Source organism: Nicotiana tabacum, chromosome 6 (assembly GCF_000715075.1).
Source record: "Nicotiana tabacum cultivar K326 chromosome 6, ASM71507v2, whole genome shotgun sequence".
In the NCBI taxonomy this organism is placed as follows: Eukaryota; Viridiplantae; Streptophyta; class Magnoliopsida; order Solanales; family Solanaceae; genus Nicotiana; species Nicotiana tabacum.
This window is the reverse complement of record NC_134085.1, coordinates 28,768,825-28,840,913: the sequence shown is the minus strand read 5'-3', so window position 1 is coordinate 28,840,913 and position 72,089 is coordinate 28,768,825. Positions and strand designations below refer to the sequence as shown.

At 40.5% G+C, this 72,089-nt stretch overlaps 2 protein-coding genes across 2 annotated transcripts; both read right to left on the bottom strand.

Annotated features, from left to right (window-relative positions):
• Window positions 1–56,781: 56,781 nt before the first annotated feature.
• Window positions 56,782–57,846, bottom strand: LOC107777080 (non-specific lipid transfer protein GPI-anchored 14-like). Its single transcript, XM_016597059.2, has 3 exons — window positions 57,375–57,846; window positions 57,075–57,167; window positions 56,782–56,974 (listed from the first exon to the last, which is right to left on the bottom strand). Exons 1-3 carry the CDS (start codon window positions 57,703–57,705, stop codon window positions 56,862–56,864), a joined length of 537 nt encoding a protein of 178 aa, XP_016452545.1. The 5' UTR covers window positions 57,706–57,846; the 3' UTR covers window positions 56,782–56,861.
• A 1,985-nt stretch (window positions 57,847–59,831) lies between these two features.
• Window positions 59,832–70,359, bottom strand: LOC107777079 (carbon catabolite repressor protein 4 homolog 1). Its single transcript, XM_016597058.2, has 12 exons — window positions 69,718–70,359; window positions 64,148–64,898; window positions 63,580–63,666; window positions 63,423–63,506; window positions 63,240–63,326; window positions 63,059–63,145; window positions 61,567–61,620; window positions 61,394–61,485; window positions 61,142–61,256; window positions 60,790–60,937; window positions 60,471–60,622; window positions 59,832–60,318 (listed from the first exon to the last, which is right to left on the bottom strand). The coding sequence occupies exons 1-11, from the start codon at window positions 69,879–69,881 to the stop codon at window positions 60,477–60,479; spliced, it is 1,815 nt and encodes a 604-aa protein (XP_016452544.1). The 5' UTR covers window positions 69,882–70,359; the 3' UTR covers window positions 59,832–60,318; window positions 60,471–60,476.
• Window positions 70,360–72,089: the final 1,730 nt, after the last annotated feature.

Here is a 72,089-nt window from a genome sequence, read left to right as displayed (position 1 = left end):
GGACCCGTAAATCGGGTCATGTTCTGAAGTTTGATCGGAAACTTCTTTAGGGCCGGTGCTAGTGATAGCGAAGAGCCCTCGAAGCCTCGTTGCTTCTCAAATTTCACAGGATGGTGGCATTCGAGAAATCTGGTGAAGGGACCCTGGGGTGGTCCTGTCAGTACATTTCCCTAGGAAAAGGGTGATGTCAACACGGCTAGAATTAATTGGCCTTATAGGTAGGCAAGCAGCCGCTGCCTAGCACCTATATATTCTTTCATTTTCCTCTCAATTAGAGATTCCACTGATTTGAGTAACCATAGGACCTGGCGCTCTATGCTGGTTCTCCCGTCGTTCCTACTCAAAATCTTTGCTCAAATTCATATTTCCCCTCTCATTTTATCATAGCCATGACGTATACGTCGACATCCACCCACCAAGGAGAAGGGAGTTCTTCTTACGTTCTGTATTCGGTCGGTGGTACACCGTCGGTGCTCGGTGAGCGGGCCTCGAGGTGCCTTTCCTCGAGAAAAGACATTATGCTAGGGAGACCCCCCGCTGTTCCAGGACATCGGGAGCATGCGAAGAGGTTTATCTCATTAGTGGGAGAGGAAAACCTCGAGATGATCAGAAAAGATTGTGGATGGGGGGAAGGCGTGGTATTGCAAGTGCCTTCCTTCGATGAGAGCATTATGACCTATGTCGAGGGGTTTTTGAGCATGTACACACATATTTTTGCATCGGGTCCCCCCGACCGGGTTGTGCTTGAGTTTTGTATGAGATATCGGGTTACCTTGGCGCAAGCTCACCTATTCCTTTGAAACATAGTGCAGACGATAAGATAATTTGCCGATAAGGCTGGGATTGAGTTTACCCTCAGTCATCTCGTGAGGTTATATTGGCTACTGCGCTATCGAGGTTTGATTGTTCTCCACCCTTGCTCCTGTTGTTAACAGTGTAGAGGACGAGGACCGTGGATGGATGAACTGATTCATTCGAGCTCGAACGATCGATATCATTCCTGGAGAGTTTCTGCCCTTTTCTGAGAAATGGAACTTCACACGTAAGTGTCGCACTTGTTTTTTTCACAATATTGACTGGAGGCAAGCTCCTTAATGACATTTTTCTATTTCATTTCAGTAGTGAATCCGTGGTTGTCGAACGAGGTCCCTAATTTGGCCTGGTGTGTCTCATAAACTGGCAGCCTACTCGACTTATGATAGGCGCAGGTGGAGAGACCTGTCCAAAGTGAGGTGGGAGGCAAAGCATCATGGTAAATGCCTGGTTGCTTGTTTCCCCAAAATGTTGTTTTTCTTTTCAACGTACTAACTTAGCTGTTGGAGATTTTTTTGAAATGAGACTGTGCTCTCTAGGAGAGGAGGAGAGACTTCCGACCTCGGGGTCGAGGGTCTATGATAAACGAAAAGAATCTCTGGGGTGTGAGGAGGCTCGCAGCGAGGCGAGTCCTTTTCAGCGAATCAAGAGAGGTGATCTGATCGATCATTTGGTTTTGGAGGCTTCCGCTCTCGAGAGAACATTCCCCATTTCTGCTAGTGGCATTCTAAGAGCGAGGGGCACGTGGTGCCTTCTTCTTCTGACAAAGGCGCTTCGAGGGATACTAAGCCATCGGACATTGGCTTGGCCTTTGGTGAGGCTCGGTAGCTTGTCATTATGGTAAGTTTGGTAATCGGTATAGGAATATTCCGATTTCACACACTTCCTTTCTCATTGAATTTTCTTTTGCAGCCCTTTGACAGGCTCAAATCCAAGCTACTTTGTTATGAGGCTCGGTTGTGGAGAACTTTGGATAGGGAGAAATCCCTTAAGCTTCTTTGTGTGAAAAAAGAAGGTGAGTTGGTGTCCCTACGATGTGAGGCGGATCGAAGACGGAGCCGCAAGAGCTGCCTCAAGAGATAGGTACCTTGTATTTCATGTTGACGTATTCTCCTTATCTTGCTTTCGGAGGTTAACGTTTTGATATTTCAGTTGGAGAACAAAACGAAGTAGCTCAAAGCCTATGATTTGTAGTCGACATGGTCGAAGCTCTTTTGCCTATGACGAGGGTAACCTGTTTAACCGGTTCTTTACAAAGTAGATTTGGAGTAATTGAAGGCCTGTGTAGGCTAACAACAATGGCTCTTATGCCTTGTAGCGACGTTCGGGCATCCTCGAGTCGCGTTAGTTTGGCTGGTACAGCCGTATGACTGAAGTCATTTTTGTTTGGCTAGAGCCTTTGAGTTCCGAGTGAAATAGTTTCGGCATTTATATCGAGGATATGCCTTTTTAGGGGTCTTACAAGTTCGATATATAGCCGAAACTTTGAGATCGGGTTTATGCCTTTAGTAAGGTCTTACAAGTTTTTCATGTCATTGAGGTCGTACAGGTTACTCATGCGTTGAGGTCATACAGGTTTCTCATGCCATTGAGGTCTTACAGATTTTTCATGTCGTTGAGGTCTTATAGTTTTTCATGCCGTTGAGGTCCTACAGTTTTGTCTATTGGTACAAGTTTGGTTCATGACTTGCTTGAGGTCTTACAGATATAGTTGTTTCCTTGTGTAGGTCTTACGAGACAGAGTCTACCCGCTCAGGGTCTTACAGCTGTAAATCCCCAGAAAATTTTGCTAAGTAATTTAAGATTTCATGGTGCCAAGGTAGGCTAATTATTTTATCTTGTATACAAATGAGAATTCATGATATAATGGATATCAATTGGATATATTAATAAGCATATAAGTCATATTAGAAGTGATTTGGGGTCTAAGGAGAGGCCTAAGTCTAAACCAAATTGGAAAATTTCATAATAGACTAAAGTTGTAAATGAGTACGCACAAGACCTCACTTTGGACAAGCATATATCCATTTATATAAGGTTTTGTGCGATACACAACCTATCAAATTAAAGTTCTTTAAGTCTAATTTCCAAATCATCAAACCGTTTGTCATTTTGAGGTGTATACAGAAAGTTATGACCATTTTACCGGATCTGTGTCAGATGCGTATCCGCAGCGCGACCGTGGGAAAACTGAAAGTTTCTGCCTCCGAGCGCGGTACGAGCGCGGCCACCACATCTCGGGTGCGGTTTGATCGCGGTCGCGCACCTAACAGCCCTATAAATACCGCAAAACTGGGTATGGAGAATCTCTAAGTCATTTATTTGAGCTAGGGCTTGCTCTATCAAGGGGAATTCGTCCTATACTTCCCTCCTATGATCCAAGGTAATGTTTTTGGAGTATTTTGAGTTGATTACTACTCCTAAACACTTATATTAACAAGTATTGATCTTGAAAATCCATAGATTCCCATTCGAATCCCTAAATTGATCAAGAACACTACAAGTGGGGATTCTCAAGATTCTTACTACAAGAGGTATGTCTATCATCTCTAATTACTCTTTGGCGATTATTTATGTATGATATATACGTTAGAACTCATGGGATGATGATTGGAAGCCATAGGTGCCTAACCTAGGTTGTGTTGGTGTTGTAGAGATTGTGAGATGGGTTATTGAGGTATGATTCTGGGGTGTAATAGTATTATGTATACATGCATGTACAAATTAGGTTTGTGGGAAGATTGTTGAACATAAATAAGTAAAGATTGGGTTGGGGAATGAAGAAAATCTTGTAAAAGAGACTTGAAATCAAGATGTTTAACTAGTATTTGATAAAATGCTCAAATGAGCTGAAAACATGAATACCTTCCTAATTTGTGTTCAATTTTGTTATGTCTCAAAGTAGATTGGGATTGCTAGAATTTTCGGAATGTCGTAGTAACTTAAGGAAAGCTTAAACAAGGTATGTATGGCTAATACTCCCTCATTTTAGAAATTGAGCCTCCATGGTGCCCGTGCAAATGTTGTAAGCCCAGAATTCGATTGATGTGGTACTTGTTATGTCAAATAAATTGATGTTGTGAAAATATATGTGGAAGGTGCTTCTCCATGTGTTTAGTGTGTTATTCTTTGTAAATTGAGGATGTGTGGGAAAACATGAGCTATGTGCTAAATGCCTAAATGTCAAGTTAAGGTTACATTGTGATTAATATGTCGAACTAGATGAATTCCTCTATATGTTTATAACTTAAATTGCTTTTGTATGTGCCTATGATCCTAAATGGCAAGGTAAATGTTGAAAATGGGAATAATGCAAAATGTGAGTTATGGAATGTGGTAATTGTGGCCTCAAGTGCCGAGAAACTAATTCATGTGAATCCAAAGATTGAAGTGAGATGATTAACGAAAAAAGGGTAACGTCTTGGTAAGACGGCTTAGCCGATCGGGCCGTGATCGGACGCCATGTTATACACACATGGTGGTAATGTATTAATAATTGAAATTGAAAAGTGAGAATGACATAAGAGTAACGTCTTGGTAAGACGTCTTAGGCAATCGGGACGTGATCGGACTCCACTAAAGGAAGCGGTGGTAATGTGGATGATGATGCAACGATAAGGAATGCCCCAACCAAAAATTTCAGAAATTATGTGAAAACTATGTGAATCTCGTATATTGTTGATGTGGTTCTTATTTGAAGCTTTGTTATCCTTATGATTTCTTTTAGCCTAGTATGGTTGTTCTTTCTAACTAGATGGTGTTTAGTTATACATACTAGTACTATTCCATGGTACTAATATCCCTTTTGCCGGGGGCACTATATTTTTAAATGAATGTAGGTGGCTCCATAGCGGATAGTGCCGATCACGCATAGCGGAGCATCCTCCTCTCAAAGTCTTGGTGAGCCCCTTCCTCTTTCAAGGGGGTTATGTTGTACATCTTTTTCTATAGATATCCACTTTTGAGGTACAATCGGGGCCTTGTTGCCGGCATTGCCATACTTGTCTTTTGCATCCTTAGAGGCTTTGTAGACATATGTGTGGGTTATGTACGGGTGTTGGTTGGGTCTACAAACTATGTTGTAATTCAAACTCTCGCTTCTCTAAAGTGTAATTGTATGGAATCTTGGAAACTTAACTACGGTTTAAAATTGTGATATAAAATGAACTAACCGTGTTGAATGTACTATTTTTCCTATTGTCTAAATAAATGAAAGAATGGCTTTCTTATTCATATTGAGATGGGTAGAAAGTGTTTGATAAGGCTTGCTCAGTTGGGTTCACTCGATTGAGCGCCGGTCGCGCCTCCCGAGATTGGGGCGCGACAAACTTGGTATCAGAGCCTAAGGTTTTAAGGTGTCCTAAGATGTCTCGGAGCCGTTCCTAGTAGAGTCCTTCTTATTGGTGTGTAGTCGACCACATCTATAAGTTGGAGGCTACTTGGGCATTTAGGAATAACACCCTTCTTTGATGTTCTGGATCGTACGGTACAACTTGTTATGAAACTATTCCCTCTCTGATTAGTGCATTATTCTATCTTTCAGTAAATGGCACCTAAGAAGAAAGCGAGAACTGGCCAAGAAGCCAATGCCACCTCAGGAGTGGCTGCTGATTCATTATTTGACATGGCGGGTGAGGGTAGTCGCCCTGCTATCACCTTGCCTGGTTCTTCTATTCCAGAGCAGACTACCCCAGTTCCTACACCTACGGAGGGTACTACTATCCCTCCCATTGATACTCCTAGTCCACCTCCAGCCCCAGCTTCCAGTTCTGGTATTTCTGATGGGGATCTTATGGGAGTTATTCAGATGTTGACCGAGCTAGTGGCCTCTCAAGCCTAGAGGTCAAATGTTGCGCCTAGTTCATCCAGCCAGCAAGGGGATTCCACCAGTTCCAGGGTGATTTGATTTCTTCATTTAGACCCTCCAGTATTTACGGGTGCCAATCCAGAAGAAGACCCTCAGGATTTTATTGATGAGATGCACAAGACCCTCAGGGTTATGCATGCAACTAAGACAGAGGGAGTAGAGTTGGCTGCCTACCGTCTGAAAGGGGTGGCCTATTCGTGGTTTGAGTTGTGGGAAGATTCCCGTGATGAGGGGAGCCCTCTTGCGAGGTGGAGCGAGTTTGCTGATGCCTTTATAGATCATTTCCTGCCTGCCGAGACAAGGGCAGCCCGTGCAGCAGAGTTTGAGAATCTGAAGCAGGGTAGCAGAAGTGTGTGGGAGTACCATATGGAGTTTGCTCGCCTGTCTCAATATGTTATTCATATGTTGCCCACAATGGGGTTTAGGGTGCGTCGGTTTGTTCAGGGTCTCAATCCTTTAACTATTAATGAGGCTTCTATAGCTGCATTGAATTCTGACATGAATTATGGGAAGATGGTGGCATTTACTCAGGCCACAGAGAATTGTAAATTGAAGAACATAATGGAGAGAGAGGGTAACAGAAAGACCCGGTCTACAGGCAACATGGGTGAGTCACTCGGTAGGGGAAGATCAGCTTTTAGGGAAGGATCATCAGGGCCATCCCAGTCTGTTGCACAGTCTTCAGCCAGTGCACTGCCATCAGGGCCCAGCCAGCAGCAGCAATGGAGTCGTTTCAGGCCCAGTCAGGGCAACATAGGATCCTATTAGCGAAGTCGGTCAGGAGAGAGATCCCAGCAGCAGCAGAGGTCTCCGTGCCCCAAGTGAGGGAAGATGCACTCAGGGGTTTGCTACTTGGAGTTACCCGTATGTTATGGATGCGGGATGAGGGGCCACATCAGAGGCATTGTCATACATCCCGCCAAGAAGCGGGTAGGGGCACAGCATAATCGTCCAGTCCAACAGCTGCTACATCCTCAGCCCCCTCTCCAGCTCGAGGTGCCCCAGCACCAGCAGGGCGTGGTGTAGCTAGGGGTGGTGCGCAGAGTTTAGGAGGGTCCAGATGGTTCTATGCTATGAGTGGTCTCCAGACTACAGAGGCTTCTCCAGATGTTGTTACAGGTATTCTGACTGTCCAATCTCATGATGTGTATGCACTTATTGACCCTGGTTCCACCTTGTCCTATGTTACCACTTTTGTTGCTATGGAACTTGGGATAGAACCAGATCATCTTCATGGGCCATTTTCGGTGTCTACTCTAGTGGGTGAGTCTATTATGGCTGCTCAAGAGGTTGTGTTGTTACTGTACGGGGTAGGGATACCACGGCTGATCTTATTGAATTAGGGATGGTCGATTTTGATGTAATAATGGGAATGGATTGGCTTTATTCATGCTTTGCCAAACTTGATTGTCGGACTAGAACCATGAGGCTTGAATTTCCTAATGAGCCTATTATTGAATGGAAGGAAGATAATGTAGTGCCTAAAGGTTGATTTATTTCTTACCTTAAGGCCGCGAAGATGATCAAGAAGGGGTGTTCTATCATTTAGTTCGGGTTACGGACACCAATGTTGAGGCACCTAGCCTTAAGTCCGTGCCAGTTGTGAATGAGTTTCCGGATGTCTTTCCAGATGAACTACCTGGAATTCCTCCAAATAGGGATATTGATTTTGGGATCGATATGATGCCAGGCACGGAGCCTATATCAATTCCACCTTACAGAATGGAACCGGCATAATTGAAAGAGCTAAAGGAACAATTGAAGGATTTGCTAGAAAAGGGTTTCATCCGGCCGAGTGTGTCACCATGGGGTGCACCGGTCTTGTTTGTAAGAAAGAAAGATGGGTCGCTATGGATGTGTATTGACTACCGGCAACTCAACAAGGTCACAATCAAAAATAAATATCCTCTACCAAGGATGATGACTTGTTTGATCAATTGCAAGGTGTTATGTGTTTCTCAAAAATTGACTTGCGGTTTAGGTATCATCAATTGAATATAAGGGAACAGGGTATTCCAAAAACAGCTTTCAGGACTCGGTATGGGCACTTTGAATCTATGGTGATGTCTTTTGGGTTAACAAATGTCCCGGCAACTTTCATGGATCTTATGTATCGAGTCTTCAAGACTTTTCTAAACTCCTTTGAGATAGTATTCATTGACGATATTCTTGTATATTCCTGAAGTCGAGAAGATCATGCTAACCATCTCTGGGCAGTTCTGCAGACTCTTCAGCAACATCAATTGTATGCAAAATTTTTGAAATGCGAATTCTAGCTTGAATCTGTTGCGTTCTTGGGTCATGTCGTCTCCAGGGAAGGAATTATGGTTAATCCTCAAAAGATTGCAGCAGTGAGGAATTGGCCCAGACCTACCACTCTAACAGAGATTTGCAATTTCTTGGGTTTGGCTGGGAACTACAGGTGATTTGTGGAGGGGTTTTCTACTTTTGCCTCTCCATTGACTAAATTGACCCAGAAAGCAGTTAAATTCAAATGGTCTGATGCTTGTGAAAGGAGTGTCCAAGAATTGAAATCAAGACTGACTACAGCGCCGGTATTAACCCTGTCAGAGGGTACAGAGGGATTTGTGGTGTATTGTGATGCTTCAAGGATCGGGCTTGGGTGTGTGTTAATGCAACATAGCAAGGTTATAGACTACGCTCTAGGCAACTCAAGAACCATGAAAAGAACTATCCAACCCATGACTTAGAGCTTGCGGCAGTGGTGTTTGCACTAAAGATTTGGCTACATTATTTGTATGGGGTGCATGTGGATGTATTTACGGACCACAAGAGCCTTCAATATATTTTCAAGTAGAAGGAGTTGAATCTGAGACAAAGAAGATGGCTAGAGTTACTCAAGGACTATGACATTGATATTCTCTATCACCCGAGAAAGGCTAATGTTGTAGTGGATGCTCTTAGTCGAAAATCTATGGAGATCTTGGCTCATTTGGAGGCATATCAGAGGCCGTTAGCCAGAGAGATTCACCAATTGGCTAGTTTGGGAGTTCGCCTGGCGGACTCTAATGAGGGAGAAGTGATTGTGCAGAATAGGGCTGAATCATCGCTTGTGATGGAAGTGAAAGAGAAGCAATTCAATGATCCATTATTAGCACGACTGAAAGAGAAGATTCATAAACACAAGATCACAACTTTTTCCCTTGGCATGGATGATGGTACCCTACGGTACAAAGGCCGCCTATGTGTTCCGGATATTGACGGTCTTCGGGAAAGCATCATGGCAGAAGCTCACACTTCTAGGTATTCCGTGTACCCAGGTGCTATGAAAATGTATCATGATCTAAGGAAGTTTATTGGTGGAATAACATGAAAAGGGATGTGGCAGACTTTGTGGCTAGATGTCTGAATTGTCAGCAAGTGAAGGCCGAACATCAAAGACCTGGTGGATTGGCTCAAAGCATAGAAATTCCAATGTGGAAATGGGAGATGATCAACATGGATTTTGTGGTAGGTTTGCCATGCAAGTTCGACTCAATTTGGGTGATCGTGGACCGACTCACAAAATCAGTACACTTCTTGCCAGTTAAATCTACCAACACAGCGGAACAGTATGCTCAGTTGTATATCAAAGAAATAGTCAGGTTGCATGGCACTCCAGTCTCAATCATTTCAGATTGAGGGGCTCAGTTCACAGCCAAATTTTGGAAGAAATTTCAGCAGGGCTTGGGCACGCAGGTAAATCTCATCACAGCTTTCCATCCTCAAAACTGACGGGCAAGTAAAGAGGACTATTCAGACGCTTGAGGACATGTTGCGTACTTGTACTCTTGATTTCAAAGGTAGTTGTATGACCATTTGCCACTCATAGAATTTGCTTACAACAATAGCTTCCATGCTATTATCCAGATGGAACCATTCGAGGCACTGTATGGTAGGAGATATAGGTCTCCCAGTGGGTGGTTCGAGGTTGGAGAAGCAGAATTGATAGGGCCGGACCTCGTGCATCAGGACACGGAGAAAGTCAAGATTATTAAGGAGAGGTTGAAAACTGCTCAGAGTCGCCAAAAGTCTTATTCGAACATTCGTCGCAGATATTTGGAGTTCAAAGAAGATAACTGTGTATTTTTGGAGGTTTCCCCTATGAAGGGCATCAGGCGATTTGGGAAAAAGGGAAATTATGTTCAAGGTATGTCGGACCGTAAAGAATCATTCAGAGGATTGGTCAGGTGGCATACAAGCTCGAGCTGCCACCCGAGATGTCGTTGGTACATCCGGTCTTCCATGTGTCTATGTTGAAGAAGGTAGTGGTGGGAGATCCGTCCACTATTGTGCCAGTTGAAACTATTGAGGTTAATGAAGAACTGTCTTATGAAGAAATTCCAGTTGCCATTCTTGATAGGCAAGTCCTAAAATTGAGAAATAAGGAAATTGCCTCCGTAAAAGTGTTATGGCGGAACCAGCAGGTTAAGGAAGCCACTTGGGAAGCTGAGGAAGAAATGAGAAAGAAGTACCCACATTTGTTTGAATAGTCATGTAATAGCTTTTATGCATTTGGTTCCTATGAACTCTTATCTTTTGATTTGATCTATGTTAAACTATTCCATTTTGGTTATATATGTTGCCTATGAGACCATGGTTGGTGTTGTACAAGTTATGTTATGTCTATGGAACATGTATATGTTGTTAGGATATGTATCTGGGGCCCTCTGATAGGTGGATAGAACTAGTTACAAAGGAAACTCTAGCGAAATTTTCGGAAATTTAAGGAGTTAGCCAAATTCGGGGCTGTTGATATATTTCATGATGTGAAAAAGCTGAAGTTACATACCTTGATCCTCATTCGAGGACGAATGATCTTAAGCGAGGGAGAATGTAAAGCCCCAGAAAATTTTGCTAAGTAATTTAAGATTTCGTTGTGCCAAGGTAGGCTAATTATTTTGTCTTGTGTGCAAATAAGGATTCATGATATAATGGATATCAATTGGATATGTTAATAAGTGTATAAGACATATTATAAGTGATTTGGGGTCTAAGGAGAGGCCTAAGTCTAAGCCAAGTTGGATACTTTCATAATAGACTAAAGTTGTAAATGAGTATGCACAAGACCTCACTTTGGACAAGCATATCTCCATTTATATAGGGTGTTGTGCGATGAACAACTTATAAAACTAAAGCTCTTTGAGTCTAGTTTCCAACTCATCAAACTGTTTGTCATTTAGAGGTGAATACAGAAAGTTATAATCATTTTACCGGACTTATGTCAGACGCGCATCCGCGGCGCGGCCATGGGAAAACAAAAAGTTTTTGCCTCCAAGCGCGGCCCGTGCGCGGTCACTGCGTCCTGGGCACGGTTTGACCACGGTCGTGCACCTAGCAACCCTATAAATACCCCAAGACCGGGTATGGAGTGTCTCTTAGTCATTGTTTTAAGCTAGGGCTTGCTCTATCAAGGGGAATCCGTCCCATACTTCCCTCATATGATCCAAGGTAATGTTTTTGTAGTATTTTGAGTTTATTACTACTCCTAAACACTTATATTAACTAGCATTGATCTTGAAAATCCATAGATTCTCATTCGAATCCCTAAATTGATCAAGAACACTACAAGTAGGGATTCTCAAGATTCTTAATACAAGAGGTATGTCTATCATTTCTAATTATGCTATGGCGATTATTTATGTATGATATATACGTTAGAACTCATGGGATGGTGATTGGAAGCCATATGTGCCTAACCTAGGTTGTGTTGGTGTTGTAGAGATTGTGAGATGGGTTATTGAGGTACGATTCCGGGGTATAATAGTATTATGTATACATGCATGTACAAATTAGGTTTGTGGGAAGATTGTTGAACATAAATAAGTAAAGATTGGGTTGGGGAATGAAGGAAATCTTGTAAAAGAGATTTGAAATCAAGATGCTCAACTAGTATTTGATAAAATGTTCAAATGAGCTGAAACCATGAATACCTTCCTAATTTGTGTTCAATTTTGTTATGTCTCAAAGTAGATTAGGATTGCTAGAATTTCCGGAACGTCGTAGTAACTTAAGGAAAGATTAAACAAGGTATGTATGGATAAAACTCCCTCCTTTTAGAAATTGATCCTCCATGGTATCCGTGCAAATGTTGTAAGCCCGAAATTCGATTGATGTGGTACTTGTTATGTCAAATAAATTGATGTTGTGAAAATGTATGTGGAAGGTGATTCTCCATGTGTTTAGTGTGTTATTCTTTGTAAATTGAGGATGTGTGGAAAAACATGATCTATGTGCTAAATGCCTAAATGTCAAGTCAAGGTTACATTGTGAATAATATGCCGAACTAGATGAATTCCTCTATATGTTTATAACTTAAATTGCTTTTGTATGTGCCATGATCCTGAATGGCAAGGTAAATGTTGAAAATGGGAATAATGCAAAATGTGAGTTATGGAATGTGGTAATTATGGCCTCAAGTGCTGAGAAACTAATTCATGTGAATCCAAAGATTGAAGTGAGATTATTAACGAAAAAGGGTAACGTCTTGGTAAGACGGCTTAGCCGATCGAGCCGTGATCGGATTCCATGTTATACACACATGATGGTAATGTATTGATAATTGAAACTGAAAAGTGAGAATGAAATAAGAGTAACGTCTTGGTAAGACGGCTTAGCTGATCGGTCCGTGATCGGACTCCACTCGAGGAAGCGGTGGTAATGTGGATGATGATGCAACGATAAGGAATGCTCCAACCAAAATTTTTAGAAATTATGTGAAAACTATGTGAATCTCTTATATTGTTGATGTGATGCTTATTTGAAGCTTTGTTGTCCTTATGATTTCTTTAACCCTTGTATTGTTGTTGTTTCTAACTAGGTGGTGTTAAGTTATACATACTAGTACTATTCCATGGTACTAACGTCCCTTTTGCCGGGGGCGCTATATTTTTAAATGAATGTAGGTGGATCCATAGCGGAGAGTGCCGATCACACGTAGGGGAGCATCCTCCTCTCAAAGTCTTGGTGAGCCCCTTTATCTTTCAAGGGGGTTATGTTGTACATATTTTGCTATAGATATCCACTTTTGAGGTATAGCCGAGGACTTGTTGTCGGCATTGTCATACTTGTCTTTTGCATCCTTATAGGCTTCGTAGACATATGTGTGGGTTATGTACGGGTGTTGGATGGGTCTACGAACTATGTTGTAATTCTAGCTCTCACTTCTCTAAAGTGTAATTGTATGGAATCTTGGAAACTTAACTACGGTTTAAGGTTGTGATATAAAATGAACTAACCATGTTGAATGTACTATCTTTCCTATTGTCTACATAAATGAAAGCATGGCTTCCTTATTCATATTGAGATGGGTAGAAAGTGTTTGATAAGGCTTGCTCAGTTGGGTTCACTCGATTTAGCGCTGGTCGTGCCTCCCGAGATTGGGGTGTGACAAACTTGGTATCAGAGCCTAAGGTTTTAAGGTGTCCTAGGATGTCTTGGAGCCGTGCCTAGTAGAGTCCTTATCGGTGTGTAGTCGACCACATCTATAAGTTGGAGGATACTTGGGCATTTAGGAATAACATCCTTCTTTGATATTCTGGATCGTGCGGTACAACTTGTTATGAAACTATTCCCTCTCTGATTAGTGCATTGTTCTATCTTTCCGTAAATGACACCTAAGAAGAAAGCTAGAACTGGCCAAGAAACCAATGTCACCTCAGGAGTGGCTGCTGATTCATTACTTGACACGGCGGGTGTGGGTAGTCGCCCTGCTATCACCCTGCCTGGTTCTTCTATTCCAGAGCAGACTACCCCAGCTCCTACACCTACGGAGGGTACTACTATCCCTCCCATTGATACTCATATTCCACCTCCAGCCCCAGCTTCCGGTTCTGGTATTTTTGATGGGGATCTTAGGGGAGTTATTCAGATGTTGACCCAGCTAGTGGCCTCTCAGGCCCAGAGGTCAAATGTTGCGCCTAGTTCATCAAGCTAGAAAAGGGATTCCACCAGTTCCAGGGTGAACAGATTTCTTCAGTTAGACCCTCCAGTATTTACGGGTGCCAATCCAGAAGAAGACCCTCAGGATTTTATTGATGAGATGCACAAGACCCTCAGGGTTATGCGTGCAACTAAGACAGAGGGAGTAGAGTTAGCTGCCTACCATCTGAAAGGGGTGGCCTATTCGTGGTTTGAGTTGTGGGAAGATTCCCGTGAGAAGGGGTGCCCTCCGGTGAGGTGGAGCGAGTTTGCTGATGCCTTTATAGATCATTTCCTGCCTGCCGAGACAAGGGCAGCCCGTGCAGCAGAGTTTGAGAATCTGAAGCAGGGTAGCAGAAGTGTGTGGGAGTACCATATGGAGTTTGCTCGCCTGTCTCAATATGTTATTCATATGTTGCCCACAATGGGGTTTAGGGTGCGTCGGTTTGTTCAGGGTCTCAATCCTTTAACTATTAATGAGGCTTCTATAGCTATATTGAATTCTGACATGAATTATGGGAAGATGGTGGCATTTTCTCAGGCCATAGAGAATCGTAAATTGAAGAACAAAATAGAGAGAGAGGGTAACAGAAAGACCCAGTCTGCGGGCAATATGGGTGAGTCACTCGGTGGGGGAAGATCAGCTTTCAAGGGAGGATCATCAGGGCCATCCCAGTCTGTTGCATAGTCTTCAGTCAGGGCACCGCCATCAGGGCCCAGCCAGCAGCAGCAATGGAGTCATTTCAGGACCAGTCAGGGCAACATAGGATCCTATTAGCAGAGTCGGTCAGGAGAGAGATCCCAGCAGCAGCAGAGGTCTCCGTGCCCTAAGTGCGGGAAGATGCACTCAGGGGTTTGCTACTTGGAGTTACCTATTTTTTATGGATACGGGATGAGGGATCACATTCAGAGTCATTGTCATACATCCCGCCAGGGAGCGGGTAGGGGCACAGCACAGTCATCCAGTCCAGTAGCTGCTACATCCTCAGCCCCCTCTCCAACTCGAGGTGCCCCAGCACCAGCAGGGCGTGGTGTAGCAAGGGGTGGTGCGTAGTGTTCAGGAGGACCCAGCCGGTTCTATGCTATGAGTGGTCTCCAGACTACAGAGGCTTCTCCAGATGTTATTATAGGTATTCTGACTGTCCAATCTCATGATGTGTATGCACTTATTGACCCCGTTTCCATCTTGTCCTATGTTACCCCTTTTGTTGCTATGGAATTTGGGATAGAATTGGATCAGCTTCATAGGCCATTTCAGTGTCTACTCCGGTGGGTGAGTCTATTACAGATGCTCGAGTTTATAGAGGATGTGTTGTTACAGTACGGGGTAGGGATACCACGGCTGATCTTATTGAATTAGGGATGGTCGATTTTGATGTAATAATGGAAATAGATTGGCTTTATTCATGCTTTGCCAAACTTGATTATCGAATTAGAACCATGAGGCTTGAATTTCCTAATGATCTCGTTGTTGAATGGAAGGGAGATAATGTAGTGCCTAAAGGTCGATTTATTTCTTACCTTAAGGCCGCGAAGATAGTCACGAAGGGGTGTATCTATCATTTAGTTCGGGTTACGGACACCAATGCTGAGGCACCTAGCCTTGAGTCCGTTCCAGTTGTGAATGAGTTTCTGGATGTCTTTCCAGATGAACTCCTTGGAATTCCTCCAAATAGGGAGATTGATTTTGGGATCGATGTGATGCCAGGCACGGAGCCTATATCAATTCCACCTTACAGAATGGCACCGGCAGAATTGAAAGAGCTAAAGGAAAAATTTAAGGATTTGCTAGAAAAGGGTTTCATCCGGCCGAGTGTGTCTCCATGGGGTGCACCGGTCTTGTTTGTAAGAAAGAAAGATGGGTCGCTATGGATGTGTATTGACTACCGGCAACTCAGCAAGGTCACAATCAAAAATAAATATCCTCTACTAAGGATAGATGACTTGTTTGATCGATTGCAAGGTGCTACGTGTTTCTCAAAAATTGACTTGTGGTCTAGGTATCATCAATTGAAGATAAGGGAATAGGATATTCCAAAAATAGCTTTCAGGACTCGGTATGGGCACTTTGAACTTATGGTGATGTCTGTTGGGCTAACAAATGCCCCGGCAGCTTTCATGGATTTTATGAATCGAGTCTTCAAGCCTTTTCTAAACTCATTTGTGATAGTATTCATTGATGATATTCTTGTATATTCCGGAAGTCAAGAAGATCATGATAACCATCTAAGGGCAGTTCTGCAGACTCTTCAGCAACATCAACTGTATGCAAAATTTTCGAAATGCGAATTCTAGCTTGAATCTGTCGCATTCTTGGGTCATGTCGTCTCCAGGGAAGGAATTATGGTTTATCCTTAAAATATTGCAGCAGCGAGGAATTGGCCCAAACCTACCACTCCAACAGAGATTCGCAGTTTCTTGGGTTTGGCTGGGTACTACAGGAGATTTGTGGAGGGGTTTTCTACTTTTGCCTCTCCATTGACTAAATTGACCCAGAAAGCAGTTAAATTCAAATGGTCCGATGCTTGTGAAAGGAGTGTCCAAGAATTGAAATCAAGATTGACTACAGCGCCGGTATTAACCCTGTCAGAGGGAACAGAGGGATTTGTGGTGTATTGTGATGCTTCAAGGATCGGGCTTGGGTGTGTGTTAATGCAACACAGCAAGGTTATAGCATACGCTCTAGGCAACTCAAGAACCATGAAAAGAACTATCCAACCCATGACTTAGAGCTTGCGGCAATGGTGTTTGCACTAAATATTTGGTGACATTATTTGTATGGGGTCCATGTGGATCTATTTATGGACCACAAGAGCCTTCAATATATTTTCAAGCAGAAGGAGTTGAATCTGAGACAAAGAAGATGGCTAGAGTTACTTAAAGACTATGACATTGATATTCTCTATAACCCGGGAAAGGTTAATGTTGTAGAGAATGTCTTAGTCGAAAATATATGGAGATCTTGGCTTATTTGGAGGCATATTAGAGGTTGTTGGCCAGGGAGATTCACCAATTGGCTAGTTTGGGAGTTCGCATGGCGGACTCTAATGAGGGAGGAGTGATTGTGCATGATAGGGCTGAATCATCGCTTGTGACGGAAGTGAAAGAGAAGCAATTCAACGATCCATTGTTAGCACAACTGAAAGAGGGGATTCATAAACACAAGACCACAGCTTTTCCCTTGGCATGGATGATGGTACCCTACGGTACCAAGGCCACCTATGTGTTTCGGATATTGATGGTCTTCGGGAAAGCATCATGGCAGAAGCTCACACTTCTAGGTATTCCGTGCACCCAGGTGCTACAAAAATGTATCATGATCTCAGGGAAGTTTATTGGTGGAATAAAATGAAAAGGGATGTGGCGGACTTTGTGGCTAGATGTATGAATTGTCAGCAAGTGAAGGCCGAACATCAAAGACCAAGTGGATTTGCTCAAAGCATAGAAATTCCAATATGGAAATGGGAGATGATCAACATGGATTTGGGTGATCGTGGACCGACTCACGAAATTAGTACACTTCTTGCCAGTTAAATCTACCGACACAGCGGAACAGTATGCTCAGTTGTATATCAAAGAAATAGTCAGTTTTCATGGCACTCCAGTCTCAATCATTTCAGATCGAGAGGCTAAGCTCACAACCAACCTTTGGAAGAAATTTCAGCAGGGCTTGGGCACGTAAGTAAATATCAGCATAGTTTCCATCCTCAAACCAACGGGCAAGCAGAGCAGACTATTCAGACGCTTGAGGACATGTTGCGTGCTTGTACTCTTTGATTTCAAAGGTAGTTGGGATGACCATTTTCCACTCATAGAATTTGCTTACAATAATAGCTTCCATGCTAGTATCCAGATGGCACCATTCGAGGCACTGTATGGTAGGAGATGTAGGTCTCTCAGTGGGTGGTTCGAGGTTGGAGAAGCAGAATTGATAGGGCCGGACTTCATGCATCAGGCCACGGAGAAAGTCAAGATTATTAAGGAGAGGTTGAAAACTGCCCAGAGTCGCCAAAAGTCTTATTCGAACATTCGTCGTAGATATTTTGAGTTCAAAGAAGATGATTGGGTATTTTTGAAGGTTTCCCCCATGAAGGGCATCATGCGATTTGGGAAAAAGGGGAAATTAAATTCGAGGTATATCGGACCATACAGAATCATTCAGAGGATTGGCAGGTGGCATACAAGCTCGGGCTACCACCCGAGATGTTGTTGGTACATCCGGTCTTCCATGTGTCTATGCTGAAGAAGGTAGTAGGAGATCCATCCACTATTGTGCCAGTTGAAACTATTGAGGTTAATAAAGAACTATCTTATAAAGAAATTCCAGTTGCCATTCTTGATAGGCAAGTCCGAAAATTGAGAAATAAGAAAATTACCTCCGTAAAAGTGTTATGGCAGAACCAGCAGGTTGAGGAAGCCACTTGGGAAGCCAAGGAAGATATGAGAAAGAAGTACCCATATTTGTTTGAATAGTCATGTAATAGCTTTTATGCATTTAGTTCCTATGAACTCTTATCTTTTGATTTGATCTATGTTAAACTATTCCATTTTTGTTATATATGTTGCCTATGCGACCATGGTTGGTGTTATACAAGTTATGTTATGTCTATGAAACATGTATATGTTGTTAGGATATGTATCTGGGGCCCTCTAACAGGTGGATAGGCCTAGTTACAAAGGAAACTCTGGCGAAATTTTCGGAAATTTGAGTTAGCCAAATTCGGGGCTGTTGATATATTTCATGATGTGAAAAAGCTGAAGTTACATAAGGATGGCTAATGAATGAACCTTGATACTCATTCGAAGACGAATGATCTTAAGCGAGGGAGAATGTAAAGCCCAAGAAAATTTTGCTAAGTAATATAAGATTTCGTGGTGCCAAGGTAGGCTAATTATCTTATCTTGTGTGCAAATGAGGATTCATGATATAATGGATATCAATTGGATATGTTAATAAGCATATAAGTCATATTATAAGTGATTTCGGGTCTAAGGAGAGGCCTAAGTCTAAGCCACGTTGGGAAATTTTATAATTGACTAAAGTTGTAAATGAGTACGCACAAGACCTCACTTTGGACAAGCATATCTCCATTTATATAAGGTTTTGTGCAATGGAAAACCTACAAAATTAAAGCACTTTTTGCGTCTAGTTTCCAAATCATCAAACCGTTTGTCATTTGGAGGTGTATACAGAAAGTTATAACCATTTAACCGGACCTGTGTCAGACACGCGTCCGCGGTGCGGCCGCGGGAAAACTGAAAGTTTCTGCCTCCAAGCGCGGCCCGAGCGCGGCCACCGCGTCCCAGGTGTGTTTTGACCGCGGTCGCACACCTAGAAGCCCTGTAAATACCCCAAGACCGGGTATGGAGAGTCTCTAAGTCATTTTTTTGAGCTAGGGCTTGCTCTATCAAGGGGAATCCGTCCCATACTTCCCTCCTATGATCCAAGGTAATGTTTTTGGAGTATTTTGAGTTGATTACTACTCCTAAACATATATATTAACAACGATTGATCTTGAAAATCCATAGATTCCCATTCGAATCCCTAAATTGATCAAGAACACTACAAGTGGGGATTCTCAAGATTCTTACTACAAGAGGTATGTCTATCATCTCTAATTACACTATGGCGATTATTTATGTATGATATATACGTTAGAACTCATGGGATGGTGATTGGAAGCCATAGGTTCATAACCTAAGTTGTGTTGTTGTTGTAGAGATTGTGAGATGGGTTATTGAGGTATGATTCTGGGGTGTAATAGTATTATGTATAAATGCATGTACAAATTAGGTTTGTGGGAAGATTGTTAAACATAAATAAGCAAAGATTGGGTTGGGGAATGAAGGAAATCATGTAAAAGAGATTTGAAATCAAGATGCTCAACTAGTATTTGATAAAATGCTCAAATGCGTTGAAACCATGAATACCTTCCTAATTTGTGTTCAATTTTGTTATGTCTCAAAATAGATTGGGATTGCTAGAATTTCTGGAACGTCGTAGTAACTTAAGGAAAGCTTAAACAAGGTATGTTTGGCTAAAACTCCCTCCTTTTAGAAATTGATTCTCCATGGTGCTCGTGCAAATGTTGTAAGCCCGGAATTCGATTGATGTGGTACTTGTTATGTCAAATAAATTGATGTTGTGAAAAAATATGTGGAAGGTGCTTCTCCATGTGTTTAGTGTTTTATTATTTGTAAATTGAGGATGTGTGGAAAAACATGATCTATGTGCTAAATGCCTAAATGTCAAGTCAAGGTTACATTGTGATTAATATGCCAAACTAGATGAATTCCTCTCTATGTTTATAACTTAAATTGCTTTTGTATATGCCTATGATCCTAAATGGCAAGGTAAATGTTGAAAATGGGAATAATGCAAAATGTGAGTTATGGAATGTGGTAATTGTGGCCTCAAGTTCCTTGAAACTAATTCATGTGAATCCAAAGATTGAAGTGAGATGATTAACGGAAAAGGGTAACGTCTTGATAAGACGGCTTAGCCGATCGGGCCGTGATCGGACGTTTTGTTATACACACATAGTGGTAATGTATTGATAATTGAAACTGAAAAGTGAGAATGAAATAAGAGTAACGTCTTGGTAAGACGGCTTAGCCGATCAGGCCGTGATCGGACTCAACTCAAAGTAGCGGTGGTAATGTGGATGGTGATGCAACGATAAGGAATTCCCCAACCAAAAATTTCAGAAATTATGTGAAAACTATGTGAATCTCTTATATTGTTGATGTGATGCATATTTGAAGCTTTTTTGTCCTTATGATTTCTTTTACCCTTGTATGGTTGTTCTTTCTAACTGGATGATGTTTAGTTTTACATACTAGTACTATTCCATGGTACTAACGTCCCTTTTGCCAAGGGCGCTACATTTTTAAATGAATGTAGGTAGCTCCATAGCGGATAGTGTCGATCACGCATAGCAGAGCATCCTCCTCTCAAAGTCTTGGTGAGACCCTTTCTCCTTCAAGGGGGTTATGTTGTACACCTTTTGCTATAGATATCCACTTTTGAGGTATAGCCGGGACCTTATTGCCGGCATTGTTATACTTGTCTTTTGCATCCTTAGAGGCTTCCTAGACATATGTGTAGGTTATGTACGGGTGTTGGATGGGTCTACGAACTATGTTGTAATTCTAGCTCTCGTTTCTCTAAAGTGTAATTGTATGGAATCTTGGAAACTTAACTACGGTTTAAGGTTGTGATATAAAATGAACTAACCGTGTTGAATGTCGAGTAATCGGTCCACTTCCTCCCGGAGTTGCTGGCAATCTTTGGTCCTTTTCCCGTACGTGTTGTAAAATTCACCTACTAAATTGTAGTTTCTTTGAGAAGGATTTGATTGTACATGTCTGGGCCATCTGGCGTCTCTGATGTTGCTGATGGCGAACACGATGTCTGATATATCGACATTGAATATATATTCTGATAAGCGAGGCGCCTCTATTGGACCTGCATTCCTATCAAATCTGACTCTGTTGATGCGTCACCGAGGATTCTGTCCTCGGTCTATCCTTCGATCGTTGTGAGGTGGGTTGCACCTTGGAGCATTCCTTTTGTCTTCGGTGTATGGTTGGTATCTTTCTTTGTTTGGCTTTGGCTCCTTCGCCAAGGGCCTATTTGGATATACTGAGCCCAAGGGGGCTCCCAGCTAGTCATCTTCGATCCTAATTTTTGACTGGTATCGATTATGGATGTCCGACCAGGTCACGGCGGGATATTCGATCAGATTCTCTTTCAGCTATCTCGAAGTCACCGAGCTTCGTTCATTTAGGCCTTGATTGAAGGCTTGCACCGCCCAGTCATCAGAGACCGGCGGCAGTTCCATTCGTTTTGTTTGGAAGAGAGACAAACTCACGCAACATTTTGTTTTCCCTTTGCTTGATCTTGAACACGTCAGATTTTCTCGTTGCCACTTTGATGGCACCGGCTTGTGCCTTTATGTATGAATCTGCTAGAATGGAAAATGAATCTATGGAGTTTGGATCTAGGTTGTGATACCACATCATGGCCCCCTTCGAGAGTGTTTCCTAGAACTTCTTTAACAAGATGGACTCGATGTCATCGTCCTTTATGTCGTTGCCTTTTACTGCACTGGTGTAGGCAGTAACATGTTCGTTGGGGTCTGAGGTCCCGTTGTACTTCAGGAGTTGTGGCATTCTGAACTTCTTTGGGATGGGTTTCGGGGCTGCATCCTCAAGCAACAGCTTTTGTATGAACTTCTTCGAATCCACACCTTTCAGGACCGGGGGTGCACCCGGAATTTTGTCGACCCTAGAGTTGTAGGTTTCGACCTTTTTTTCATTGGCTTCTATCATCTTCTCGCTCGACCCGATCCTCCTGGTAAGGTCCTCGAGCATTTTTATGATGGAGGGATCAGTCATCAACCTATTATTTCTTGATCTCTCCGATACCTGTTCAGTTGGGGAAGCTGTCCCCGGTGCTACCGTGCTGGGAGTTTTCTGGTGAATTTGCAGCTGAGAAATAGCTAGTTGTTGTGACTGCAACATTTCAAAAATAACATGAAGGCTAACCTCGCGCTCTTCCCTGGTCGGGGTTTTCTGAGCTTCTTGTGGATCTCCCTGATGCACGCTCATGTCGGTATGCGAGCTTATATCGATGCGTTGGGCATCGCGCAAGACCGCGTCCACGAGGATTGGTTTAGGCACATTCCCAGTGTTTTGTAGTAGCATGCCAACACCCAGAACATCCGTACCGTTCTCCTCGTGGTCCTCGAGAATGTTGTTTTCGCCTCCATTTACCGAGTTAGACATATTGACCTGAAATCGAAGATCTTGGACAAGAAAAAACGTGAAAGATAACTTGCGTTGAGTGACAAAACCAGCAAGAAATCACTATTATTTTTAGCCCCGCGATGGGCGCCAAACTATTTGCCGTGAAAATTGTAATAACAATTAAATTTGTTGATAGGACTCTATAATACGTGATCTATTTTTATGCTGGTTTGTTAAGAAATTGATGCTAAGTATATGAGATTTAAAGACGAAATGGAGTTAAGGAGAGAGCTATAATCAAACCGATAGGCTAGCTACTCGGGGCTTGAGGCTTGTCGATTTCGGGCCTCGAGGTCGATCTCAGGGCTTGGCTACGAGCTATTGAGAGCAATCGGGGTATGGATAACAGTTCGGTATAATTGAGGGAGGCTCTTTATGGCCAATGATAAGCAATAAATAAAGAACAAGTATGAAGATAGTAAATGAGAGCAACAATATCAAGAGAGTAAGTTAGAGGGAAAAGAGAAAGTTCTTGTATATTTCTTATGGAGCAGCTGGAGTAACAGGGCCCTTACAAAATGTCAAAGACCCCTTTTATATAGGAGGAGAATCCAAATGTAGTACAAAAGCATTAATTACAAAAATAGGGGGATGGGACAACTAGATGGAACCAGGCTCTGCCAGTACTAGCTGCATGCCTAGGGAACTCCCCATTCCCATCATGACCGCGGCCAACATTATCGTTAGGTCGGTCGTCAACGAACCTCGAGGGAGGGAATTCGACCACAGTCTTGCAACCTCGAGGTCTCGAGGTGATTTCCTGAAATGCCTTAATGACGAGAAATTGGACCATACGATTTCGTCGTATATAGATACTACATCCAGATAAGAATTTCATCGATCCCATCCCAGTGAGGATCCATAATCAACCGGCATAATGTGCTCATGTTGAAGAAGAAACGGACAGAAAACCCTGGTTCCACGATATCATAGAGTACTTAGCAAAAGGATAATACCCGGAGCATGCAAACCATACTCAGAAATGCATACTTCATAGGTTGTCCAATCACTTCTTCCAAAGCGGAGGAACCCTGTATAGAAGAACTCCTGATCTGGGGTTGTTAAGGTGTGTTGACGCAAAGGAGGCTTCCAGATTGTTTGAGGAGATACATGCCGAAACCTGCGGACCGCATATAAATGGCTATGTTATAGCCAAGAAATTACTCAAAGCCGGATATTTTTGGAATACCATGGAGACGGATTGCATCCGGTACGTACAGAAATGCCACCAGTGTCAGGTACATGCAGACATGATAAGGGTACCACCTAATGAGCTCAACGCAACAAGTGCACCTTAGCCTTTTGCATCCTGGGGAATGGATGTCATCGGTCCGATCGAGCCCACTGCTTCAAACGTGCACATGTTCATTTTAGTGGCCATTGACTACTTCAAAAAATGGGTAGAAGTTGCATCCTACAAAGCTGTAACCAAGAAAGTCGTCGCAGACATTGTCAAGGATCGTATTGTTTGTCGATTCAGAGTTCTTGAGTCCATTATCACCGATAATGCCGCTAATCTCAACAGTGACTTGATGAAAGCTATGTGCAAAACCTTCAAAATCAAGCACAAAGACTCTACAGCATACAGACCTCAGATGAACGGAGTCATAGAAGCCGCCAACAAGAACATCAAGAAGATACTAAGGACGATGGTAGAAAACCACGAACAATGGCATGAGACGTTACCCTTTGCCCTATTGGGGTACCACACTACAGTCCGCACATCAACTGGGGCAACTCCCTATTTACTAGTTTATAGTACCGAAGCTGTCATTCCGACGAGGTAGAAATTCCTTATTTAAGGGTCATACAAGAAGTCGAACTCAGTAATGCAGAATTGATAAGGAGATGTTATGAGCAACTAGCCCTTATAGACGTAAAAGAATGAATGCAGTATGTCATGATCAGCTTTATCATAAAAGAATGTCCAGAGCTTTCAACAAAAGGGTCAAACCAAGGCAGTTTGCACCAGGACAGTTGCTACTAAAGAAGATCTTTCCGCATTAAGATGAAGCCAAAGGGAAATTCTCTCCCAACTGGCAAGGTCCCTACATGATTCATAGGGTTCTAACAGGAGGAGCACTCATACGTGCAGAAATGGACGGGAGAAATCTGGCCAAAACCAATCAATTCAGACAAAGTAAATAGATACTATGTTTAGACTGTTTACATTTCTTCATCTGATATAATTGAACTACGCTTGACCTGATTCCCATTTAAGAGGGAATACATAGGCATCCCTGTGGGTTCGGTCATATCATAATAAGATTTTCATTTTTCCCCAAAACCAGAAACTGAGGCAGAATTTTTAGGAGGACCCCTCAAAATTCCGGAGCAAGTCCAGCCGACGCCATCATATGCCAAAAAGTCAGAAATTGGTTAAGAAACTGGGGTATAGGGTTCAACAAGTGTCGAAGAAGGTTCAACAAGTTTCATCACTCGCAAACGGCCGAAGGATAATTTACCAAACTAGGACAGAATTTTGAGGAGGACCCTCAAAATTCTAATACAAGAAAGATGCAATGTCCCTGAAATGTGTTACAGTCATTAGTTCATCTAAAATTACTCAATATTTCACTGTGTTTTCTAAAAAATAACTCTAGTATCATCAATAAATGCATATTTTCGAAAACCTTATTTCCGTGACAGCCAGGTGTTACCCAGGGAAACTCAAACAAGGCCTCCATAACGGAGCAGAGCAAAGCCAGCAGACGAAGTCACAAATCAACCTCCCGTTACAAAACTTACAATTTTTCTTTGAGTGCAGGCACATCTGACGTAACAGTAGCATTTGCAAATATATACACGTAGCAAAATCACTATCAATCGGGCCACCAGACACCGAATATATCTCCAGCTAAGAAATACTCTACTCCTATTTGCTACATGTTCACTGCATAAGGCTAAGCATTTCCTTCTCTTGCATGAGGCTAAGCCCTGCCTCTATATTTGCATAAGGCTAAGCATTGTCTTCTCTTTGCAAGAGACTAAGCCATGTCTCCAGTCTTGCATAAGGCTAAGCTCTGCCTCCATATTTGCATAAGGCTAAGCACTGCCTTCTTTTTGCATGAGACTAAGCCCTGTCTCAAATTTTGCATGAGGCTAAGCCATGCCTCCACATTTGCATAAGGCTAAGCATTGTCTTCTCTTTGCATAAGACTAAGCACTGCCTTCTCTTTGCATAAGACTAAGCCTTATCTCAAAACTTGCATGAGGCTAAGCCTTGTCTCTACATTTGCATAAGGCTAAGTACTGCCTTCTCTTTGCATGAGAGTAAGCCCTGTCTCAAAACTTGCATGAGGCTAAGCCCTTCCTCCATATTTGCATAAGGATAAGCCCTGCCTTCCATTCGCATGGGACTAAGCCCTGTTCCAAATCCCACATGAGGTTAAGCCCTGCCTCCATTTTGCATAAGGCTAAGCACTGCCTTCCATTTGCATGGGACTAAGCCCTGTCCCGAATCTTGTATGGGACTAAGCCCTGTCCCGAATCTTGCATGAGACTAAGCTTTGTCTCCATCTGCATGAGGCTAAGCCCTGCCTCCATATCTGCATAAGGCTAAACTCTGCCTTCCATCTACATGGGACTAAGCCATGTCTCGAATCTTGCATGAGGCTAAGCTCTGCCTCCTACTTGCATAAGGTCAATCATCGCCTTTATTTGCTGAGACTAAGCGTTGTCTCTCCGGCACTATCTATTTGCTCCTCTCTCGGGCTAAGCTCTGCCCTCAACCTTACAAGACTAAGCCTTGTCTTGTTGATTTTAGCATCATATTATTGCATCTCATGGGCTGAAATATCGCCAACTTGTTCAAAGGCATCATCCTCATAGCCGGAAGACACCATGTCATGGCCTGAGGATCTCTCAAATTTGTATATCATTATTCAAAGGCATCATGGTTCATAGGCACCATCCTCATGGCCCGAGAACATCATTTCATGGCCCGAGAACATCATTTCATGGCCTACGAATCTCCTATCTCACAATTCATGGCCAAGGATATCATAGTCTAAGGAAGGCATCTGCACTGTCCAAAGACAATCTTTCATAGTCCAAAAGGAATTCGCATCACGTTTAAATTCTCGCAGTAATCTATGTACTCGCATGCGTCGTATTTTGAGTTTTGCAGGTCATCCAGGAGGTAACCATTCTTCAAACAGGAGCAACCTTTGCTCCGGTTTCCGCTCACACCATTTTTCACTCTGCCATTCATAACTGATTCCTATCAATCACCCACTTACTCTGCGATATCCGGATATCTGCCCTATAATCCCTTCGTTACACTCCAGACTCATAATCATAACTCCATCCGACATTAACCTCAACAAAAGAACCTTTGCTGAAACTGGCTACCATTCCTATAACAACTCCATCGGCTTCATTCACCGGTGGGTCCAAAACTACACATGGCCTGATTCCTGTAAAACCAGGGATATGTAAGCAGCTCAAAGACCAGGGTTCGGCCTCTATTTTTCAAATATCCCAATCGGTCAAAATTGGCCATCATTTCTTTACCCGAAAACTCTTTCATCCTTCCCGGGTAAAGAGGGACAGCTGTTGATACCCAATTTTTCCCTATAATATTTTTTAAAAAAAATGCATATATACCTCCAAAACCATGCATTAGCATCAATTAATATTTTTCCATAATGTCTGCATTTTTAAGGGTTCTAGTTAATTACTCCATTATTTTAATTATGCAAACAGTTACTAATTACACCACAAATGATTTTATAATAGTTTTGTGGTTTAACTTTATCATTTACTTTTTTGCACTAAGTTTTAATTATGGCAAAAATAGCCACATTTGCATTTTTGGGGTTACAATTGCAATTGTTTTGCAATTATGGCTCATGCATGCATTCTTACATTACTTTACTAGAAAATAGTCTTTTATATTTTTTAAATACTAGGTAATTATTTTAAAATATTTCTAGGTATGAAAATCATTTTTTTAATCTGTTAATTATTTTTTTATCAATTAAATGGGTATTTAATAAATGGCCCTTTATATTTTCGGACCTAGCCTAATTAAAACAGCCCAATTTCAATCCCAATTCAATTAAAATTAGCCCAAATCTACCCAGGCCCAATTTTTATCTGACCCTAACCCAATTAAACCTACCCGACTCGATATAACCCCATTTAATCGTGGTCGTTGATCTTTTAGATCAATGGTCCACGATTAAATTTGCCATATTAATCCCAAAAGACCCCCTAAACCCTTTCATTCTTTTCATTTCCACCGCCCTGAAACTCTTTCTTCTCTGATTCTCTCTAAAAGACCAAACTCTAACCCTAATCGGTGCCACCCAAAACTATCCCTAATAGCTTCGATTCCTACCTGTTCCCTGGATTTCTATGGCTGTTTAAGACTTCTACAGGCCTCTTACTTCCCTTTTTTCTCGATTTTGTGATTTCATGGAAGGATCTCGAAGAGATATAATCTAGATCTTGTTCAGAACTCTCCAAGAGTCTGTCTATGGTCTGCGAGTGCTTTCTATAGATGTTTTACGACTCAAATCTCTAATTCAAGGCCAGATTCTCTTTACCCTTTCTTTTTCTTCAAAAACCTAAAGTTTGGACTTGAATTTGTCCAGATCCTTGGAGATCTGTAGCGATTTGAGTTCATCACTGATTTTCCTTAAGGTTCCCTTATTTCTTTATTGATTAACCGATTTTTAAGTGCTTTGTTATATTAGGGTTTGGTTTTCTCATTATTTGTTGGTCGAACCTCTGTGTCTGAAGTAGTTTCGAGTTTCCATGATTGTTTCCATAACTGTTCTTTAAGATTCTTCGAATCTTCCTACTATTAATCAACCCTAAGTATTTCTAGAAATTTTTTGGGTTTTCACTTCTATTTTGCAAAAATGTTTTCTGAGATCCTTATGTTTTGTTTAATCTTTCTCATATGGTTATGTTTCTGGTTCGATTGCTTGGCTATCGTTGTGTAACTTCAACATTTTCGTCCGTTAGTTTGAATAATTGACTAATTAACTAAATTATCTAGGGTTTCATTACTGATTTCTGCTCACTTACCTTAATTCGGAGATCCCTAATTAGCATATCTTTCCTATTATGGGATTGACTGACCCTTGATTGGTCTCTAATTACCTATGATTTCCTTATTTGTGTGATTGATTGCTTGATTTATGGGCTCTACCCTAATTGGTTGTTAAACCCACGTCTTGCCTTATTTGAAACTCAATTCGAGTCATTTATGGGAATAATTCCCTCATTTTCTGTCCCTTGTCAAGCTTGATTGATTATTTGATTATTTCCTTACCTTGTTCTGCAATGTTAATTTTCCTTGTCTTATTTACTTACATTATTCGACTCATATATATACACACTCTCATTTTGCCTTACATACATGAACAACAGTTCATAAACACACTCACAAAAAACCCTACTCTCATCTCTCTCTCTGCTACTTGTGCTCATTGTTTGTCTAGTCGGCTGAAAGCCAGGACTAGACTGTTGAATCCTACTACTTTACTTTCTGCTTATGCTTCTTTAACTGGTATGATCTCACTTTACTATCATTCAAACCTCTATGTGATTTGATTTGTGTACTTCATATTACCAGCATGTCTCTATTATGTTACTAAATCAGTAGGATCTTCTATATCAGCTTGTCTATATTCAACTAAACCTGTGTGCTTCATGCTTCTTGTTCTTAATCAGCATATGTACTGCCATTAGATTGCATGCTTCCTGCTATTCAACTTAACCTATATGATTCCTTAGCATGCCCTTCTTCTGTCTTACCTGAACCTATGTGTTTACTGCAATCACATGTTTACTTCTATGTTGAATGTAATAACATGTCTACTTATGTCTGATTGAACCCATGTGTGTCCTGCTCTCCATCTGTTTATTCTTGATTTAGTTAGAATTTTGTGTTTCCATATGAATCAGACTCTTGCTTTTTTCTTCTTCACTAGCATTTTCTGTTCACCTCTGACCAATATAACTCCCCAACCCTAATATCCCTCTGTATGTGATTGAATTCTCACCTAGTGACAGCTAGTAAACTAGTTTGAAACTCTCAGTTACCCTATTTCGTATCTAACTATTGGGACCTTTGTTTGAATTACAGTGATTGAATGACCTTATTTGCTCTTTACTTCCTAAGAATCCCAAAATTATTTTCTTAAAACTATCTCCTGTTTTCAACTCCTATTCTTAGAACACCTAGGGTCTTGCCCCTCTAGTGTAAGCATTGCTTAGGAGTCCCTGAGGCTCCTCTGAACTTTAACACATTAGAGTTGACTTTCCAAAACTTGTTCACAAGGGGTTACTTTGAAGGTTTCCTTGTGTGAGCATTTCCCGAGGTCCCTGAGGCCCTTGGGAACTTTGACACACCAGGATACTATTGGATACAATATAAGGTTATGGCATTTTGGACTATTTGAAGGCCTGGTCGGCCAGGTTTATCTTTTGGGCCTATAATCAGGCTCCCTATAGTTGTAGAAAACCCACTTCTGTAATTCATTATTAGCATTGGTCTGTAATAATAACTCTTGTACAAACAAATATTAGGGATATTTGTGGGAATATATGTAAAACGGGAGGGACTTTTATATATGTTTGTGGGAATCGGGTAGAAACCATGCTCGTAGGACCGTTATGATTGTCTACATGCATTAGAAACCGTGCTCATAGGATTGTTATGATTATTTGCATGAGTTAGAAGTCATGCTTACAGGATTGTTATGTGCATTAGAAAACATGTTTATAGGATCATTTACACTATTTGTTCCAATTTTCCATTCTGAAAAATTCTGCATTCTCATACTTGCATTAAAAATCCGGTTCTTAGATCATTTATCAATTGTGCCTTAATAATCAGATTCACAAACTTTCCTATGTGCATTAGAGATCATGTTTCTAGAATTTTTATTGCACCTGCTTAAAAAACATGCCTATAGTTTAAACGCATAAAAATCAGTTAGCCATCATGCCTATAAGGAATAAGCATAAAAATCAATCTCAACACTTAGACATCATGCTCATAGAGATGAAATATGAAACTCGTTCTGTAACACCTGTGATCATTCTTCAGCACTAAGACATCATATAAGTTCAATAAATAAAAAATCTATCTGCCAATCACTGATTCAGAATTATGGTCTTTATTCACGTCTAGATGACATGTTACTGTTGATCCACACCTAGGCAAGCCTATAGGTAATCAAGGTCTAATAAATTGTGAAACTATGCTTTGTTTACTTCTGACTACCCAGATTCAACAGGTTTTTTAAATCAGTGGGCAAACTGATTAGGCCTTTAATGCAATGCTGCATAATCTCTGCTTGTCATGCTCACCTAGATGTCCTATTCTAGGACCTCTCTGAAATATCTGAAATCTATTGTTTGAGACGTGCACTTGCTTGCTCTATTTGTGGAGGTAAAATGTGAGCCTTTTAACTGTTCTATCCTTGGTCCAATCCTATGTGTTTTGTTTGTCGCCTAGAGTTTTTTCCTTTTAACTACTGTAGGAAAGTCTAGATCTACCTTAACAAGAAGTCCTAAATACCTTCGGGACTATATAAGTAAAGGGACGGGTAGTGCACACATAGGATACATCTTAAGATTGCTAGAACACTTTAGGCTATGGCCAAGGGGAGGGTAATTGGGTAGTAAAGGATATGATGACATGTGCGCTAATGCCACGTGTAACCCCTCTAGTTGAGGAAGGATTACCGGGTATTGTACAGATGTGATCCTATAGGCTAACAAACCTAGGACTTCCCTCACCTTATTTACATATGTGTGATTAGACTGCCTATCTATTAAATTTCCTTTATTTGCATATGTGTGCTTAGACTGCCTATCTATTAAATGACTAATTCACATAATTGAGTTCGGTCGGGACCCACCATTGTGGACCGCGAGGAGTGCCTAACACCTTCCCCTAAAGGTTATTTCGAACCCTTACTCAAGTCTTTGGTAATGCAAACCAGTTTCACGAGTTATTTGCCCTAGGTGCCCTAACGCACCTTAAACCCGTTAGGTGGCGACTCTTCAAATTCAAATACCCAATTCCGAAAAGGTAATGAGTTGTTCCTGATGAATGTCAAAACCCGAACTCCGCGAGGAAAAAGGGGGCGCGACAAGATCCTCCAATATACTTATAACTCGAGGTTATACGTCAAATCAAGATGGAAATCATGTACCCAATAGTCCTTTATACGCATCAAGTGCACACTTCTCGTCACATTCAAACCATATGAACACATCTCGAAGTCACATCATACTCGTTACATAGCCATCCAACCACTCATAGAGCCACGAATTCCACAAATAGGGACACTACCGGACTTACAAGTCCAAAATCACATGCTCCCACAACTGAAATCCCAGAGCTCGAGCTACAGTCAAAACTCGGCCTCAAGTCCTCCAGACTAGCCCATCGTTAGTACACTAAAATCACATCTCACACCTCATCCTAGAATCACGAGTCGTTGATGCACAGCTAATACCGAGCGCTCATGTGCGTATATGAATGCGTGGAAGGAATTTAAAGAGTTACTCTTCAAGCTGAATCGATGTCGCATGATAAGGAAAGAAAAATGGGAAGTATATCCTAAATGCTCGGTAGCCTCTCTAAGATAGGTATGAACGTCATCATACCGATACACAAGAATCTACTAGATACTTACTTATGACTTGTAGAACCTATGAACCTAGAGCTCTGATACCAATCTGTCACGGCCCAAAATCTACTTGTCGTGATGGCACCTAACCCAACCCGCTAGGTAAGCCGACTAATATCTATCCAATTCCAATAATACTAATAAAACAATTAAACAAAAGGAATTTTCTGAATCTTATACATTTTCCAAGGACTGGTAGTACAAATCTTGAGATTCTAAAAAAGAATTTTACAAAGTTGATATGAAGTAAATACATCTTCTGTTTTAAAAGTACATAAACAGAGTTTTATATTCTAAAGATACCATGAACAAGAGGCAGCTACAACAGGGACGCAAGTTCATCTTCAAATCCAGCTCCCAACGAACACCGAAAAAATAACAACCAACATCTGCTCGCAAGGTGCAGAAGTGTAGTATGACTACAACTGACCCTATGTACTCAATAAATAACAAACCTAACCTTAGGTTGAAAGACGAGCTGGAACATGGTCAGGTCAAACACTAGTAGCCAACAACAATTCGTAACAATATAGAGCATATAAATAAGGAAGCAACTCAGAGATAAAATGCTCAGCCTTTTTCACAATTTTCCAAAGTAGTTCCACTTTTCAAGAATATCAGTGAAAATCCAAATCTTTTACCGAATTTGTCAAAAAATATGAGATTGTATGAAACTATAATTTTTCCAAAAATCCTTTCCATAATAAATAAGATGTTTCATTTACTTTCCATATAGCAAGTGTGAAATACAACTTTATGCCCATATATCAATGTGTGTTGGAAATTATGAATGACATGATACCGTACAGCATGAGGAAAAATTCATCTTTATGCATGTATGTCATGTGTCCATATCAATTCCATGTATCTTAGAGATGATCCCATGTACTCACACTCTCAGAGTACTCAATCTCACTGTCTCACACTTTCCATTCATCATGCTCAACCACTCAGTACTGTATATGACAAATCCGGCCCAAGGAAGATCCATCCCGGAATATATACATCACTGACCATCAGTCACTCAGTACAAAGGAAGGCCAATCCGGCCCATGGAGAATATACATCTCTAGGTATATAAATGCTCAACCACTTAGTAATGTATATGTCCCGTACGGCCTAGGAAAGATCTATCCCAGAATATATATACATCAACTGACCATCAGTCACCAGTACCGAGGAAGGCCAATCTAGCCCCATAGAGAAGATTCATCTCCAGGTATATAAATGCCTCAAACAAGATCTATGTCCAGGGAAGATCCATCCCTCAATATAATCAACTGCGCTCACTGGAGTGTGTATAGACTCCGGAAGGGATCCTACAGCCCAAGCGCTATCATAATCCAGATCCAAGCATAAATCAATATAACATGTTGCGGCATGTAGCCCGATCCTATAACTATCATCCATAATCCGGCTCTTAGACTCACTCAGTCATCAATATCTCCAGTCTTACTCACGAGATCACAATGTTATAAAACTAGCCTGACAACAATGATATGATGTATCAATAAACAACAACTAAGACCGAGATATGATTTGAATGAATGAATAGGACTGGGTACAAAATATCAATGAAATCAGAGAGATGACAGCAAAAAAAAACTATGAGTTTTAACAATATCAACATAAAGAATAAACATGAAATCTAGCATGATTGACAGCTTAGTTACTTTATCACATGGTAAAAACATAGATATTAACAAAATAGGGCCATTATACAGTGTCGTGGAAACAACAAAGTCACAGTTCACAGGGTGTACGGCCACAGCCCATCACCTAGCATGTGTGTCACCTCATCATCAATCACATAGCACGTAATTCGGGGTTTCATACCCTCAGCACTAAGTTTAGAAGAGTTACTTACCTCGAACAAGCAAATTCTTATATGGAGCAAGCCAAACGGTGCTCCAAAAATGCCATCACGCGTGTAGCGACCTTCGAACGGCTCAAAACTAGAAGAAAGCAACTCAAATACATCAAATAAATCCCAAGGAAACAATTCCAAATGATAAAGATCAAATCCTTAATCAAAAGCAAAAACCGGCAGAAAATCACATCCGGGACCGTGCCTCGGAACCCGACAAAATTCACAAAATCTGACAACCTATTCAATTACGAGTCCAACCATACTAGTTTCACTAAAATTCGACTCCAAATCGGTGTTAAAACTAAAAATTCATATTATAAAACTTTAGGCCAAAACCCCCAATTTCCTCTTTAAAATTCATCAATCAAAAGCTAAAATAGAAGATAGATTCACGAAACATAACCAAAACCGAGTAGAGAACACTTACCCCAATCGTTGTGATGCAATTTGCTCCAAAAATTGCTCCATTCCGAAGTTCATAGCTCAATATGTGATAAAAATGACCAACCCTTGAACTTATAATAGCCTGCCCAGTGATTCCGCATTTGCAGTTAAATTGTCACATCTGCGACCTCCACTTATGTAGATGAAATCTCACATCTATGAAGCCCAAGGATACCGGCCATTTCGCACCTGCGAATATCCTCCGCCTCTGTGTACGCGCAAGTGCGCCAACAAACTTTCGCTTCTACACCACTCGCCTCTTCTGCGGCTCCATTGTCGCTCCTGTAACCATCGCACCTACGCAAACCAGCTGTAGGTACGGTCACACCAGAACCAGCAGTAACAAGCCTTAGCCCAAATTTCCAAAATGCTCTGATTCATTCCGAAACACACCCGAGACCCTCGGGACCACTTCACAATATACCAACAATTCCCATAACATAACATGATCCTACTCGAAGCCTAAAAACACACATAACAACATCTAAACGATGAATCACACCTCAATTCAAATATCAATGAACTTGAAACTTCAAACACCCATAACCGATGTTGAAACTTATCAAATCACGTCCGATTGACCTCAAATTTTGCACACAAGCCAGATTTTACATTATGGACCTGCTCCAACTTCCGAAATCTAAATTCAACAACAATATCAAAAAGTCCACTCCAGTTCAAGCTTTCCAAGATTCCAACTTTCACCATTTCAAGCCAAATTCTACGACAGACCCCTAAATCACAATGCGGACGCGCTCCTAAGTCCAAAATACCCAACGGAGCTAACAAAACCATCCAAAATCCAATTCAAGGTCAAATGCTAAAAAGTCAAACTTGGCCAAACCTTTCAAATTTAAAGCTTCTAGTTGCGAATCATCCTTCCAAATAACCTAAAAATCAAAACCGGCGATTCATATAAGTTATAATACATCATGCATAGCTACTCATTCCCTCAAACAACCGAGCGAAGTAAAAATGCTCAAAATGACCGGTCGGATCGTTACAAATATCCATTACGATTAAATAGAAAATTATTGTAACGATCCGACCGGTCATTTTGAGAGTTATAGCCTCAATACCACGTTAACCGCTTCCCCCATATCTATTTTTGCTATTGTGACTTGCCAGGAGGTTTTATTTTGGTTTTTGGAGTGTTTTGGGACACTTAGTCCCTAAACGGAGGCTTAAGTGTTAGGATTTGGAACATTGTCGGAACTGTGTGAAGACTACCCTATAATGGAATTTCGTCAGCTATGTTAGCTCCGTTGGGAGAATTTGGGCTTAGGGGCATGTTCAGATTCTGTTTTGGAGGTTCGTAGCTTATTTAGGCTTGAAATAATGAAAGTTGAATTTCTGGAGATTTAGACAGGTAGTGAGGTTTTTGATATCAGGGTCGGAATCCGATTCTGAAAAATGGAGTAGGTCTGTAATGTTGAAATGACTTGTGTGCAAAATTTGAGTTCATTCGAACATGGTTTGATAGATTTCATCATCGGTTGTAGAAATTTTAAGTTTCAAGTTCTTTAAGTTTGAATTGGAGAGTGATTCGTGATTTTTGCATTTTTTGATGTGATTTGAAAGCTCGACTAAGTTTGTATGGTATTTTAGGACTTGTTCGTATGTTTGGTTGAGGTCCCGGGGTCCTCAGGTGGTTTACGGACTAGTTTTTGGACTTGAAAGATAGCAGATTTCTGGTGTTTTTGTTGCATGCATTCTTTTATTGCTATTGTGAGAGAGGCCTCACAATCGCGTAGAGCATCTGGAAAAGGTAGTTGAGTTGATCGCATTTACGATGTGGTTCCCACATTCGCAAAGATATGGGACCTTAAGCCTATGCGTTCGCAATAGGGTCCTCACGTTCGCGTAGAGGAACGGGCATATGGAGCTTCAGGTACTAAGACTACGCGTTCGCAAACGGGGTCCCACGTTCGCGTAGGGGCAACAAGTGAAAGGTACGCGTTCGCGAGTAGTCCCTCGCGTTCGCATAGGAGGAAAAATTGTTCAGTGGAATTTTGTTATATGCGAACATGAGAGAGTGGTCGTGTTCGCTAAAAAGAATTTATGGGCAAGCCGATTGGGGTTTTGATCGAGATTTTGTTATCGGATTTGAGTAAATTTGGTATGGTTAGACTCGTGAATTAATAGGTGTTCATATTTTGTGACTTTTACCCGATTTCAAGACGTGGGCCGAGGGAGGATTTTTGAGCAATTTTCCAATTTTTTGCTTAAGCTTTGATTTCAATAGCTAGATTAGTTTCTTAAGTTATATTTATGTTATGTAATTGGTTTTGGCTAGATTTGGGCCATTCGGAGTCGTAAGTAGATTTCCTAAATTTGTGGGGAAAACTCCCCTTAGGATTTGGTACTGTTTGATAGATGAGCGTTGTGTACGTGAGGTAACGAGTATGTACACGGGCTAATTATCGTAAAACCCTAATTTTTGTTAAGTAATAACCTATTTTCCTTCTTATTTGAGTTATATCAGCATGTGTAATATCCTGTTAGCTTAGAATAGCATGTCTACTTACGTTAATTGTTATCTAAACTCTGTGTAGCATGTTTAGTGAATTTCCTATTTTTCCTTGACTCGAACTTAGTCTGAACTGTATGCTTCTTGTTGTAACTGTTATTTCAGTTGGTTGAGCTCCATATTTACTTTGGGACTACGGAACGATATTTTGGGAGATCCCCCTATACTGCATATTTACTTTGGGACTATAGAACGGTATTCCAGCAGATCCCCTTATTCTGCATATTTACTTTAGGACTACGGAACAGTATTTCGGGAGATCCCCCTGCACATTTACGTTTGGGACTATGAGATGGTATCTCGGGAGATCGCCTGTTGTTATCTCGGTGTACTAAGTTGTTTTCTTTCTATTATTTCGTACATGTTAAATTTTTGTTTTCATTTCACTGCGATATTCCATTCTACATTATTTTTATTATATATATATATATATATATATATATATATATATATATATATATATATAGTAGGGCCCTGATCTGACCTCGTCACTACTCGACCGAGGTTAGACATGGCACTTACTGGGTACCATTATGGTGTGCTCACGCCCATTCCTACATATGTTTTTCGTGTGCAGATCCAGGTACCTCCTACTAGCCACGTTTTTAGTTGCACAGTTGCTGCCATTCTGGAGACTTCAAGGTACATCTGCCGCATCCGCAGACCTCGGAGTCCCCTTCTACCCTTTTGATGTTGTTCCCTTTTTTATTTATTCTAGTACTTATGTATAGAACAGTTAGAAACTCGTAGAAGTTTGTGACTTATGGTGTTCCGGGTCTTGGGAGTGTTATCTATATTGCGAGAGTTTAGTATTGTATATGCCGAGTGGCATCTCTTTTGCTTATTTAAATATACCTGCTAATGTTAGTTGTCGATTTTCATGTTTTTCACTTCATTTCTGCAAAGTGTTAGGCTTACTTAGTCATAGAGACTAGGTGTCATCACGACAATTCACAGAGGGATAATTTGGGTTGTGACAAGTTAGTATCATAGATCTAGGTTCATAGGTGTCGTGAGTCACAAGACGGTTTATTAGAGTCTCGCGGATTGGTACAGAGACATATGTAGTTATCTTCGGAGGCTATGGAACTGTTAGGAAAAATTTCACTTATTTGGATTCCTTGTCGTGCGAAATTGTTGACTTCGAAATTCTAAACTTCTGTCTTCTATTCTCTCACAGATGGTAAGGACACATGTAGCCGGAGATGACCAGGCACACGCGCCCCCTACTAGAGCCGCCAGAGGCCGGGGCCGGGGTAGAGGCCGAGGATGCCCACGTGGTGTAGCTAGAGCATCGAGCGAGATGCTATAGAGGAACCACCAGTAGCACCAGTTGGAGCACGGGCATCTGAGACGACTACTACTACACCAGCTCTTCAGGAGACCCTTGCACAGTTCCTGAGCATGTTCGGCACTCTAGCTCAGGAAGGGTTGATTCCCCTTGCCCCAGCTATATCTCAGGCTGGGGGAGAAGCACAGACTCCCGTTGCCCGCACCCAAGGGCAGCGGGTTCAGGTTGATCAGATTCTAGAGGTTATATCGGTGCCACCTGTAGCCCCAATTCAGCCTGAGGGTAGGGCAATAGTTTTAGAGGAGTAGTGTATGCTTGAGAGGTATAAGAAGTATGACCCTCCTACATTCAGTGGTCTAGCATTAGAGGACGCTCAAGGATTTCTAGAGGAGTTCCACCGTATCCTCTGAACTATGAGCATAGCAGAGTCGAGTGGGGTTTCTTTCATAGCATTTCAGCTTAGATGAGGAGCCTATCAATGGTGGCATGCTTATGAGTTGGACAATCTGGCTGAGGCAGCTTCACTTACATGGACTCAGTTCTCGGACATGTTATTGAGATAGTATGTCCCTCAGAGCCTTAGGGACGCATGGCACGTGGAGTTTGAGCAGTTGCACCAAGATGCTGTGAGTGTTTCAGAGTATGCAGTTCATTTCAGTGACTTGGATAGACATTCACCGACCTTGGTTTCTATGGTTGGAGAGAGGATCCATCGGTTTATTGAGGGACTCCATCCCACCATCAGGACTAGAATGGCCCGGGAGTTAGGGATGGATATCTCGTATTAGTAGGTTATTAGTATTGCTAGGAGAGTAGAGGGCATGCTTGCTTGGAATAGGGAGGAGAGAGAGGCCAAGAGGTCTCGAGAGTCTGGCCATTATTCGGGTGCCCGTGGCCCAGCTGTAGTTCGTCATCGTAGGGGTTATGTGAGTCACCATGTTCATTCAACTGTTCCAGCCGCCAGTGGTGTCCCAACCCCTTCTATGCCTCATAAGCCTTATTATGCACCTCTAGTATCTAGTGTGCCTTCGGCCTAGGCCAGCCACAGTAGTCACGCCCTCCCAGAGCTTGTTTTGAGTGTGGTGACGCTCGCCATATGGTGAGGGATTGCCCTAGACATAGGAGGGGTGAACCTCCACAGACTTCTCAGCCAGAACGTGCTCCACGGGGTCCCCAGGCTATGATTACAACACCAACTGCCACTCCACCTGCTCAACCAGCTTGAGGTGGAGGTCGGGGAGGTAGAGGTCACCCTAGAGGGGGAGGTCAGGCCAAATATTATGCCCTTCCAGCTCGTACAGAGGCAGTTGCTTCCGACTCTGTCATTATAGGTATTGTTCTGGTCTGTCATAGAGATGCATCGGTTCTATTCGATCCAGACTCCACTTATTCCTATGTGCCATCTTATTTTGCCCCGCATTTGGGCGTATCTCGGGATTCTTTGAGTTCCCCCTTTTATGTGTCTACTCCTGTGGGAGATTCTATTATTGTGGACCGCGGGTACCGGACGTGTTTGATTGTTATTAGTGGTTTTAAGACCAGAACCGATTTATTATTACTCAGCATGGTAGACTTTAATGTTATTTTAGGCATTGACTGGTTATCACCCCATTATGTTATTCTTAATTGTCACAGTGTGACCTCCCATTATGTTGTCTGTGCATTTTCTTGTGCGGCTGCACTTCCCAAGTTCCACAGCCGAAATCCCAAATTGTGCGGTTGCACATTCATGGTGGTTGCACTGACCAGGCTATAGTACATTGACCATGACTTTATGTATAAATGTCCAAATGATGAATGGTTTAACTTTCTGAAAAGTAGATTCAAAGAGAAACAATTTTCATTTTTCAATTATCTCTAAATTCCTTATATATTAAAAGATATAAGCTTCCGAAGTCAGACTATTGAACCTGCGGATTCCTTCTTTCTGCAGCCGTAAGAGGATTTCTGCGGTCCGCACGTTTCCTCTACGGTCCTCACCTGAGGCTTTGCCTCAGCACTCCAAAATGTGTCCCCGCTCTCCCAAAAGTTCTAGTGCAATATCAGAGTGCCAAAATGCTCGGACTCACTCAAAACTCACCCCGAAACACACCCGAGCCACTCGGGACCTCAACCAAACAAACCATCAAGTCCCAAAACATCATACAAACATAGTCGAACCCTCAAATCACCTCAAACAACACCAAAAACATGAATCGCATATGGATTCAAGCCTAATGAATTTTGAATTTCCAAATTTCCACAACTGACGTCTAAACCTACAAATCACGCCCGATTGATCCCGCATTTTGAACACAATTCAAAAATGACACCATGGACCTACTCCAACTTTCGTAATTAGAATCCGACCCCGATATAAAAAATTCCACTCCTGATCCAACTTTCCAAAAATTCAACTTTCGCCATTTCAAGCCTAATTCAACTACAGACCTCCAAATCACAATCCGGACACGTGTCACGACCCTAAACCCGAACCCAGTCGTGATAGCACCTCTCGTTAGACAAGGCCAACCAACTATTCCCAATTCGATGTTAAACAGTTAAACAGTATGAAAAAAATAGTCTAAAACATGGTTTAGTAATACTGAGCAGCAAATAATATCATAAAAGTGCGGAAGAACACCCATACACAGCCCTAACCGGGGTGTCACTAGTCACGAGCATCTAACAACACTGAATACCCAAAATTAACTACAGAGTTTAGTACTGAACTAAGGACATAAAGGAAAAGACATAGGGAGGAGCTCCGAGCTGCGAATGCCAACAGCTTCCTAAAGACTCTTTGAATCCGCCTGAAGCTGGCAATGATCAGCACTCGAGAGTAGGACCAGCTACGCCTGAATCTGCATACAGGGTGCAGGAAGTAAAGTGAGTACTCCAACTCAGTGAGTAACAAATGTAAATAATGACTTAAAGTAAGAAAACACGTAAGGCACAAGGCATTGTATAATAAAGCAGTAAAACCATTTAAAACAGTAAATTAGTGAAAAGTTAAGTAAAATTCTTTTTCAACAAGTAAACAGGGAATTGACAGGATGTTAAGGTAAAGTAAACAAATAGAAGTTCGCCCCTCGAGCACAGTATCAACAAATCCGCCCCTCGGGCAACATCTCAGAACAATACCAGCCCATCGGGCTCAATCTCACATCACAATGGGTACCCGCGCTCATTGGGGGTGTGAAGACTACTAGAGGGGGGCCTTACGGCCCAAGCGCAATAACAAGCCATCTCGTGGCATCAACACTAGGCCATCGGCCTCATATCAATCAAGCCACTACATATCTCAGGCCCTCGGCCTTACTCGGTCAAAAATCCTCACAAGCCACTTGAACAATAGTAAAATAATGTTTCTCAGCCCAACAACATTTAAAAATATCATTAAATATTAAAACTGAATAAACATGGCTGAGTATGAAAAACAGTGTAAAATAACATGACTGAGTTCAAGTATAAAGTCAAAACAGTGAGGAAATTTTAATAAATATCCCCGAAGGGTTCAAGTAGTTGGTACGAAGCCCAATATGGCATTCAACCCAAATAATGATGATAGCAAATAGATTTCAGTCAAATACGAGGTAAAATCATCAATCGGGACGAACCAAGTCACAATCCCCAATAATGCACGACCCCACACTCATCATCGAGCGTGTGTCTCACCTCAATATAGCACTACGATGTGCAATCCGGGGTTTCAAACCCTCAAAACATCATTTACAATCATTACTCACCTCGAACTGGCTAAATCTCTAGCTCGTGATGCCTTTGCCCCTCGAATTGGCCTCCACTCGCGTCGAATCTATCCAAAATCAAAACGAGGATGTCAAAATAGGCTAAAGGAACGAAGCCCAAGCGAAAACAATCAATAAATAGCACAAATCCCAAAATTACAAAAACCCGACCCACGTCTAATTCAGAAATTTTTACATCAATAGATTCCTTATCTCCCCACGAGTTCATACATATCAAAAGTTCTGAAATCCAACCCCAAATGGTCCATCAAATCCTCAATCAAAGGTCTCCAATTCTAAGCCCTAGTTTCCCCAATTTTAAATCCTTAATTTCCATGATTTCTAGCTCCAATCCATGAAATAATAGCATAGGAACGAGTTTTAGGTCCAAATTCCTTACCTCAATGAAGTTCCCTTGAAATCCCTCTCTCAAATCGTCCAAAAAGCTCCCAAGCCGAAGTCAAAAATGGTGAAATTAGCTAAAATTCGCGAAGGCCACAATTTATACCTTCTGCCCAGGCCTTTTTGCATCTGCGGTCCCATACCCGCATCTGTGGTACCGCATTTACAGTTATTTCTCCGCTTATGCGAAAATCATTTATCCAGCCAAAAAACGCATCTGCGATCACACTTCCGCATCTGTGATGTAGCAGATGCGGTCCACCTAACCGCTTCTGCAGTCTATTCCCGCCTGGACCTTTTTCGCTTTTGCGATAGCTCTCCCGCACGTGCAGGGTCATACCTGCGGCCCCCAATCCGCAAGTGCGAAAATACTAGAAGCAACAATTCAGCAGCTGCAACAACAATTCAAACTTCCCATTAACCATCTGAAATCACCCCGAGGCCCCCGGGAGCTCAACCAAAAGCACAAACATATCTCAATACCTTATTCAAACTTGTTCCAATCATCAAATCACCTCAAACAACATCAAATCACCCAAAACACATCGGATTCAAGCAAAACTTTCTAAAATCTTCCAAATTCCGCTTTTGATCAAAAACCCAACCAAACCACTTCTGAATGACCTGAATATTTGCACACATATCCCAAATGACCCAACAAAACTACTACAATCCTCAAAATTCCATTCCGACCCCTATATCAAAATCTCGCCTATCAACCGAAAATCGCCAAAATATCAACTTCGCCAATTCAAGCCTAAATCAACTTCGAACCTCCAAAACCCATTCCGATCATACTCATAAGTCCCAAATTACCTCCCGAATCTAACTGAACCACCGGAACACATATCCGAGCTCTCTAACACGTAAGTCAATATCCGGTTGACTTTCCCAACTTAAACTTCCTTAAAAGAGACTAAGTGTCTCAAACCTTACCAAAATTATTCCGGATTCGATCCGACCAACCCAATACCACATAACACGGTTAAACAAAGAATAAAGAAGCAGAAATGGGGGAAACGGAGCGGTAACTCATGAGACGACTGGCCGGGTCATCACATCCTCCCCAACTTAAACAAACGTTCGTCCTCAAACGAGTCAATAAACATACCTGAAGCCTCAAACAGGTGAGGATATCTGCTCCGCATCTCCTGCTCGGTCCCCAGGTAGCCTCATCCATGGTTCGACCTCTCCACTGCACTTTCACTGAAGCTATATCCTTTTACCTCAACTTCCAAACCTGACGACCCAAAATAGCTACTGGCTCCACATCATAAGTCAAATCATCATCCAACTGAACCGTGCTAAAATCCAGAACATGAGACGGATCCCCAATATACTTCCGGAGCATAGAAACATGAAATACTGGATGCACACTCGACATGTTGGGCAGCAAAGCAAGCTCATAATCCACCTCCCCAATCGTCCGAAACACCTCAAAAGGTCCAATGAACCGCGAACTCAATTTCCCTTTCTTCCCAAATCTCATAACACCCTTCATGGGAGAAACCTTCAACAGAACCTTCTCACCGACCATGTAGGACACATCTCGAACCTTCCTGTCAGCATAACTCTTTTTCCTCGACTGCGCTATACGAAGCCTCTCCTGAATCACCTTCACCTTCTCCAAATCATCCTGTACCAAATCAGTCCTCAATAACCTAGCCTCACCGGGCTCGAACCAACCAACTGGAGACCTACATTGCCTCCCATACAAAGCCTCATATGGACCATCTAAATAGTCTCCCGGTAGCAGTTGTTATAAGCAAACTCTGCAAGCAGTAGAAATTGATCCCATGACCCTCCGAAATCAATGACACAAGCACGCAACATGTCCTCCAATATCTGAATAGTACACTCGGACTGCCTGTCCGTCTGAGGATGAAAAGTTGTGCTCAACTCAACCTGAGTACCCATCTCTCGCTGCACAGACCTCCAAAACTGCGATGTAAACTGAGTTCCCCTATCAAAAATGATGGAAACTGGGACACCATGCAAACGAACAATCTCCCGGATATAGATCTCTGCCAACCGCTCTGAAGAATAAGTAGTACACACAGGAATAAAGTGTGCGTACTTGGTCAGCCGATCTACAATCATCCAAATAGCATCGAACTTTCTCAAAGTCCGTGGAAGTCCAACAACAAAGTCCATAGTGATTCTCTCCCACTTTCACTCAGGAATAACCATCCGCTGGAGCAAGCCACCCGATCTTTGATGCTCATATTTCACCTGTTGACAATTTAGACACCGAGCTACAAATCCCACAATGTCTTTCTTCATTCTTCTCCACCAATAGTGTTGCCTCAAATCCTGATACATCTTCGCGACACCCGAATGAATGGAATACCGCGAGCTATGGGCCTCCTCCAGAATCAACTCCCGAAGCCCATCCACATTGGGCACACAAATCCGGCCCTACATCCTCAACAACCCATCATCACCAATGGTCACATCTCTAGCATCATCATGCTGAACTCTATCCTTAAGGACAAGCAAATGCGGATCATCATACTGGCGCTCTCTGATGCGATCATATAAGGAAGACTGAGAAACCACACAAGCTGATACCTGACTGGGCTCCAAGATATCCAACCTCACAAAGCGATTGGCCAAGGCCTGAACATCAACTGCAAGAGGTATCTCCCCAACTGGAATATATGGCAAACTCCTCATACTCACTACCTTTCGGCTCAACGTATCGGCCACCACATTGGCCTTTCTCGGATGATATAATATAGTAATATCATAGTCCTTAAGCAACTCCAACCATCTCCGCTACCTCAAATTAAGATCCTTTTGCTTGAACAAATGTTGAAGATTGCGATGATTAGTGAACACCTCACAAGATATGCCATACAAGTAATGCCTCCAAATCTTCAACGCATTAACTATGGCAACCAACTCCAAATCATGAACGGGGTAGTTCTTCTCATGGGGCTTCAACTGATGAAAAGCATAAGCAATAACTCTACCCTCTTGCATCAACATACAACCAATCCCAACTCTCGAAGCATCACAATACATGGTATATGAACCTGAAGTTGATGGCAAAACCAACACTGGAGCTGTGGTCAAAGCTGTCTTGAGATTCTGAAAGCTCTCCTCACACTTATCCGACCATACAAATAAAGCACCCTTCTGAGTCAACTTGGTCAATGGTGATGTGATAGATGAGAATCCTTAAACAAACCAACGATAATAGCCTACCAAACCAAGAAAGCTGCGAATCTCTATGGCTGGGGACGGTCTAGGCCAACTCTGAACCGCCTCTATCTTCTTTGGATCAACTTGAATACCCTCGCTGGACACCACGTGCCCCAAGAAAGCCACTGAACTGAGCCAAAACTCACACTTGGAGAATTTTGCATAAAGTTTCTCCTCCCTCAAACTCTATAACACAACTCTCAAATGCTCCGCGTGCTCTTCTTGGCTACGCGAGTACACCAGAATATCATCAATAAAGACTATGACAAACGAATCGAGATAAGGCCAAAACACGTTGTTCATCAAATGCATGAACGTTGCGGGGGCATTGGTTAGCCCAAAAGACATCACCAAGAACTCATAATGGCCATATCGGGTCCTGAAAGCCGTCTTAAGAATATCTGAGTCCCTGATCTTCAACTGGTGATAACCTGAACGGAGATCAATCTTGGAGAACACCCTCGCTCCCTGAAGCTGGTCGAATAAATCATCAATGCGAGGCAAAGGATACTTGTTCTTAATTGTTACCTTCTTCAATTGCCTATAAGCGATGCACATACTCATAGTGCAATCCTTCTTCTTCACAAACAGAACCAGCACACCCCAGGGTGACACACTAGGCCGAATGAACCCCTTATCTAGGAGTTCCTGAAGCTGCTCCTTTAACTCTTTCAACTCCACTGGTGCCATACGATACGGTGGAATAAAAATGGGTTGAGTTCACGGCACCAGGTCAATACCAAAATCAATATCCCTGTCCGGTGGCATGCCTGGCAGGTTTGCAGGAAACACATCAGGAAAATCCCTCACAACTGGAACAAAATCAATATTGGGAGCCTCAGCTCCGACATCCCTCACAAATGCTGGATACGAGAGACAACCCTTCCCAACCATACGTTGGGCCTTCAAGAAAAAGATCACTCTACTAGGAACATAACCGGTCACACCTCGCCACTCGATCTGTGGCACACTCGGCATAGCCAATATGACTGTCTTAGCATGACAGTCCAGAATAGCACGACACGGAGATAACCAATCCATGCCCAAAATGACATCGAAATCCACCATGCTCAATAATAATAGATCCACTCGGGTCTCCAGACCCCCAATAGTCACCACACACGACCGGTACACACGGTCTACAATAACAGTATCGCCCACTGGGGTAGATACATGAACAGGTAAATCAAGAAACTCACACAGCGTACCCAAATAACGAGCAAAGTATGATGAAACATAAGAAAAGGTGGAACCGGCATCAAATAATACAGAGGCATCTCTGTGGCAGACTGAAATAATACCTTTAATGACAGCATCTAAAGCACTAGCATCGGGTCTGCCTGGAAGTGCATAGAAACGGGTCTGAACGCCTCCTGATCGACCTCCCCCTCTGAGGCGACCCCTAGCTGACTGACCTCCCCCCCTAGCTGGCTAGGCGGGTGGTGGTGAAGAAACTAGCGCTGAAGCTGATGACTGACCCCTCTTCTGAGATGAACTAGCAAAACAAGAGGACATTGGCTCCACATGTGACCCATCTCATCACACTCATAACAACTCCCAGATGCTGGAGAAGGGGACTAAAGGGAACCCCTTGCACCAGAGTGACTAGCAGATGCACCCAGCATAGAAGAGCCCTGAACTGATGGATCACGGGTCGAACTCTGAGCTGGAAGGGCACTAAGTGATGACTGGCCCTGCTGAGGACTGTGATGACCCTAACCTGAAGACGCCCCACGATAACCTGGGCGAGCTGGCTGAGTAGACCTGAATGGGCGGCCTTTGCCATGCTGAAACTGACCCCTCGAAGGAGCACCACTATAACTGCCAGATCCTCGAGGCCTCTTAGCCTTCCTCTCCTCTCGCTCTTGGCAATGAACAAAGTCGATCTCCCGGGTAATATTCACAACCTCCTCGAACGTAGCACCAGATACTATCTCCCTGGTCATGAGAATACGGAGCTGATAAGTGAGACCATAAACAAACCTCTTAATCCTCTCTCTGTCCGTCGGAACCAACTAGATAGCATGATGAGCCAACTCGGAGAATCTCAACTCATACTGCGACACGGTCATCTCCCCCTGACGCAACCACTCAAACTACCTATGCAGCTCCTCTCTGCGAGACTACGGCACATACTTCTCCAGAAAGAGAACGGAGAACTACTGCTAGGAAGGGGGTGTTGCACCAACAGGCCTACGCCTCTCAAAATCCTCCCACCAAGTGAAAGCAGCTCTTGAAAACTGATAAGTGGTAAAAGAGACCCCGCTGGTCTCCAGAATACCCATTGTACAAAGCATCCTCTAACACTTATCCAAAAAGCCCTGGGCATCCTCGCCCTTTGCGCCATTGAAGGTCAGAGTCTACAATCTACCAAACCTTTCCAACCTACGCTGCTTATCCTCTAGCATGACAGGAACTACATAGTCCTGAGCAGCTACAATCGGCTGGGCTGGATGTGCCCCTGGCGTCTGAAGTTCCTGCACGACCTACTTAGGTGTGCGAGCGGCGGGAGTTTAATTGCCTCCCCCAGCCTGAGAAGTAGTTGCGGTTGTAGTGGCTGAAACAGCTTGAGCTAGGCCAGTGAAAACTGATAAGATCTGAGCCAAGGCCTCCTAAAGTCTCGGAATCACAATGGGCACAGCTAGTGCTGCTGGAGTATCCACAACTGGGACTTGGTCCTGAACTGGGGCAGCTGGCAGATCTACAGGTGATTCTCTCGTTGCTCTTCCTCTACCACAACCGCGTCCTCGACCTCTGGTGGCCACAGCTGGTGGAACTTATGGTCGTTCATCCTGTCCGGTAGCACGTGTCCTCACCATCTGTGAGAGAATAGAATAACAAAAGTTTAGTACTCGGATCAACAAGTTCGCATGACAAGAATTTCAAGAATATGAGGTTTTTCCTAAAGGTTCTGCAGCCTCTCGAAGATAAATACAGATGTCTCCGTACCGATCTGCGAGACTCTACTAAACCTGCTCATGACTCGTGAGACCTATGTAACCTACGCTCTGATATCAACTTGTCACGACCCTAAACCCAGACCCAGTCATGATGGCGCCTCTCATGAAGACAAGGCCAGCCAACTATTCCCAATTCGATGTTAAACAGTTAAACAGTATGAAAAAAATAGTCTAAAACATGGTTTAGTAATACTAAGCAGCAGATAATATCATAAAAGTGAGGAACAACACCCATACACATCCCTAACCGGGGTGAAACTAGTCACGAGCATCTAACAACACTGAATACCCAAAAGTAACTATAGAGTTTAGTACTGAACTAAGGACATAAAGGAAAAGAGATAGGGAGGAGCTCCAAGCTGGGAACGCCAACAGCTACCTAAAGACTCCTCGAATCCGCCTAAAGCTGGAAATGATCAGCACTCGGGAGCGGGACCAGCTACGCCTGAATCTGCACACAGGATGCAGGGAGTAAAGTGAGTACTCCAACTCAGTGAGTAACAAATGTAAATAACGATTGAAAGTAAGAAAACACGTAAGGCACAAGGCATTCTATAATGAAGCAGTAAAACCATTTAAAACAGTAAACCAGTGAAAAGTTAAGTAAAATCCTTATTCAACAAGTAAACAGGTCATTGACAGGCAGTTAAGGTAAAGTAAACAAATAGAAGTTCACCCCTCGGGCACAGTATCAACAAATCCACCCCTCGGGTAACATTTTAGAACAATACCAGCCCCTCAGGCTCAATCTCACATCACAATGGGTACCCGCACTCACTCGGGGTATGCACACTCCTGGAGGGGCCTCATACGGCCCAAGCGCAATAACTAGCCATCTCGTGGCATCAACACTAGTCCCTCAGCCTCATATCAATCAAGCCACTACATATCTCAGGCCCTTGGCCCCAAATGAATATCAGTGTTTCCTCACAACATAGTCCCTCCGCCTTACTCAGTCAAAAATCCTCACAAGCCATTAGGGCAATAGTAAAACAGTGTTTCTCAGCCCAACAACATTTAAAAATATCATTTAAGTATTAAAACTGAATAAACATGGCTGAGTATGAAAAATAGTGGAAAATAACATGACTGAATTCAAGTATAAAGTCAAAACAATGAGGAAATGTTAATAAAAATCCCCGAAGGGTTCAAGTAGTTGGCACAAATCCCAATATGGCATTCAGCACAAATAATGATGATAGCAAATAAATTTTAGTCAAATACGCGGTAAAATCATTAATCGGGATGGACCAAGTCACAATCCCCAATAGTGCACGACCCCACACTCATCATCGAGTGTGTTTGTCTCATCTTAATATATCACTACGATGTGCAATCCGGGGTTTCAAACCCTTAGAACATCATTTATAATCATTACTCACCTCAAACCGGCTAAATCTCTAGCTCGCGATGCCTTTGCCCCTCGAATCGGTCTCCACTCGCATCGAATCTATCCAAAATCAGAACGAGGATGTCAAAATAGGCTAAAGGAACGAAGCCCAAGCAAAAACAATCAATAAATAGCACAAATCCCGAAATTACAAAAACCCGACCCCCGGACCCACATCTCGGAATTCAGAAATTTTTACATCAATAGATTCCTTATCTCCCACGAGTTCATACATATCAAAAGTTCCGAAATCCAACCCCAAATGGTCCATCAAATCCTCAATCAAAGGTCTCCAATTCTAAGCCCTAGTTTCCCCAATTTTAAATCCTTAATTTCCATGATTTCTAGCTCCAATCCATGAAATAATAGCATAGGAACGAGTTTTAGGTCCAAATTCCTTACCTCAATGAAGTTCCCTTGAAATCCCTCTCTCAAATCATCCAAAAAGCTCCCAAGCCGAAGTTAAAAATGGTGAAATTACCTAAAATTCGCGAAGGCCACAATTTATACCTTCTTCCCAGGCCTTTTTGCATCTGCGGTCCCATACCTGCTTATGCAGTACCTCATTTGCGATTATTTCTCCGCTTCTGCGGAAATCACTTATCCAGCCAAAAAATGCATCTGCGATCACACTTCCGCATCTGCGACATCGCAGATGCGGTCACCCTAACCGCTTTTGTGATCTCTGCCCGCCTGGCCCTTTTTTGCTTCTGCGATAGCTCTCCCACACGTGCGGCTCCCAATCCGCAAGTGCGAAAATACCAGAAGCAGCAATTCAGCACCTGCAACAACAATCCAAACTTCCCGTTAACCATCCGAAATCACCCTGAGGCCCCCGGGACCTCAACCAAAAGCACAAACATATCTCAATACCTTATTCAAACTTGTTCCAATCGTCAAATCACCTCAAACAACATCAAATCACCCAAAACACATCGGATTCAAGCCAAACTTTCTAAAATCTTCCAAATTCCGCTTTTGATCAAAAACCTAACCAAACCACGTCCGAATGACCTGAAAATTTGCACACACATCCCAAATGACCCAATGAAACTACTTCAACCCTCGGAATTCCATTCCGACCCCTATATCAAAATCTCGCCTATCAACCGGAAATCGCCAAAATATCAACTTCGCTAATTCAAGCCTAAATCAACTCCGAACCTCCAAAACCCATTCCGATCACACTCCTAACTCCCAAATCTCCTCCTGAAGCTAAACAAACCACTGGAACTCACATCCGAGCTCTCTAACATGTAAGTCAACATCCGGTTGACTTTTCCAACTTTAACTTCCTTAAAAGAGACTAAGTGTCTCAAACCTTACCAAAATTATTCCGGATTCGATCAGACCAACCCAATACCTTATAACACGGATAAACAAAGTATAAAGAAGCATAAATGGGGGAAACAAAGCGGTAACTCATGAGACGACTGGTCGGGTTGTCACAACACTCTTCTAAGTCCAAAATCACCCAACGAAGCTAACGGAACCATCAAAAATCTATTCCGGAGTCGTTTACACATAAGTCAATATCCGATTAACCTAGTTAGTTATATAATAGCTATAAAGCACAAAAGGAGCAGTAAATGGGAGAACAGGGCTACAACTCTCGAAACGACCGACCGGACCGTTATAATAACCCACAATACCCTTACTCCACTGCTGCCATAATCCTGCACTGAAATTCAACAGAATCCTTCATAAGCTCATGTAACAGAAATCATAAAATGCCTCAAATCATATGCTAAGCTCACAATACCCTTACCCCATTTCCTTTTTGGGCCTTGTTGTATCTTCCAAGGGAAATAAGGTAGATCCTAAGAAGATTAAGGCAGTTCAAAACTGGCCTAGACCTACTTCAGCTATAGAGGTTTGGAGCTTCTTGGGTTTGGCGGGTTATTATCGCTGGTTCATGGAGGAGTTTTCATTTATCTCAGCCTCATTGACCAAGTTGACCGAGAAGGGTGCTCTTTTCAAATGGTCTGACGAGTGTGAGATAATATTTCAGAAGTTCAAGACTCATTAACCACATCCTTAGTGTTGGTGTTACCTACGGGTTTGGGATCTTATATCGTGTATTGTTATGTATCACATATTGTGCTGGCCCGGTGTTGATGCAGGATAGCATGGTGATTGCCTACGCATCTCAACAGTTGAAGGACAATTAAAGAATTTCCATGTGCATGATTTATATTTGGCATCTAATGTTCACGCGCTGAAGATTTAGAGGCACTATCTATACGGCGTTCCATGTGAGGTCTATACCGACCAGCGGAGTCTCCAACACATGTTCAAATAGAAAGACCTTAATTTTTGGTAGTGGAGATGGTTGCAATTGTTGAATAAGTATGATATCACCATATTATATCAACTAGGGAAGGCCAATGTAATGGCCGATGAAATGAGTAGGAAGGCTGAGAGCATGGGCAGTTTGGCATATTTACCGGTAGTGGAGAGGTCACCAGCCATGGATGTTTCAGGATTTGGCCAATCGGTTCATGAGATTGGATATTTCGGAGCCTAGTCGGGTTCTCTCTTGTGTTGTGGCACAGTATTTTTTTTTGGAGCGCATCAAGGCTCGCCAGTTTGATGATCCTCATTTGTTGGTGTTGAAAGACATGGTACGGCGGGGTAGTGCTAAGGAGGTTATGATTGGTGATGATGGTGTTTTGTGGCTTTAAGGCCAGGTTTGTCTTCCAAATGTTGAGGGGTTGAGAGAGTTGATCCTTAAGGAGGCTCACAGTTCGCGCTATTCCATTCACCTAGGTGTCACGAAGATGTCCCGTGACTTGAAACAACACTATTGGTGGCGAAGGATAAAGAAGGATATTGTTTCTTATGTCTCTCGGTGTTTAAATTGTCAATAGGTGAAGTATGAACATCAGAAACTAGGCGGGTTGACTTAGAGATTGGAGATACCAAAGTAAAAGTGGGAGCGCATCACTATAAGGAGAAATTGGTAGTTATTCTAGACCGGCAGGTTCAAAAGATGAGATCTAAGAGTTTTCCTTCTGTTAAAGTGCAATGGAGAGTTCAGCCGATTGAGGAGGCTACGTGGGCGTTCGAGTCTGATATGCGGAGTAAATACCCCCACCTTTTACCAGTCCATGTACTTTTCTATGTCCGTTCGAGGACGGACGTTTCTTTTAAAGGTGGAGAATGTGATGACCTGATAGGTTATTTTGAGAACTAGACTTAATTTCTATATTCTGAACCCTCTCATACTTCATTTGATGTTTTTTAATTTGTGTGCATGGTCCCTATTGTTTTTCGGAAAGTTTTACGTAAAATTTTGAAGAAATATGACTTTTGACTTAAAATGAGGCTAGAGTTGACCACAGTCAACATTCTTGGTAAACGACCTCGAATCGATGTTTTGACGATTCCAGTAGGTTCGTATAATGTTTTTGGACTTGTACACACATTTGGTTGGGGGTACGGGGTGACCCGAGCACATTTTGGCGCATTATGTGAAAAATTATGAAAATGAGTTATTAAGTTGAAATTCTTGAGTTTTGATGGTCGATTCGTGTTATTTAATGTTATTTTGATGATTTAAGGTAGCGATCAAGTCTGTTGGTTGTTATTATACTTATGTGCATGTTCAGTTTGGAGCCCGAGGGGTTCGTGTGAGTTTCGGGCACATCACATGAGTTTGAAATAGTTGATGCATAGTTGTTCCTGTTGTCATCTTGCAGGTCTCGCAAATGCGAGCCTCGCTTTTGCGAGTGACTGCTTGCATCTGTGAATGGAGCTAGGGAATGGGCACTTCACTAATGCAAAGTTTTGATCACAAATGCAGACAGTGGGAGATCCACAAATACGAAGTTCCTGTCGCATTTGGGACACTTGGGAAGGCTGGCCAACTTGCAAATACGAAGTTTTGATCGCAAATGCGAAGCTTTGATTATACAAAGTTTTGATCGCAAATGCGAAGCTTTGATCACAAATGTGCACGTGGGGAGGTTGAAAATGCGAACCTTTTGTCGCAATTGTGACTTCTTGGGGCCTATTGTACTAGTCGCTCTTGCAATCAGTGTTTCGCAAATGAAGGCTTCGCAATTGCGATACTTGCAGCTGGGTAAAAGAGGAAAAAATCGTGACTTAGCTCATTTTATACCATTTCTCAACCCCAAACACTCTAGAGGCAATTTTTGAAGAACGTTTTCTTCCCAAATTCATTGGTAAGGAACTCTATTTCATTTTCTATCAATCCCCATTACTTTTCATGGGTTTTAATATCAAATCTATAAATTATATGGTAGAAATTATGGGTTTTGGATAGAATTTACGGATTATGTAAAATTGAGATTTAGACCTCAAATTGAGGTCGGATTTTGAAATAAATTACATAATCGGGCTCGGGGATAAATGGATAATTGGATTTTGGTTCGGATCTCAAATTTTGACCAAGCGGACCCGGGATTGACTTTTGTTGACTTTTCAATTTAGCTAAAAATTAATTTTTTTCACTCGTGAGTAATTTCTAAAGCTTATTTTCAATTGTTTGAACGATATTTGGCTAGATTCGGTTAGTTTGGAGGCTTGTTCTAAAGAAAAAGTCATGGTAGAGTATTGATTTGGTTACGGAAAGAGGTAATCTTGTTTAACCTTGACTTGAGAGAATTAGGACTTGTTGATCTATTTGCTACGTGAATTATGTGTGGAGACGACGTATATGCCAGGTGACGAGTATATATGCGTTGCCATGGGTTAAAGCATGGGGGTTGGACTATTTACCTTTATGTCATCACTTATTCCATATTATATCTTGTTACATGCTTTGATTGCTACATGATCTTGCTTGTTATCCTTGCCTTACTTGTTATCTGTCTTGATTTATTCATTTCTCGCTCAATATCTACTTACCTGCTACATGTTCATGCATGTATTAATTGTATATCTTTATTGTCACATGTCTTTACTTGACTTTATTGCCTTTACATTGCTCATTACACTTTATCATGTTAGATCCGATTGCGTGAGTCATTTAGTTGTTCTTGTATAAATGAAATGTCGAGGTCTATGATTACGAAGTATTGGTTATTCTCTATTTGTACTGGTAGTTCCTTGATGTTCTATACGCTTTATTTTTCTTTTGTGTTGAGATTACGTTATTGGTTGTGTTGAGTTGTTTATGTTAATGAGTTGATATTGGGAATGGGTTGCGCACCGCAATATTATTGAAAGGAATTAATATTGGGATCGGGTTGCACGCCGCAACAGATAATGATATGATATTGGGTTCGGGTTGCACACCGCAACAGATATTATATTTATGTGGGATCGGGTTGCACGCCGCAATGGAGTATGATGTGTTATAACTGTAGGTAGTTGTAGTACTCTATTTTTGTAATGTGATATGACGTTACAAGATGATGTTATTTTGGGGCTCTTTGTTAGTTGACCTTCGGGTCCCGTATATATGAGTTTACTGCTTTATTTATATTTCTGCATTCCTTTATTATTATTCGTATAGGTTTATAGTGAGTGTCATGTCATAGTCTCGTCACTACTTCGTCGAGGTTAGGATGGACACTTACAGAGTACATGGGGTCAGTTTTACTCATACTGCAATTCTGCATTTCTTGTGCAGATCCCGATGTTGGTCCCAGTTGTGCGTAGAGGAGTATGCTCGAATCTAACTTGCCCAGGAGACATGAGATAGTCCTGTTTGGCGTTCGCAGTCCCTGAAATCCCCTTCTACCTTATTTTACTGTTTATCTTGTTTCAGACAAATGTATTTCATTCACACTATAATTGCAGTATTCTAGTCGCTCATGTACTTGTGACTCCGAATTTCTGGGATTAGTATAGACTGTGTTACTTTTGGTATTTATCTCATGTATTTTAGAGTTTATCAGCCATTAATTATTATTGTTATGCTTTTAAACTGTTAAAATGGTTAATTAATTAGCTAATATTGGTTTGCCTTGCACGTAGATGTTAGGCATAATCACGGCCCCACGGTTGGTATTTCGGGTCGTGACACCCACACAATATTCACAAATTTTAGGTATTATTCGGGTAACACGGCAGCATGGAACTGGTAGTGTCTTGATATGGTTGACGAATTGGAAAACTGCTGGTTGATTCGTTGAAACAGAAGGATGATCTCGTAGACAATTTTTTCTCGTGCTTGAAGGCTAATTTTATGGTTGTTGTCATAAAATTAGGTCCCACCAGAGCGCCTTCTACTTCTAATAGGCCATGAACTAGATCAGAATCATTCTCAACGAGTCCATAAGAAGTGATCCTATTTTTTTCATCGGGTCCGGATAAAGACCAAAGATCTTGAGCGACCGATCCGGCAGAACAACTCAAAAGATAAAGAAGTATCGTTAATCTCTTCATGCTCGTTCCAAGCTCGAAGTACCATTTGTACAAATAAGAATCCCCTTCGTTACATGATTTCTTCTTCATATAGATAGATATAGGATCTATGCTTCAAGATATAAGTATTAATTTATGTTTAATTAAAATTTATGATTATGTGTTATCTAGATTTCATGCAAGTGATCAATGGTATTTGCTTCTGCTGTTTATACTTGTATTCCATCAATATCTTTTACCATCGACGATAGAATTTTACTGCAGTTTGACACCGTGTAGCTCTGTTAGTGCCTTATTTACAATGTTCACTAATCAAATACCTCTCTATCTCTTACATTTCAGTTGAGATATCGAACTCTCATGATTCATCACAATCACCCTTTACTGAGTGCACTTGAACTGACAAGGAAACGTGGAAAACTTGATCTTTGAAGAACTTAATAATTAGTTTGACACTTACTCCGCTGAATCAGTTAGTTGAGGAGTAGCAAATCATGTCGATGCTAGAACAGTTCGAAGCAATCAAGCAGCAATATTATAGAAAAGATGATCAGATTGAACGTCGATTGACATTTTATTCACAAGATAAAAGGATCAAAGTTATAGCATATAAAGTTCAAGTGTCTTTTCCTAAATCATGGTGATCATAACAAATATCAGAACACAAAATGCAACACCAACGTCTCTCCCTGCAGCAAACCATCTCTTGTTGCTAAATTTGATACTTGAACTTGACTGGACATCTGCAATGACCAAATTGTCAAAAGCTGTTAAGAACTGGATTAGTGTTGAAATAACAGCGCTATGCTGTAAACCCTAGTTATAGAAAAATATATACTATACCGCCTATGCTTGCATTGTTTCCAGTTTTGGAGTGGCTGACGAAGTCGATAAAAACCTGAGCGTCCGGTGAGTTAGGAGCAAGTTTTAGAATTGCTATCACAGAACAAATGAATTAGAATTAGCTTCAAATATTAGTATCAAGGATGAAATAGTTTGTCTGCAGGAACCTAGGTAAATCTCAGAGAACACGGGAGAGATGCTAAGTATATAAAGAAAAAAGCTTTGGACATATTTTAAAGTTATGCGATCCCAGCTCAAAAAGGACAAAATATTAGTATAGTGAATTGAGTTATTACGTACCGGGGCATTCTGAAACATTAGTTGGAGCACCGCAGACGTACGGCAGACCGAGTGCTAAGGTGGCATTGATTTTGTAGCCAATATTTGGCTCATTTCTGTCTTTTACAATAAGGCAAAGACAATATTTGGTTTTGTGTAAATCTTTTCTGAGCTGGGCACAGCAAGCTGGGGTGGGAAGTTGAGCGTCTCCACCAACATAAGACAAGCAAGATGATAGATGAAGCAGTTGGTTTTGGCACTCTTTTCTATCCTCTGCAAAATCAGAGCTTGCAAAACCAATCATCAACAACATAAGTATAAAGTTTGATACTGTAACACTAGGGAATGCCATGAGTAGACGTTAAAGGATTTAATTCTGTCCTTTTTCTAATTTTTGTTCTTTTTTGGCGTGGGTTTTTGCCGGGGGAGGGAGAACGCTTTATAATACCTAGAGCTCCCTAGAGTGTTAGAAAGATTCACAACAACAACAACCCAATAAAATCCCGCACCTGGGAAGGGTAGAGTGTACGCAGATCTTACCCCTACCCCGTAAGAATAAAGAGGCTATTTCCGAAAGACTCTTAGCTTAAGAAGAAGAAAATAAACAATAGGCAATAGATCAGCACAAGCCAGAAAAATAAAAAAGAGTGTTGAAAGATTGTATTCCAGAAAATTAGGGAAGATTCAAGAGATGGGGGTGGATCGGATTTCAAAAGCCAAATTAAGCAAGTCAGTGAGTGGAACAAGATTTTGAACTGATTGGCTTAAAATAAGGTTTCTTGTGAGTAGCTATTCCAAGTTTTACAATTAAAAGATTCTGAGATATTGACATTCTTATACACGTCATCAAGTTCTCAAGCTTTGTACTATCAATTACGTTCTTTTACTTCTACCTCTTTCTTTTATTTTATTTTTCTTCTTGTTCCTTTCTCTATCATGAATTGTAACACTTTCTGGAAAATGGATTTGGGAAGCAATCAAAATTGACATCAAACAACACCGTGTATTGCAGAAATTGAGGTATTCAACTTTCAAGTTGAGAATTATGAAATTTTTAATTTTTTTTTTTTTTAGGGGGGAGGAAGACCCTTCTAGGAGTAGTAATATAGTTATTACAAAATACGTACTAATATAATTATGTACTACGTACTTTGCTACTACGTCCGTGAGTTCATTTCTGGATGCCTGACAATAGGGGTGTTAGGTGTACATAGGTTGGGTTGGTTCGGATTTTGCAATTATCAAATCAAACCAATTGTGTCGGGTTATTAAATCTAAAAACCAAATCAAACTGATAAAACTCGGGTTTTTCAATCTCAGGTTTTCGGGTTTTTTTCCGGTAAAATCTTCGTAGCATAATAAAGTACTAAGTCATGCTAAAACAAGTAGATTAATAAGAGAGTATTAATTACATGACTAAACGCTAAAGAAAAAATAAAAATAGGTTATGCATTTTTACCTAAATTATTGCAAAATAAAAAATAGATATTCAATACATAGCCGTTCGTAGTATTTAATTGAATATCTTTTGTTAACATTAGTATTGATTTGATTTTGGTTTGGACTTTTGTTAGCATTATTTAAGTTACTAATATTAATAGCTATAAAACTTATTGGAACATTCAAAAGTTCTAAATCCAACCTTAAAATAATACTTTAAAAGATAAAATTATGAAAAAGTATAAGAAATATTTATAAATTACATCACAATAAGTATTTTTATATATTAAATATATCTAAAAAAATTATATATATAATGTCGGGTTGATTTGGTTTCGGTTTGACTTTCTTTAGTTAAAACCAAACCAAACCAATTATGGTTGGATTTTTTTTCTAACACCAAACCATAGTCGGATTTTTTTTTTCGATTTGACTCGAATTATCGAGTTGGTACGGTTTGTTGGTTTCCTTTGTACACCCCACCTGAGAACAAAGTTTATCATGTGAAACCCGCATTTTATTATTCCAACCTGATACGAAGAAATGTTCTCCTATGCCAAGTCACCATTTGAAAAGGAAAATAACTGAAAAGATCTTATGAATTTTACTTACCGATCTCCCATACAAGTTTTATTGATATCCTGTGAACAAGACCATGCAACTAAAACATAAAATTGATATAATTGGCAACAGGTCGGCACGAAGTGATTCATCATGCTCAAACATGAACCGATCGCTCGTAGGGACGGTTTATAGATCATCAAATTCCCACAAATGGAATGAAAAGTGGGTCCATGTAAATGATCAAGACCTCGCAAACAACGCTCCTTCCCCATATGGAGTTTGGAACCCAAAGCCCCCACCCCACCCCTCCGATTAGATTTAATGATCTATTCAACCATTGTATAAGGCCAAACTAAGATTAATTTATAACGTTAATTCCAGCAAAATTGTATAAAAATATACAACAAAATAGTACTAGATGTAATCAGCCATTTCTCCTGGCAGGAATAGCAAATGTACCGATCTTTATGCCAATTTCCTGAAACGCCCATGCCCTATTATCTTTATAACCTAGGAGTAAATATTTATACATGACTCAGGATTTTCAGCCAGTTATACAAATCGAAGAGTCCCTGAGACCAGAATTTCCGACCTTCAAGGTTACACGAGCAAAAGTTAAATCATTTTGTAGTTGAACAATATAGGAAATAGGGCTAGGTAAATTAAATCCACAAAACTGAACTACATTTCCTCTACTCCTAGCTTCTCTACTCAGACTCTGGAACTCTTTTCCCATTGTGCCTTTAGTCTAAAGAACATATAATGACACGAACCGGATGACTCTTGGAAAATTTAAAGAAAGAAATTGATTATAAACTATCATAATTTTCTATGTGATGATAAGGAGTAGCTACCCCACCACGGGATACCAACGTCATTAGTTACCATTCTTACAATTGACATATATTTCTCCTTTTTGACTGTTTGTTCTTCTGTTTTTCAATTCATCCTCCAGCAAGACCTGCACCAAATGAATATATAAGTTATAATTCCCCTAAAATTCTGGTAACAAGTAAACCTCAAAGGGCAAAATGCTTAGTCGACAACTGAAAAGGGCTTAGGTTAAACAAGCAATACGTATTTGAAACCAAAATAAACATAATTATTGCATACCAATTGTCAGCGTCTAGTTCTAGGCTTGCAGCGAAACTCAGCTAAGAGTGCTATATGATCGGAGGACCACTCTGGAGAAGGAAGTGCTGTATCTTTTCTCAAGCTTTCCTCGTCCAAGAGCTCCAACAACGATTCAACAGTTAAAGAGTCCGCTGAAAGCACATAACAAACCACCACGCATATCAGAATAAACATAAAAAACTATAGATAGGTACATAAATTTATAATTTTAATTATAATTATGACTGCATGCCGAAAACATACAAGGGAATAAAAGACAAAAATATAATACGTCTTAGACAGAATCATGCAACAATACCAGAATAGAATATATAATCATGAGTCCCAATAAAATCTCTAGTGCAGTTTGTAAACAAGGGTTCATTGGTACTAGGATCCATCCTCCTCCGTTGCTGCTCTAGTCCAAGAATCACAGGCATTCGGGCGAAGGATGAGTAAGCACTGACCTGTACAGAAATATACCAATATAAACAAAATGTGAGTTGTATGGTCAAGGTGCTTATTTGGTCTTCTCAACAAGGGAGTAACACAAAAAATACATATTTTCCAGTCTGCTCTTCTGGAAGAGTAGGGAACATGGGGAAGCAAACATATCTAGTTTGAAAGATGAGAGGGAAAATGGGAGCTTTCTAAAGTTACTGAAGTGATACCAATGGCAGTTGATGCATCAACTTTGTGGCTGGACGCAAAATACCAAGAGGGTCCATTGCTAAATCTGGATGCATTGGATCAACTTTCCCCATTGCCAGAAGTGCATGAGGAGCACTGCATTGCCAAGAGGTATTATCAGTAATGTTACCGTTCCAGCCTGCTTTTTGCATAAAATGAGGAACGGAATGGAGGTACAACTCTTAACAATGCCAATAAGAAGAATGGAATTTGAAATCAAGAAAAAGACGGACCTTCCGGGGACTGAGTTAAAATCACCACAGACTAGCATTGGAATGTCAGCACTAGCAGCAATTTTCTCTAGTCCTTTTAAAAGTGTGTGAACCTGAAATGTAAACAAACTGCCAATTACGTTTTTAGCCAAAAAAGACAGTGAACTATTCTATATCTTAAACGAAGTAATAACCTGCCAAAGTTTAACATCCTTTAACTCTTGATGAACATTTACATGTGTGTTAGCCTGCATTCAGAAATGAAGGAACGTTTTCAGTACATGCGTGAACAGAAGAATATTACCACCTACATTTAAGTGGGTCCCAGAAGAAGAGAATTTAAAAAATAAAATTTTGGCTGCTCCAACTTTCAAAATAACATGTAAGAGATTTCTGTAATAAGCACCAAGCAAAAACTTGTAATGAAGATAATTATTCTCCAGATCAATTGCAAGTTCACCACAGCATGGTAACTCCAATAAAAGAAATAATTTTCTAGGAAACTGACTTCCTTAGAAGAGCAAAGATACAATGCCCTATAACTACTTTTTAATAATCGTGCTGTCTGGGCCAGCTTGCGCGCACCTTGACTAATTCCACGGATACCTGTCACCTCCCAACGTAACTCTGTCCACCAAGGTGTGGATAAATAGGAAGAAATCACCTAGCGTTTTTGCCTTCGTTGGGATTTGAACCTGAAACCTCATGGTTCTCACTCACTTCATTGACCACTAGGCCTACCCTTGGGTGCACACAATGCCCTATTATTTTCTCTGGGCATCTGTGTAAATTACCAATATGACAGCCGAAATACAATCATTTCCATGGTACTTCGTCAATGATACCACAATCACAGCCAACATCCATGTATAGGGTAAAAATGGCAACACAGGTAAAAGACACAGTTGGTACAACATAGCACTTTAACATAGAGTGCAGCCAGAGTATGATTTGGGCTTGTCCCGCTGTCAGTTTATTGCAACATGGTCCATGCACACCAGGGCTGTTTCATGAAATACTAATGGAAGAGATGCCAAAAATGCTCAAAAGCCGAAACTGCCTATTGGCAGGGAAGAGATTTGACATTTAATAGTATCTTGCCATCAGTTACTAAAATCGGATCTGACGTCACTCCCACACAACACCCCAGCTGAAAAAAAAAATGGAGAAGGGAAAAATATGCGTGTGTAAGAAGAGAGGAGAATTTCATTTTCTACCGTGGTCTGAAACAGAGGGAGGAGTAAACTTCTAAGCAAGCTATGAGCAGGAGCTAGCAGGTCTTTCTTAGGTTGCTCCTAAATTAGCAGTTTTTGTTGAAGATTATTCTTTCTTTTCCCGATAGCATTAATTGTTTGAAGATCATTCTTTCTTAACTTGCGTATTTCCAAAACTGTTGCACTTCTCCACAGTTCTTTGAGGCTAAGGTCATACACAAATTAAGAATAAACAAGCTACCAAGGTAGAGACCAATTAATTAATTTTGTTACAGAGCTAATGAGGAAGAACATATATTTGGTAAAGAATAATTGGGACAAGTAATGACTGTGTAATAAACACCGATTCGCACAAAAAAATCCTGCTAAACAATCCTATTTTCTTGCTAGAGTGATTATACTACACATGGAAAGAAAACTGTTCCAGGCATCACAACTGAGTCACAAAGCTGTCTTAGCACCAGTTCCTTACCACACAAACAAGTTGGCGCTTCCCAGGGTTGTCAATCCCCTGGTTATTGAACTTTGCTTCCAGAACCACAATAAGAGCAACGTTATCCTGTCAAGCACACACTAGTGAGATATAAGCCCAGTTCTGAAATGAAATTCTTCATAAAACAACAAAGAACCACTTGAAAAATTCAGCAAGATACCTTAACCAAACGACTTAGTGCGGTCTTCTTTTGGGCACTAGGAACTAAGGCTTCAGTCAAAGATTGAGCAGCTTTATTGAACTCAACCTGCACCAAGAGCATAAGAACATTTCTTGTTACAATATTAATGCACGAATTATGTTATAAGAACAAAAGCCCATCAGAGGAACACAGCTGCCGTACCTCATATTTTTTAACATGTGCAAATCTATCTCGGCGGAAAAATGTGGCACAACCATCAATGGTATTGATATTTTCACCAAACACCTGCATATAGAAAGAGTGTGTCATTTAAAAATCAAAAACTGTCAGATACAAACACATACTAAGCACCACGAACCTCAGCTGTTTTCCTTTTGAACAGAGCTTGATAACCATGTTTGTCCAGCTCAGGAGCGAAGAATTCCTCAAAGTGATCACTCTGAACCTGAAAATGGAAACATACAGCATTCAGATACAGGAATTTATAAGTCCAAAGGCAGTTCACAACACTCATTTAACATGACAATTATATTGGAAGACATATCTAGACGTGAAAAAAAAACAAATCCTTTAAGAAGAAACTGATTATGCTTTATGCATGCATCAAATTAAGGAAGAAAATATATTTATTTGACCTAAATAAGAGCATATTTCAGGAAAAAGGAAATTCAGTAACGCGGTTTTAATGAAGTGCTGGGGCCAGTGTAACCCTTTCAGGAATTGCAAAGAAGCTATTATACACTCTTAAAAAGGTCTATCTCCTCTAAATCACTATATAGCAGCACGAAGCGGCCCTCCAGAGGAGCATGAAAAGTTTCTCACACCTCTTGGTCTATCATAGCCAAAGCTATCCGGAGGTACAAGATCCAAGTAGATCAATCAAGTACGTAATTACATATTATAATTTTATCTGATGTTATAGGTACCTCTTGAAGGCAAACAATGTCAGCACGATAGCCAACTATTTCACGCAATAGATTTTGTCTTCGATAAGTCCAAGTAAGAGCCCAAGAGGGGCAATAACTGTACAATTCATTTGTTGCATATGCATCAGACAGAATGTTGTATGAAAGCACAGTAAAAGTTCCTGAAGATGATAAACGACTATCTAAGTCCAGATGCACTGGTATATCGGCCCCATTAACTGAAATCAAGCGACGTGGAGTAGGAGATGGAGCTGGAATCACTCGAGACGTTAACACGGTACTAGCATGTCCAACAGGTAATTTGGTTTCTGCATCGATGACAGCACATTCAAATTTAAGGACGTGACCAATATCATCTGCAGATGGTGTGTAAGTTTTAGAGCGTCCAACTTCAAACCAAGTTTCACCACCATTTCTTTGAGCTACAGCTGCAGGATATAATGGTGCCGTTCCATTTGTCAAGCTACCGCTTGATTGCGAAGAAGTCAAGCTCATATTAACACCAGATCCTGTACTATTGAATCGCCCAAATAATTCTTCCTCCTCATTTCCGTTTTCATTCACAGCACTAGCAGCACGTTCATGCAGAACACGATGATGCTGCCATGCATCTGAGAAACATTTCGGCGAGCAATGATAACTCTTGGCAACAGGGATTTTGGCCTTCACACATCCTAGGCATTGCAATGTAGCTTGCTCAGATGGGTGGACGCTGCAGATCGCAACTTGTTTATCACTTTGTATGCGGTACCTGCAGAACAAGTCATATATCAAACAAGTAAAGGATAAAGAATTCAATAGATATTGTTTTTCTTGGCAGCAAGGAGAAACGACAGTTCAATGACATCTTTTTAGTGGAGAGAAGTGTCATTTTAAGTGAATGAATCAAACAGCAGGTGTCAGAGCCAAGGTGCCAGCAGTCAGCTATTATTTCCATGGTATCAACCATAAAAGGCTAAATGTTTTAGCAAACACCAGGTAGCACTCCAGTAACCACATAAGGTTGATTGCTAAGCTGTTCTCAGTGCCCACGTGTTTGATTGTTAGGCTGTTTTGGGATTTTCTTTTCTCAAACAACCTACTGGAAAGGAAATTATCCATCTTTCTAAGAGATTTTAAAAGCATACATATCTCCATATTAAATACAGATTACGTAATATAAGACTCGAGAGATATAAGTCTCGACGAAGACACTACTGGGTTGATACATTAAGAAGCGGACACTGACAAGTATAAGTGACAACATGCATTTGTAAACGACATCTGATTTTTCATTGAATATTTTCCAAAGTGAGTCATTTGTCCTCATTTTTCATTTATGTATTCGCTTCTGCAGCGCCGTCAATGGCGCCAAGGTCTGCTAGGATTTTAAGCGTAAACACTGCAGTGTTGTCAAAGGCGCGCTTAAAGCATGCTTAAGCCTTAAGCGAGGCAAAAGACAAGTTGAGCACTTCACCTCGCTTAGCGGACACTTTTGTGACGTCATCAGCGTTCTAAGGCGTACTTTTCCTTACCAATGAGAGTAATCCCTAAAAGGCGAGACAAAACAATTGATATTTCACTTTATTGTAATTTTTTTCAATTTCTTTGTCCATATATTTATTATTCATGCCTATTATTAGTCTTGCACTACACATACATATTTGTACTTTTTCTCCCTCGCGCCTTTTTCCATTAAAGCCATCGCTTTATTTGCACTTAACGTCGCAATGGACCTTAGAGCTTTTTTGCGCTTTGCGCCTTTGATACCATTCTAGACGCACTTCAGAAAAGAAAGGCACATTAAAAATAAAATATATATCACATATTTGTAACATAGAAAAAATAATATAAAAAAAATAGTAATATAGACAAAAGAATTGGAAAAATAGCAATTAAGTGAAATATCTGAAATAAAAATAACCCCATTTCAGTTTAAAACATTTAAAAGTCTGATTCAGATGAAAACAATGATTTTAAAAGTTTTAATTAAAATTTTGCAACTTTTCTTATACTAAATCCTAATTTCCTATTCCTAATTGTTAACATATACATCCATAACATTTTCCATAATAATTAACAGTCCATAGTTTTGCCAACTGTATTTATTGTTTAGTTCCACTTTTTTCAAGACATAGTTCACAGACGACGTGGCGCACATCTTAGTGCCTTCGTCCCTGCATTAAAGCACCGCCTAAGCAAAGTGAAGCACACAGCTTGGCTGCAACTAGCTTCAGACTCTAATGTTCTTCCAGCAAGCCAAAACCGTTCTGCTTATTGTCTTCATACTTGTGTGCATTAATGTAAATGATTTTACACGTCAACAAAAAGATGAAAACCAACAAGCTGCAAAGCGCTAAGCCCACATAAGAAACTTTTTTAATAAATGCACCTATGGAAATTGCGCAAAAATGGAGATGAAAACTTACTTTTATGTCAACATAAGGAATGAAATAAAATAATTCTCCAAAGTTTAAATAAAGTAAGACGAATGAGCAACATCTCCAACATTCTACAGTTTCGAAACTCCGAGGGCCAAAAACTTAAAAATGGTGTCAGTATTATGCTTTATCATGCTTTATCTGTTAATATTAAAAGTATTTTTTATTGATATTTTTCTCCAACCACTGAAATTCAATAACTTCTAAGCAGTTATGCAATTCCAGTTTCAAGATTTATGGTGTTATTGCATCCTAAACCTTTTGTATCTAATGCTTCCACAAGCAATGCTCAAAGTTGTTTAGACGGCAACATGTCTTCAATGATTATACATAAATCGCCTGATTTATGACAAGTCCCTAATAAAGCAAAAAAATAAAAAATATAATAAAAGTTCCTTTCACTAATGAGATATAAGAGACAGACGCTATCAAGATCGGCAAGTAAAAGCTCTCGTTACTATAATGCCATCGTAATGTGAAAAGTTATGGAAATAGACCGTTCGAATTTCTTTTTGATCTGATGTAGCCGCTAAATGCTCTATAAAGTCGAGCATCACATATTCACTTTGTTTTTTGAAATCTGAAATTGAGAAATCATTATCCTCACTGAAATATGTTTCACTATAACATTCAAACTTGAAAGCACGATCTTTACCCGGCTTAACTACTGAGAACCCCACTGCACAAGGAACATGAACGTCGTCGTGGAGAGCAGCCTCTATAGCGGCAACAATGAACAGGCTCCTTTTTATTTTCTTAACTGCTTTCAGTGCGGGTATATCATCAATACAACGACTCTTCTTACCCATAGCTTCTTAAAAAGGTTACTTTTTTCTTTTTCTTTTTTTAAATAATCGAGAACTCTTCGAGGGCCAGCTGGAACGTAGTTCTTTTTCTTATTCTTTTTTGGGGGTGTGATAACAAAAATGTTACATATACGTCTTGCATGTTTAGTTATTTAGATCGTAAGAACCTATTTGGGAACTTGACACTAGGATTAGACATTGCCAATCCTACTTTTCTAGTTTGTTTATTTTAGGTCTAGTTCTATTATACTTTGTTGTGCAAAAATAGGATTTAATCAGGATTACATTTCACCTTATTTGGCAGATTAACTCATCTGACTAGATTATTGTAATAAATGGCAAATATGATATTTAAGTATAAAACTAATATGTATAAAGTACCATAAAAGAGGCTCTTTTGCGTAAGATCAAGTATTCACTCGTTGAATTTGGATTCAGGAATTACACAAGCATCAAAATAAAACACATAGAGAAGTTCCACAATAGGAAAAGTCATTAAAGAGAATGAAAATCTACAGTTCCTCTAACGAACATGATGACGTTATGTCATCCACACTAGCAACGCATGCAAGTTTGTTGACTAGTGAAACACATGGAATTCTTTCAATCCTATTTTAGTGCATGCACAATACCATAAAAGGGAAATTCCAGTTATATTATCCATCATATTTCATCTAAGAAAAGGATCACATCATCCAAATTTTTCTCTATTTTTTTTTTTAAACAATGGTGGTACCGGCTAGTTTGCATGCACCTAACAAACAGCTAAAGTGAGGATCACGTCATTCAAACAAATGATATAAAGCTCACTTAGGCCCTGAATCTCAGGTAGTCAGCTTCGTCTCGCTTAACGGTGCTTCAGTGTAAGCATCAACGTGCTAAGGCGTTTGCATTTTCATCGATTGGCTCTATCTTTAAGAGCAACAGCACTAGGCAATAGATAAATTTAAAAAACTGACACATGAGTTGTTAAGAAAAAATCATGACCGAACTGTTGTTATTAGCAATAAGAAATTAGAAATTTAATATAAGAAAATTAGCCACAAGCCTCTAAAGCCTAAAATTAGATCTTCTCATCTAAATCAGAAATTTAAAATGGTATTTGAACTTGATTGACATAATTTCAACTGCATATATATAGCTTGGTATAGATTTTACATTCTTTTGTGCAGATAATTAGTTTTTGCGTTTATCGTTAAATTTCTTTTTTTGTTGTGTGTCTGTTTCTTTTCTTTATTGCGCTTTTCTTCGCCAAAATCCATGCTTCAATTGTGCTTAAAGCCCTTTTTTGCTCTTTTAACTTTTAACTAGTTTGGCTCCTATACTAGATTGTGAAAGTAATTGCACCTCACACTCTAGAATAATATCTCAGACTCCACGATAATATTATTGAAGCAATCAAAATTGTAGAAGTGAAATCAAGCCTTAACACATTTCCAATAATACTCTGGTCAGGATTTTTGAACGATTACTTTAAGGATTGGATTGGGGGAAGGAAGGGCAGAGTTTACAATACACTTTTTTCCAAATGGTGGTGTCCAAGACAACTTGCGCATGTGTCGACTATCTTACCAGTTACCTGCTATCCTCCCCCCACATGCATAGGTGTCAGGTAACCTTGCCCACAAACGCTTAGGTAAATGGAAAAATCACCTAGCTTTTTTTTTCTCTATAAGGATTTGACAGAGTCACGGAGCTTCGGATACATATCTGGTTGTAATCCTATTTCTTGAACGACACGGGATAAGGAGCTAGTCACAAAATATCCAAGGATATACTGCTTTCTGCAAGAGCTTATAAAATTCACGTACTAGTTCAAACTGACAATCCAGTCATAGTAAAGCCACTCTATTGTAAAAATTAGAAGGAACAACCATGAAAATATTTTCATTTATGAGGCCACTACAGTGTTCAAGACCAGAAAGGTCTTTATCCATAAGGGAAAAAGAAGGTTTGCCTCTCCAATTTTCATGATGACCCTTACACACAAAACTTACTTAAATGATTGCAAAAGATAGGTTTTGATAGCTTAATTCCAAAAAAAAAAATTAATCTTTAAAGATCAACCCCTACATTATACTCATTCCTCTGATAGAACAGCAAAAATGGCAATATCTTGCAAGCGTTCCCACACACATGAACTAACTTGGTTACAAATGTTCTATTCTATCGACATGACCAAAAGTATAAAACTTGGACTAGCCACAAACTACTCGTTTTCCTCAATAATATTCAACATATACATCCAGTAAAATCCAATCCCTAGTCCATAAAAAAAGAACAGACATAGTGAAAACAAAATATAAACAGCAAAGAAGGTAAAACCAAATAAAAAGGAACTGACCACTTATATCTCAAAAAACAGCCGTGAAGAGGAGCAGATTCAGGGATATCATCAGAAAGGAGTGAGGTGGCATCAGTGGGACGGCGCAACAAAACATAAGGCGTAAGTTCACAGCCTACTATTGGAATGTCCGATGGGAGATGCACCCGCACCACACTCAGCATTCTTCTCCACCTTCTTCACAAATGGTATTAAAATTATTAAACCTCTCTTCTTCTCTTTCTCTCGAAACTACTGCTGCAACTTCTTCTACTACTACTTTTAATAGTAGTGGGCGCACATGCGGCCGATCCGCCATCACCTAACTTCTGCACCAATCGCCAGCCTTCCTTCCCCTCAATATCCCCAACTAAAAGAATAAATAACCAAAAGAATTTACAACAAAAAAAAACTAGAAAAATTAAACAAGAAATCGAAGAGATCTTCAATGAAAATGAAAATGAGGGGAAACTTTGTAGGGTTACAGAGAAATTGATAAATTAAACCGTGAAAGGGAAAAGAAGAGTTTAGAGAGGGGGTGGAAAGGGGGATTCGGTTGATTGGATGTGATTTTAGGGTTTTACAAACAGATGAAAGCAGAGAGAGAGAAGGGGGGAAATGGGGGAAGACAATTGTGTCTAAGCTTTCTAAATTCAATAACATAGGGGAAGAGCCAACGAGGTATTTATATTTTTAAATTTTTATTACTTAAATTGATATATAATCGAAAAAGCTCCACTTTTGTTCAAGTTTTCGTGGTACATATTATTAACCGGTGATCTATAAGAAAAAAATCAGATTTTTCAACATAGAATCAAATGGGGGTAATAGCAGTACTACTCCATTTTTAGCATACTCCTATTAGTTATTAGATATAAGAAATTCACTCGATTTTAAATATAAATTATCTTGGCAAATAAGTGTATTTTAAAATAGCAGAAAAGGTATTTATATTTTTAAATATTTATTACCACCACTTAAATTTAAATATAATCGAGAAAGCTCCACTTTTGTTCAAGTTTTTATAGTACTATTATTATTAACTGATGATCTATAAGATAGGATCAGATTTTTCAAAACAGGATCAAATGGTGATAATGGCAGTACAACTCTATGTTTAACATACTCTATTACTTATTAGATCTAAGAAATTTACCCGATTTTGAATATAAATTATCTTGGCAAATGAGTTTATTTTAAAATAGCTGAAGAGGTATTTATATTTTAAAATTTTTATTATCACCAGTTCAATATAAATATTATCGAGAAAGCTCCACGTTTGTTCTATTTTTCATAGTACTATTATTAACTGATGATCTATAAGATAGAATAAGATTTTTAACGTACTATCAAATGGTGGTAATAGTAGTACTACTCTATGTTTAGCATACTCCTACTACTTATTACATCTAAAATTCATCCGATTTTGAATATAAGTCATCTTGGCAATGAGTGAAATTATAAAAAAAATTAATATTCTAGAAATATAAAAATTATTTACCTTTTCTTAAAGACTTAATACCTAATATCCCCTAACTTATTCACATTATGCAAGTTTAATAATTAAACTATAGGGTATTGTTGTTGTACTATAACATTTCCTTTCTAAAACCCCACACTCAATGCCAAGTGCTACTGAGGGCAACTTTATTCATTTTGTATTACTACGTTAGAGCAAGAAAATGCACAAACGGAGTATCCATGTGGCATTTTACATGTTTTATGTAGAATAAAATTTTTTATCTCAAAACTTTACGTCTTTTGCTAATAACAGTAAACTAGTTGAAATACATAATCTTAGAACAATAGTAATACCAAAAATAATTTAACAAAAAAAGATAAATTCAATTGCCAATTACGAATAATTTTTATTAATAATGATAGACTTAGTTAAAAAAAAACATAATTCATATGTGCACAATATTTATTTTAAGTACATTTTAATTTTAATCTTTTCAATTGAATTTATTACTATTGAGTAAATTTATTCTGATTTGCAATTAGGTTTACTATATTGAATAATTCTTTTTGTTTTATTAATTTTAGGAATATAAATTTTCAACTGAATTTATGTTATAAGTGAAAAGTTGTTGGGTTTTGAAGAAGGAAAAGAAAAAGAAATCAACAAATTTAGATAAGCCAAGAAAAAAGAACAAATAAGAAAATTTGGTTTTGCGCTTTAATTTTCAATGTTTTACTTTTTAAATTTTTGGTATTACTGTTATTCTAGAGTTATCTTTTTTAGCTGAATTTATTGTAACATAACTCATATGTGCACAATATTTATTTTAAGTAAATTTTAATTTTTAATATTTTCAATTGGATTTATTACTATTGAGTAAATTTATTCTGACTTACAATTAGGTTTACTGTATTGATTAATTCTTTTTGCT

Bases quoted from the DNA above. Each gene is read 5' to 3' on its own strand.
- LOC107777080 (XM_016597059.2), bottom strand. From the start codon at position 57,705: ATGGCATTCCCTAGTGTTACAGTATCAAACTTTATACTTATGTTGTTG. The intron at 57,168-57,374 runs GTACGTAATAAC...GTTCTGTGATAG, and splicing joins TAATGTTTCAGAATGCCCCG to CAATTCTAAAACTTGCTCCT. The intron at 56,975-57,074 runs GTATAGTATATA...TGGTCATTGCAG, and splicing joins AAACAATGCAAGCATAGGCG to ATGTCCAGTCAAGTTCAAGT.
- LOC107777079 (XM_016597058.2), bottom strand. From the start codon at position 69,881: ATGCTGAGTGTGGTGCGGGTGCATCTCCCATCGGACATTCCAATAGTA. The intron at 63,667-64,147 runs GTACCTATAACA...TTCCATTTTCAG, and splicing joins ACATTGTTTGCCTTCAAGAG to GTTCAGAGTGATCACTTTGA. The intron at 60,623-60,789 runs GTATTGTTGCAT...ATGTGCTTTCAG, and splicing joins TGATTATATATTCTATTCTG to CGGACTCTTTAACTGTTGAA.